A 72,089-nucleotide genomic window follows, 5' to 3' on the forward strand; every position below is an offset into this window, starting at 1 on the left:
GTTGCTGCTGACCACATGTACATTTGCTTTGCAACAAAAGATACCAAGAGAACAAAGTACATTTGAGACCATAATTACATTTTGAATAATTTTGAAAGTTCAATTTCACTCTCCTATCCCTTTAATAAAATGGAAGTAAAGCTAATATTGGTAATTACATATCAGTTATATATAATCACTAGGGGCAAGATTACATATGCGGCGCAAGCTTCAGCGCAACTGCTGAAACCTATGCCGCCCGTAATTTCCCCTCGCACATCGGGCTATCACATAAACCCCACGGGCAGTTCATAAAGTGCCGTAAGTCGGATAAACTAGAGATGTCCAGAAATTAGCGTAAATTTCTGGAGTCGCCAGTGACTAACATTACCTAAATTAAAAAATGCTAAGTTACAAACAATTATAATAAAAAGCTATCATTACTTAAAAATACAAAAAAACAAAAATTAAATTAATCTAAGATTACAAAAAATAAAAAATTCTAACATTACATAAAATAATAAATCAAATTATCAAAAAAAAATTTAAACCTAATCCCTGTGAAAATAAAAAAGCCCCCCAAAATAAAAAAGCCCCCCAAAATAAAAACACCCCCCTAATCTAATGCTAAACTACCAATAGCCCTTAAAAGGACCTTTTGTAGGGCATTGCCCTAAGTTAAACAGCTATTTTACCTTAAAAAATACTAAGTCCCCCTCTAACAGTAAAAACCACACCCAAACCCCCCAAAATAAAAAAACTAACACTAATAAATCTTAAACCACCCATTTCCCCTAAAGTGGTATTTGTATGGGCATTGCCCTTAAAAGGGCATCCAGCTCTTTTACTGCCCTTAAAAGGGCATTCAGCTATTTTTCAAAGGCCCATTAAATCCCTAATCTAAAAACAAACAAACCCCCCAAAAATTTAAAAAAAGCCTGTCCAACCCCCAGATAGGTACTCACGGTTCCTGAAGTCTGGCGGTGATGTCTTCTTCCAAGCGGCGATATCCTCTTCTAGAAACAAGCAGGAGAAGAGTGCAGAACTGAAGACCGGTGACCGCGGAACTGAAAACCGTTGATGGCGGAACTAAAGACCGGGGACCACGGAGCCATGGAGTGTGGAGATCCTCTTCATATGATCACCGCCGCACACTGAGGATTGAATTGAAGGTACGCGTTTAAATATGGGGTACCTTGCATTCCTATTAGCTGATTTGAGTCTTCAAATTCAAATCAGCCAATAAGATGAGAGCTCCTGAAATCCTATTGGCTGTTCAAATCAACAGTCACCGATCTTCAGTTCCGCGGTCACCAGTCTTCAGTTCCACGCTACACTCCGTGCTGGCTTGTTCCTGGAAAAAGATAAAAGATATTGCTGCTTGAAAGAAGACTTCACCGCCGGACTTCAGGAACCGTGAGTACCTATCTGGGGGTTAGATTTAGGCTTTTTTTTTTTTTTTGATTAGGGATTTAATGGGCCTTTGAAAAAGAGCTGAATGCCCTTTTAAGCGCAATGCCCATACAAATGCCCCCTTAGGGTCAAAGGGTAGATTAGGATTTATTATTGTTAGTTTTTTTTATTTTGGCGAGTTTGGTGGGTGGGGGGGTTTTTACTGTTAGAGGGGGACTTAGTATTTTTTAAGTTAAAAGAGCTGTTTAACTTAGGGCAATGCCCTACAAAAGGCACTTTTAAAGGGACAGTCTAGTCAAAATTAAACTTTCATGATTCAGATAGGGCATGCAATTTTAAACAACTTTCCAATTTACTTCTATTATCTAATTTGCTAAATTCTTTAGATATCCTTTGTTGAAGAAATATCAATGCACATGTGTTAACCAATCACACAAGGCCTCTATGTGCAGCAACCAATCAGCAGCTACTGAGCATATCTAGATATGCTTTTCAGCAAGTGATATCAAGAAAATGAAGCAAATTAGATAATAGAAGTAAATTAGAAAGTTGTTTAAAATGACATGCTCTTTCTAAATCACGAAAGAAAAAAATTGGGTTTCATGTCCCTTTAACCCCTTAATGACCGGACCATTTTTCAATTTTCTTACCCTTAATGACAATGGCTATTTTTACATTTCTGCAGTGTTTGTGTTTAGCGGTAATTTCCCTCTTACTCATTTACTGTACCCACACATATTATATACCGTTTTTCTCGCCATTAAATGGACTTTCTAAGGATACCATTATTTTCATCATATCTTATAATTTCCTATAAAAAAAATATAAAATATGAGGAAAAAATTGAAAAAAAAACACACTTTTTCTAACTTTGACCCCCAAAATCTGTTACACATCTACAATCACCAAAAAACAACTATGCTAAATAGTTTCTAAATTTTGTTCTGAGTTTAGAAATACCCAATGTTTACATGTTCTTTACTTTTTTTGCAAGTTATAGGGCCATAAATACAAGTAGCACTTTGCTATTTCCAAACAACTTTTTTTCAAAATTAGCGCTAGTTACATTGGAACCCTGATATCTGTCAGGAATACCTGAATATCCCTTGACATGTATATATTTTTTTTTAGAAGACAACCCAAAGTATTGATCTAGGCCCATTTTGGTATATTTCATGCCACCATTTCACCGCCAAATGTCATCAAATAAAAAAAAAAGTTCACTTTTTCACAAATTTTGTCACAAACTTTAGGTTTCCCACTGAAATTATTTACAAACAGCTTCTGCAATTAAGGCACAAATGGTTGTAAATGCTTCTTTGGGATCCCCTTTGTTCAGAAATAGCAGACTTATATGGCTTTGGGGTTGCTTTTTGGTAAGTAGAAGGCCGCTAAATGCTGCTGCGCACCACACGTAAATTATGCCCAGCAATTAAGGGGTTAATTAGGTAGGTTGTAGGGAGCTTGCAGGGTTAATTTTAGCTTTAGGGTAGAGATCAGCCTCCCACCTGACACATCCCACCCCCTGATCCCTCCCAAACAGTTCTCTTCCCTCCCCCACCCCACAATTGTCCCCGCCATCTTAAGTACTGGCAGAAAGTCTGCCAGTACTAAATAAAAGGAGTTTTTCTTTTTTTTAATAAAAAAAAATAAAATGTTTTAGCTGTGATGGACTCCTGCCTTAGCCCCAACCTCCATGATCCCCCCCCCCCAGCTCTCTAACCCTCTCCCCTACCTAATTGCCGCCATCTTGGGTACTGGCAGCTGTCTGCCAGTACCCATTTTGCCCCAAAAACAAGTGTTTTTTTTATCTTTTTTTCCCATTTTAAATGTTTTCTGTAGTGTAGCAGCCCCCCACAATACCCCAACCCCCTCCCCCTCCCAGATCCTTATATATTTATTTTTTCCCCCCCTCTTCCCTCCTCATTGGTGTCAGTGGGTAGCTAATCGCGCGTGCGCACGCGCATGCGCGCCCCCGCACGCTCCCGGCACCCGGCGTGCACATTGCACTTACAGGAGCCGGATGCCGGGTAGCGATGGGCCGCCCACCCGCCTCCCTGTTGCGCTCCCACCCACCAACGAACCGGCACCATCGCTACCGGTGCAGAGAGGGCCACAGAGTGGCTCTCTCTGCATCGGAGTCTTCTGAAAGGGTATTGCAGGATGCCTCCATATGGAGGCATCACTGCAATACCCTGAGAGCTGCTGGAAGCGATTGCGATCGATTCCAGCACTCTCTTAGACAACTGACGTACCAGGTACGTCTATTGTCATTAACTGTAAGTTAATGCATGACGTACCTGGTACGTCAGTTGTCATTAAGGGGTTAAGGGCTATTGGTAGTTTAGCATTAGATTAGGGGTTTTTTTATCTTGGTTTTTTTTTATTTTTTTTATTTTTTTATTAAAATAAATGCCAAAACAAGGGGTCACAATCTAAAGTTAGAGGGTAGCAGATTCAGGAGAACTGTGAGGAAGCATTTCTTTACAGAAAGGGTGGTGGATTCATGGAATAAACTTCCATTTGAGATGGTAAACAGAAAGATTGTAAAGGAATTAAAAAATGCATGGGACATGCATAAGGCTATCCTAAGGAAAAAGTAACATGTAATACTGTATGGGTAGACTTGATGGGCCTTTTTGGTTCTTATCTACCGTCAAATTCTATGTTTCTATGTTATCTATATGGCTCACATGAACTAGCACATTCCCATATTTTGAAAATAAAATAAAAAAGCATGTGAAAAGAGGCTACCTAGGTTTAGCTTTGAACTAAGAATACCAAGAGACCAAAACACATTTGATGATAAAAATAAATTGGAAAGTTGTTTAAAATGACATGCCTATCTTAATCATTAAAGTTTATTTTTGACTAAACTGTCCCTTTAAAGGGAAAGTTTAGTCAACATTAAACTTTCATGATTCAGATAGGGCATGCATAAGCTTAGATACAAAGTAATCACAGAGTTAAAAATATTTTTAAATAACGTTGTTGGTTATGCAAAACTAGGGAATGGGTAATAAAGGGATTATTTATCTTGTTAAACAATACAAATTCTAGAGTAGACTGTCTCCTTAACAAATTAGAAGTTATTTTATTTAGTTCAGGAAACAGACTAAGGACAAGATTTCAGTTTACAAACTGGGAATCCTAAGACATAAATAGAAATATTTACTTTACATCAGGGGTGGTAAAAAAAAATTTAGTGCAAGTGCCCAATTTAGCAATAGTTTTCTAAAACATTTTACAAACAGAAAAACATATTTGTGTGCACCACCTTGGGCAAGCAGGTCATGGTTAGCCAGCCCTGTTTTACATGACTAGGCATAGATATGTATTACTTTATAGTGTTCAAAGATAAAGTCCAGTTTCTTCAAATACAGATGTTGATATAAAAATTGGAAGATCAATTATATGCAATAGATTGATACTAGATAAAAGAAAAGAATGACTCAATAATTATTCTATTCTGTCACACCATTTTTTATTTTTTAATAATAGCAAAGAGTTTGTGTTCTGTGTCCTATGGTTATCTACTAATTATAACTTTTATACTGTAGTCCCACTCAGTGTTACCTCTAAGGCCAGTTTTGTGAGGGGCCCAGCAGTGAAACAGTTAATACGGGAACCACACCTTGCAGTGTGCAGTGTTTGCTAATTGCTCTAATTAACTAATTAATTAACCCTATTTCTAGAATTTTCCATATTTTAATAACCTGAAATGTGACCTCTGCTCTAGGTTAAAGACCTCATAAACCTACAACAAAACTAATTAAATTGTCCTATAAATCCCTAACCTTTCCTACTCTTTTCAAATCCCTACACTGAGCTTCCCAAACACTCTCCTGAGCGGCCCAAACTCTTACCCTGAGCATCCCAAAACCCTCTTCTGAACTACCTAATATTCTCCCTTGGCCAACCAGTTCTTCCCCCTTGGGCACTAGAAATAATTCCCCAAGCAGTATTTTGGGAGACATTAATAAGTTTTATTACAGCAACAAATAAACCTCAAGTCACATAAAGAAGTTTAAGGTGGTCTGTGTCGTGTAGGTCCTATTTTAATTTGCCTCTCAACTAGACATGTGCCGGGGTGAAAAATGTGTTTTGTCTTCAAGATTTGGTTTATATTTTTTATTATGTTTGGTTTTGCTAAATTTTGTCCATTGGATTCAGAGTCCTTAATGTTATTTCCAAAGGGATCAGCTAGTATAGACAATTAATATTAACAATAGGAATAAAACAATTAAAATAACCTTTCTTTCAATTTTAAATAACTAAAATCTAACCTTTAGTGCCTGATAGCTGTCCCTTACATCAATCATTAGTAATCATATAGCAGGATTGAACAGGGGCTGATGGAAAAATGAATAGTAAGTTCCCCTGTACATCATTACAAACAAAGGAGCTTATTAACTGAACAATATAACTCCACCTCATTCCTGCACCGTTTTTTGTTTTTTTTGTTTGCCAAGCGGAAAGAATCAATTTTGTTAAGCAATCATTAAAGGGATACTAAGCTCAATTTTTTTCTTTTATGATTTAGATAGAGTATGCAATTTTCAGCAACTTTCTAATTTACTCCTACTATAAATTTTTCTTTGTTCTCTTGCTATCTTTATTTTAAAAGCAGGAATTTAAAGCTTAGGAGCTGACCCATTTAAGGTTCAGCACCCTGGATAGCGCTTGCTTAATAGTGGCTACATTTAGCAAACCAATAAGCCAGGTTCTCAACCAAAAATGGGCCAGCTCTTAAAGGGACAGTATACACCAATTTTCATATAACTGCATGTAATAGACACTAGAATCATATGCACAGATACTGATCTAAAAATCCAGTATAAAACTGCTTTAAAGCTTACTTAGAAGCTCCCAGTTAAGCTCTGTTAAAAAGGTTAGCCAGTTCACCCACTGCAAGTAGGAAATAGCAGACACTCCCACCTCCCCCTTCCTTTGCATATGAAAAGACCCTTTACACAAACAGGAGCAAGCCGCAGTAGGTATACATCAGTATTCTCTTAAAACTTTGGGGCTTGGTTAGGAGTCTAAAAATCAGAGCAATTTTATTTAAAAATAAGCAAAACTATAAAAAATCTAAAAAAAAACTGTATGGGCTTTATAAATGGATCATCTACAAAACCTTTATGCAAAGAAAAGTCTAGTGTAATGTCTCTTTAAACTTTACATTCCTATTTTTTAAATAAAGATAGCAAGAGAATGAAGAAAAAATGATAACAGGAGTAAGTTAAAAAAATGCTTAAAATTGCTGTTCTATCTGAATCATTAAAGGGACACTGAACCCAATTTTTTTCTTTTGTGATCTAGATAGAGCATGCAATTTTAAGCAACTTTCTAATTATCAAATTTTCTTCATTCTCTTGGTATCTTTATTTGAAATGCAAGAATGTAAGTTTAGATGCCGGCCCATTTTCGGTGAACAAACTGGGTTGTTCTTGCTGATTGGTGGATAAAATCACCCACCGTTAAACAAGTGCTTTCCATGGTTCTGAACCAAAAAAAAATGGTTCTGAACCAAATAAAGAAAGCAAGAGAACGAAGACAAATTGATAATAGGTGTAAATTAGAAAGTTGCTTAAAATTGCATGCTCTATCTGAATCACAAAAGAAAAAAATTGGGTTCAGTGTCCCTTTAATTTTTCTTCACTATTTTCGAATAATGTTTTTGGCTGTTCATTTATCAAATGACTCACGAATCAGAAAAATTCAAGCCTGAAATGTTTCTCTGCATAAAATCATCTGTGTAACAATTCATTATCCCATGTGACGTCTGCTTGTACAAATAATAATTTATATATGTATTATTAACCTTAGTTAAATTACACCCATCACTCTGTTACATAATTTTATATTAATTGTTTCTGCCACTCTTCACATAATGTGAGCAGATCAAAAGGAAGCCTATTACTGACATAAAAAGCTAAGGTACTAGATACCAAATTAGAATATTGTCAAATACTTGGCATGATATTCAGCTTGTAAAACACCCATATTTAGCAATAACAACCCAAAATACTAACATTATGTTTGTGGAATAATTGTAAAAATTGGTTTAGTCATATCATGAGCTATCTCTGGAATTATGTTTACTGAGTCCATCTCAGGTGTATAAAAGCAGCTTCTTCACATCAGCTCAACACAGCTTCGGAAACATCTCTTCTTAAAGTTATCCCAAAGCAGATCTTGAAGAACCATAACCAGTCATGTCTGGAGTCAAAGGAGGACATTGTCACCAGAAGACCCAGTGCCAGGATCCCTGCAAAGATCCCTGCCAGAAGCAGAGTGCGTGCCAGGATCCTTGCCAAAAGCAGAGCGCCTGCCATGACCGTAAGTGACATTTGGCAAAAATAATAAGTAATTTATCAAAAAAATACTATTGATAGAGATAGAAACATGAAAGATAGTAGATATTTTTTACATGGAAAAGGTTAGTTTAAAGTAGTATATTTCCACCCTGAAACAGGAAGTGCTCTTGTGCACATAGCTGGTCCATATGATAGAAGGACACTTACTGATAAAACGTCACCAAAAGGTCTAGTAATTGAATGGGACAAGTCCCACAAGCATAGGGGACAATAATCTTGTTTTGCTTTTCATTTCTTCAGCATATGAGTATTATTATTTCCTAAAAAAAAAACACGACAATATTTATTAAATTATTAAATTCAAATGTTCTCTAATAAATACAGCCAAGAAACAAAATAAGTTACTGTTACACACATTGCTTGTGAACATATAGACCGTTTCATAATACAAAACATGTTAATTATCATTTCTTCTTGTAAATCATTACAGTCTTGCCAAGATATGCAGAATTAGAGATGTAAAAGAAAATTAAAACAATAATAATAATATTTTTTTCTTCTCTTTTCAGCATGCCATCCAGTGCAGCATTGTCATGATCAGAGCCCTTGTGGGAAGAAAAAAGGTAAGAACAGATCATTAATAATATTTATTAATGTGGAATTATAAAAAGATCAATATACAGGGAGTGCAGAATTATTAGGCAAGTTGTATTTTTGAGGATTAATTTTATTATTGAACAACAACCATGTTCTCAATGAACCCAAAAAACTCATTAATATCAAAGCTGAATATTTTTGGAAGTAGTTTTTAGTTTGTTTTTAGTTTTAGCTATTTTAGGGGGATATCTGTGTGTGCAGGTGACTATTACTGTGCATAATTATTAGGCAACTTAACAAAAAACAAATATATACCCATTTCAATTATTTATTTTTACCAGTGAAACCAATATAACATCTCAACATTCACAAATATACATTTCTGACATTCAAAAACAAAACAAAAACAAATCAGTGACCAATATAGCCGCCTTTCTTTGCAAGGACACTCAAAAGCCTGCCATCCATGGATTCTGTCAGTGTTTTGATCTGTTCACCATCAACATTGCGTGTAGCAGCAACCACAGCCTCCCAGACACTGTTCAGAGAGGTGTACTGTTTTCCCTCCTTGTAAATCTCACATTTGATGATGGACCACTGGTTCTCAATGGGGTTCAGATCAGGTGAACAAGGAGGCCATGTCATTAGATTTTCTTCTTTTATACCCTTTCTTGCCAGCCACGCTGTGGAGTACTTGGACGCGTGTGATGGAGCATTGTCCTGCATGAAAATCATGTTTTTCTTGAAGGATGCAGACTTCTTCCTGTACCACTGCTTGAAGAAGGTGTCTTCCAGAAACTGGCAGTAGGACTGGGAGTTGAGCTTGACTCCATCCTCAACCCGAAAAGGCCCCACAAGCTCATCTTTGATGATACCAGCCCAAACCAGTACTCCACCTCCACCTTGCTGGCGTCTGAGTCGGACTGGAGCTCTCTGCCCTTTACCAATCCAGCCACGGGCCCATCCATCTGGCCCATCAAGACTCACTCTCATTTCATCAGTCCATAAAACCTTAGAAAAATTAGTCTTGAGATATTTCTTGGCCCAGTCTTGACGTTTGAGCTTGTGTGTCTTGTTCAGTGGTGGACGTCTTTCAGCCTTTCTTACCTTGGCCATGTCTCTGAGTATTGCACACCTTGTGCTTTTGGGCACTCCAGTGATGTTGCAGCTCTGAAATATGGCCAAACTGGTGGCAAATGGCATCTTGGCAGCTGCACGCTTGACTTTTCTCAGTTCATGGGCAGTTATTTTGCACCTTGGTTTTTCCCCACGCTTCTTGCGACCCTGTTGACTATTTTGAATGAAACGCTTGATTGTTCGATGATCACGCTTCAGAAGCTTTGCAATTTTAAGAGTGCTGCATCCCTCTGCAAGATATCTCACTATTTTTTACTTTTCTGAGCCTGTCAAGTCCTTCTTTTGACCCATTTTGCACATCACCTAATATGCTTAATTGGTAGTAGGCTTTCGAGCCTATACAGCTTGGAGTAAGACAACATGCATAAAGAGGATGATGTGGTCAAAATACTCATTTGCCTAATAATTCTGCACTCCCTGTACAGTGACAATAAATCATAAGTTGTACAGTGATAATATAGATTTTATTTTTATTTTAATGCATTACAGTTTTTTTTGGTGGGGTCTATGGATATGCAAATGTCAGAAGTTTGACATTCATATGGTAGAGTTAAAGCTTTCCTTCACATTTGTCCCTATTCAAATGTTTCTGTAGAAAAAAATATTAATATTTAAATATTGATTCCCCTAGAGTTCCATGAAAATCAACATTAAAATGTTAATATTCAACAATGAACAGTGTTCTCCATTTAACATTAGATCAATGAACAAGGTTCCCAGCTAGGGAACATGTCTGCCTGTTTTTGCTCTTATGTGACCAATCGCGCAAGAGCATGGCCTGCCAATCTCCAAGAATGAAATAGTCATATGTCCGCTTATCATAGTACTGCTGCTCCTTAACTTGACATGAATGAGCATGCATCACAATGGCTCTAAGCCAGCCACCACTACTTAATAAATGGAATTAATTAACTGCAAAGCAAAGATTTGACATTTGTTTGAAATGAATAAACACGGCCAACGATCTTTATTTTTAAACAAATATCCCAAAACATTCAATTTGTCCCTAGTTTGTTCTCAGATTAATCATTGGAATCATAACATTTGGTGAAGTACAGTGCTGAACAGATTATCTGCTCAGTGAATCTTATGTATTAATTAATTTGTCTTATTTATTAATTAATTTGCCTTATGTTTAAGAGTGAAATACAGAATCAGAAGAAGAAGCTTCAGCCTACTGTTACATAGGACTTATTTTGTTTTCTTTATTCTACTTTAGATCCATGCAATCCCTGCTGCCCAGATCCCTGCCAGAGCCAAGGGAAACATCACTGATACCAGGTGGAAGACCGCACATGTGCACGCCTGACTCACTATCTGCTTAGAATCACATTGTTTAAAATGTTAAATGTTCTGTGATTCCTAATTATTTTGAGAATACTCTGCTTTAAATAAATGTATCTGATCATGATTAGTTGTATTTTGTTTGATTTAAGTAATCACCTACATTTTCATTTAACTAACAAAATGCTACATTATGAGTGAGTTCAAAGAGATGTTAAAAAACAATTATAAATGGTTCTAAAGTAAAATAACATTTTATTACTGCACTATTGATATTTAAATAACAAGAACAGAGATAGTATTAGAAACTTATAGTCCCTCCACCAATCCTACCCTTTAATCATGTCCACTCTCCCATTTGTTTAAGGTCCTCTTCCATTGTTAAGGTCTAGAACCATCAATGTAACAAATACATGAAAGAATGTTGTTCCTCTCCTATTTCTGTGCAGCTGTTGCTGGACATGGCTAGAGCACTGAGAGATATTGGGTATTGGTGTAACTGGAGTGAATAAGGGAACCTTCTTTCTGAGAACAGATATTGGAGCCTGTTATCAGCCTGTTATCAGCATGAACTCATATGTGCTAGTCTGCTATTCCGATCAGCATATCCAGTAAGACACCACTGTGCCTGTTTTGGATGATTCAGTATCTATACTAGACAAGGCCCCTGTGACAAGCCCCTGCGACGAAAGCAGTGACGGAGTGACGCTCCAGCATGTCTGTCAGGTGACTCATATCAGTCCCGACCAGCTGTTTCTGGCACTTCATCTTGTGCCGCTCCGCTTGTGAGTAGATTCATCTTTAGGGGAAGGGGTTTGTCCTGTGTTCCAGATTATTCCATACGTTACTGTTCTATGGTGGCGCCTCTCTTGTCTCTCTGTTATCTGCAGGACTTATCACTACTTCATCTTATTTGGGAGTGCGGCCCAAGTTTCCAGGATTTGCAAGAGGTTATATCACCGTCACACACAAGCGCACCTCGTGAGGAACCACGGTTCTTCTGACTGTCTAAAGAATACATTTTAAAAATCTTGTTTTTCCTTCTCTTCTTGGTTTTACAATTAATTTTGAAGAACAACAATAAAAGCATATGACAATATTTATTTACATTCTGTTTCATGTCTGCATTCATTTTTTACAAATAATAAGGTCGATTTCAATCTTTCCAATTTTGTTTATCAGCAGATATTCAGCTGTTTATCTGTGTTTTTCCAAGTGATCATAATCCAAGCAACAACACAATTTCCAGATTGGGAAATGTTTAGATAAGAGCAGACTGCTGGAAAATCACCCTTACAATAAATACTCAGATCCCAACCACAGGTTTTGCATTTTATTTCAACAATAAAATGGACCCATCAAATTTAACAAACATAAGGTGTTGAAAAAGCGACGAGACAAATGTGTGTAGCGACCAATCACCAGCTAGCTCCCAGTGGTGAATTGTTGCTGCTGACCACATGTACATTTACTTTGCAACAAAAGATACCAAGAGAACAAAGTACATTTGAGACCATAATTACATTTAAAGTGTCTTAAAATGACATATTCTATCTGAATTTTGAAAGTTCAATTTCACTCTCCTATCCCTTTAATAAAATGGCAGTAAAGCTAATATTGGTAATTACATATCAGTTATATATAATCACTAGGGGCAAGATTACATATGCGGCGCAAGCTTCAGCGCAACTGCTGAAACCTATGCCGCCCGTAATTTCACCTCGCACATCGGGCTATCATATAAACCCTGCCGGCAGTTCATAAAGTGCCGTAAGTCGGATAAACTAGAGATGTCCAGAAATGAGCGTACATTTCTGGAGTCGCCAGTGACTAACATTACCTAAATTAAAAAATACTAAGTTACAAACAATTATAATAAAAAGCTATCATTACTTAAAAATACAAAAAACCTAAAATTAAATTAATCTAAGATTACAAAAAATAAAAAATTCTAACATTACATAAAATAATAAATCAAATTATTAAAAAAAAAAAAAATTAAACCTAATCCCTATGGAAATAATAAAAAAAAAAAACACCCCCTAATCTAATGCTAAACTACCAATAACCCTTAAAATGTCCTTTTGTAGGGCATTGCCCTAAGTTAAACAGTCCCTCCTCTAACAGTAAAAACCCCACCCAGCAAACCCCCCAAAATAAAAAAACTAACACTAATAAATCCTAAACCACCCATTTCCCCTAAAGGGGCATTTGTATGGGCATTGCCCTTAAAAGGGCATCCAGCTCTTTTACTGCCCTTAAAAGGGCATTCAGCAATTTTTCAAAGGATCATTAAATGCCTAATCTAAAAACAAACAACCCCCCCCAAAAAAAAAAAAAAAAGCCTGTCTAACCCCCAGATAGGTACTCACGGTTCCTGAAGTCCGGCGGTGATGTCTTCTTCCAAGCGGCGATATCCTCTTCTAGAAACAAGCCAGAGCAGAGTGCAGAACTGAAGACCGGTGACCGCGGAACTGAAAACCGGCAATGGCAGAACTAAAGACCGGCGACCACGGAGCCATGGAGTGTCTCCGATCACCGCCGCACACTGAGGATTGAATTGAAGGTACGCGTTTAAATATGGGGTACCTTGCATTTCTATTGGCTGATTTGAGTCTTCAAATTCAAATCAGCCAATAAGATTAGAGCTCCTGAAATCCTATTGGCTGTTCAAATCAACAGTCACCGATCTTCAGTTCTGCGGTCACCAGTCTTCAGTTCCATGCTACACTCCGTGCTGGCTTGTTCCTGGAAAAAGATAAAAGATATTGCTGCTTGAAAGAAGACTTCACCGCCGGACTTCAGGAACCGTGAGTACCTATCTGGGGGTTAGATTTAGGCTTTTTTTTTTTTTTTTTTTAAGATTAGGGATTTAATGGTCCTTTGAAAAAGAGCTGAATGCCCCCTTAGGGGCAAAGGGTATATTAGGATTTTTTAGTGTTAGTTTTTTTTATTTTGGCGAGTTTGGTTGGTGGGTGTTTTTTTACTGTTAGAGGGGGGACTTATTATTTTTTAAGTTAAAAGAGCTGTTTAACTTAGGGCAATGTCCTACAAAAGGCACTTTTAAGGGCTATTGGTAGTTTAACATTAGATTAGGGCTTTTTTTATCTTGGGGGCTTTTTTATTTTCATAGGGATTCGGTTTAATTTTTTTATTTTTGATAATTTGGCTTATTATTTTATGTAATGTTAGAATTTTTTATTTTTTGTAATCTTAGATTAATTTAAATTTAGTTTTTTGTATTTTTAAGTAATGATAGCTTTTTATTATAATTGTTTGTAACTTAGTATTTTTTAATTTTGGTAATTGGGGTTAATTTAGGGAGTTTTAGGTTAGGGGTGTTAGGTTAGAGGGTTTAGTAATTTAATTAGTTATTTTGTTGTGGGGGTTTGTCGGATTAGGGGTTAATAGATTTATTAGGTTTGTTGCGATGTGGGTTAATGGTGGATTAGGGGTTAATAGGTTCATTAAGTTTATTACGTTGGTGGGAGATGGTGGTTTAGGGATTAATAGTTTTAAGGTACTTTGCAATATGGGTGAACTGCGGATTAGGGGTTAATAGTTTATTAAGGTATATTGCGTTGTGGGGTGATGGCGGTTTAGGGGTTAATCACTTTATTAAGTATATAGCGTTGTGGGGGTTGGCAGATTAGGGGTTAATAGGTTAAATAGATGTTTTGCGATGTGGGGGTTGGCGGAATAGGGGTTAATATAGTTTATTACTTATTGCTGTGGGGGTTGGTGGTTGACAGGTAGATAGATATTGTGCATGCATTAGGTGTTAGTTATTTTCAGGAGCTAGATAGATATTGTGCATGCATTAGGTGTTAGTTACTATTTTCAGGGGGTTACAGTGCTCAAATACTTTTTTTAAATCATTTGTCTCATAAAAATAAATTTCTTTAGTTTTGCCCAAGATTAGTTATGGTATAAATGTATAGTAGTAGCTAGTGCTACAGCTACAAGCCAGCAACATCACACATTTTTTTAGGGGTCAGTATTGTCAAGAACAAAAGTGAAGCTTTCATACTTATTTGTTGACACAGATATCAGTCAGCAAGTAAATTGCTTGATTGCTATTGAATAGCACTTTTAGAATAACAGTTTTAACTGCATGAATGAATCAGCTGACAAGTAAATTGCTTGATTGCTATTTAATAGAACTTTTAGAATAACCGCATGAATGAATCAGCTACATTTTTGTCTCATCTGCAATTGTTTATTATTTAAATGGACTTTTTTTCATTTTCAAACTAGTGCAACAAATGCAACTAAATTAGTATTTGTTTTGCATTTCCCAAATCTGAATGCTCTGGTGTATTTATCAACCAAACTGAGTTAATTTTGTAAAAACTTATGTTCCCTTTCTGTTAGGTTGAGAGAGAAAAAAGATTGGTTGAAAATACACAATGACATTAAAGGAACAGTCTAGTCAAAATTAAACTTTTATTATTCAGATAGGGCATGCAGAGGTTTAGATACAAAGTAATCACAGAGTTAAAAATAATATTAATATAACATTGTTGGTTACGCAAAACTGGGGGATGGGTAATAAAGGGATTATTTATCTTGTTAAACAATTCAAATTCTGGAGTAGACTGTCTCCTTAACAAATTAGAAGTTATTACATTTAGTTCAGGAAATAGGCAAAGGACAAGATTTCAATCTACAAACTGGGAAGCCTAAGACATAAAAATAAATAAGTGCAAGTGCCCAATTTAGCAAAAATTTTGTAAAACATCTTGCAGGCAGGAAAAAAAATAAAAAAAAAAAAAAAAAAAAATATATATATATATATATATATATATATATATATATATATAGTCATGGTTAGCCACCTCTGTTTTACATAACTAGGCATAGATATGTGTTACTATCTAGTGTTCAAAGATAAAGTCCAGTTTCTTCAAATACAGATGTTGATACCATGTATAAAAATAGGAAGATTAAGTATATACAATAAATTGATACTAGATATTAAAAAAAACCAAATGATTAAATGATGAATCTATTCTGGCACACCATATTTTCTAATACTAGCAAAGAGTTTGTGTTCTGTGTCCTATGGTTATCTACTAATAAGAACTTTTATACTGTAGTCCCAACCAGTGTTACATCTAAGGCCAGTTTTGTGAGGGGCCCAGCAGTGAAACAGTTTATAAAGGAACCACACCTTGCAGTCTGCATTGTGTAGTATTTGCTAATTGCTCTAATTAACTGTTTCACTGCTGGGCTGCTCACAAAACTGGCCTCAGAGGAAACACTGGTCCCACCCTATTTTCAGAATTTCCCATATTTCAATAACCTGAAATGTGACCTCTGCTCTAGGTTACAGACCACACAAACATACACCAAAACTAATTAAATTGTCCTCTAAATCACCAAACTTTTCCTAATATTTTCAAATTATACAAAAAAAACAAAAATTATATTAATCTAAGATTACAAAAATAAAAAATTCTAACATTACATAGGGCATAACCCTAAGTTAAACAGCTCTTTTAACTTAAAAAATACTAAGACCCCCTCTAACAGTAAAAAACTCGCCCACCCACCAAACTCGCCAAACTAAAAAAAAAGCTAACACTAACAAATCCTAAACTACCCTTTGCCCCTAAGGGGGCATTTGTATGGGCATTGCCCTTAAAAATGCATTCTGCTCTTTCACTGCCCTTAAAAGGGCATTCAGCTCTTTTTCAAAGGCCCATTAAATCCCTAATCAAAAAAAAAGTCTAAATCTAAACCCCAGATAGGTACTCACGGTTCCTGATGTTCGGCAGTGAGGTCTTCTTTCAAGCAGTGATATCTTCTATCTTTTTCCAGGAACAAGCCAGCATGGAGTGTAGCGTGGAACTGAAGTCTGGTGACCGCGGAACTGAAAATCGGCGACCGCTGATTTGAACAGCCAATAGGATTTCAGGAGCTCTCATCCTATTGGCTGATTTGAGTTTGAAGACTCAAATCAGCCAATAGGAATGCAAGGTACCCCATATTTAAACGCGTACCTTCAATTCAATCCTCAGGGTTCGGCGGTGATCGTATGAAGAGGATCTCCACATTCCATGGCTCCGCGGTCGCCGGTCTTTAGTTCCGCCATTGCCGGTTTTCAGTTCCGCGGTCACCGGTCTTCAGTTCTGCACTCTGCTCCGGCTTGTTTCTAGATGAAGATATCGCCGCTTGGAAGAAGACATCACCGCCGGACTTCAGGAACCGTGAGTACCTATCTGGGGGTTAGACAGGCTTTTTTTTTAATTTTTTGGGGGTTTGTTTGTTTTTAGATTAGGGATTTAATGGGCCTTTGAAAAATAGCTAAATGCCATTTTAAGGGCAGTAAAAGAGCTGAATGCCCTTTTAAGGGCAATGCCCATACAAATGCCCCTTTAGGGGAAATGGGTAGTTTAGGATTTATTAGTGTTAGTTTTTTTATTTTGGGGGGTTTGGTGGGTGGGGTTTTTACTGTTAGAGGGGGGACTTAGTATTTTTTAAGGTAAAAGAGCTGTTCAACCTAGGGCAATGCCCTACAAAAGGCCCCTTTAAGGTCTATTGGTAGTTAGCATTAGATTAGGGGGGGTTATTTTGGGGGGCTTTTTTTATTTTCATAGGGATTAGGTTTAATTTTTTTATTTTTGATAATTTGGTTTATTATTTTATGTAATGTTAGAATTTTTTATTTTTTGTAATCTTAGATTAATTTAATTATAGGTTTTTTTTTATTTTAATTGTTTGTAACTTAGTATTTAGGGGGTGTTAGCTACCCCAAGCTTCCCAATCACTCCCCTGAGAGGCCCAAACTCTTCATCTGAACATCTCAAAACCCTCTTCTGAACTATCAAATCTTCTCCCCTGGCCAACCAGCTCTTCCCCTTTGGGCACTAGAAATAATTTCCCAAGCAGTAATTTGGGAGGCATTCATTTAGTGTTATTACAGCAAAAAATAAACCTCACGCCACCTAAACAATTTTAAGGAGGTCTGTGTCTTGTCGGTCCTATTTTAATTTGCCTCTCAACTAGACATGTGCACAAAAAAATAGTTTCATCTGAAAGATTTTTTTTGTATTTTTTAATATGTTTGGTTTGGCTGAATTTCGTCCATGCAGGCATTCAGTTTGGATGAATATTGGATTCAGATTCCTTAATGTTATTTCCAATGGGATCAGCTAATATAGACACTTAATATTAACAAAATTCTTATTTTATAGGATTTAAACAATTAAAAGAACATTTCAATATTAAAATAACATAAAGCTCCTGTATGACTAAAATCCAACATTTAGTGCCTGACCTGCTGTCCCTAACTTCAGTCATTAAAACTATAGCAGGATTGAACAGGGGATGATGCACAAATGAATGGTCACATCCCCCTGTACATGATTACAAACAAAGGTGCTTATTAACCAAACAATATAACTCTTTCACCTCATTCCTGCACCGTTTTTTTTTTGGGGGGGGGGGGGTTGCCAAGTGGAATGAATCGATTTCGTTAAACAATCATTAATTTTTCTTTACTATTGTCCAATAGGTTTATCAAATGACTCTAAACGAATCAGCAAAATTCAGACAAATTTGCATTTGTCTGAAATTTAAATAAACATTTCTACTCTCATGGACGCAGAATAAAGATTTTTTAAAAAGAATCTTAAAATAGACACTACTGTGTAAGAAGTAGTGTTTTATTGTAATATATTTTTAAGCAGCTGTTAAATTTTTTATGTTGAATTAATCATCAAAAGTAACATTCAGTTTGATAAATGTTCAAAGTCAACTACACCTAGATTTTTGAATTTTTATATTTCAAATGTGTTTAAATTAATGTTGCAATTGCTATTTTAATGGTGCAAATGATAAATAATGTAACATACATTTAAACAAGTTCTATGCTCTATAAAAAAAAAATATTATGGAATTCATGGAGATTATTTGCTCTTTCATCTAAACGTCAACAACAGTAGATATTTTTTCCATCCCTAATATTTAAACAATATTTTACTTTGAAATTCAAGCTTGAAATTTTTCTCTGCATAAAAGCATCTGTGTTCAGATTTCTGTGTAACATTGCATTATCCCATGTGACGTCTGCTTGTACAAATAATAATTTATATATGTATTACTAACCTTAGTTAAATTACACCCATCACTCTGTTACATACTTGTATATTAATTGTTTCTGCCACTATTCACATGATGTGAGCCGATCAAAAGGAAGTCTATTACTGACATAAAAATCCTAAGGTAGACAACAAAATAGAATATTGTCATATACTTGGCATGATATTCAGCTTGTAAAACATCCATATTTAGCAATAACAACCCAAAGGACTAACATTATGTTCATGAAATAATTGTAAAAATAGGTTTAGTCATATAATGAGCTATCACTGGAATTATGTTTAATGAGTCCATCTCAGGTGTATAAAAGCAGCTTCTTCACATCAGCTCAACACAGCTTAGGAAACATCTCTTCTTAAAGTTATCCCAAAAGCAGATCTTGCAGAACCATAACCAGTCATGTCTGGAGTCAAAGGAGGACATTGTCACCAGAAGACCCAGTGCCAGGATCCCTGCAAAGATCCCTGCCAGAAGCAGAACGTGTGCCAGGATCCTTGCCAAAAGCAGAGCGCCTGCCATGATCGTAAGTAACATTTGGCAAAAAAAATATATATAATATATATAATAAATACTATTGATACTGATATAAAAATGAGAGATAGTAAAAAAAGTTTAGCTTAAAGTAGTTTATTTTAACTCTGAAACAGGAAGTGCTCTTGTGCACATACCTGGTCCATATGATAGAAGGACACTTACTGATATTAAGTTACCAAAAGCTCTATTAATTGAATAGGATAAGCCCTGCAAGTCTAGGAGGCAATATTCTTGTTTTTTTTTGTTTTTGTTTCATCATATGAGCATGATTTTTTCCTAAAAGAAAAGAAAAGAATTATATTTATTAAATTATTAAATTAAAATGTTCTCTAATAAATACAACCAAGAAACAAAATAAGTTAATGTTACACACATTGCTTACATGAAAATATAATTAACCCTTACATAATACAAAAAATGTTAACTATAATTTCTTCTTGTATGCAGGATATGCAGGATTAGAACTCTATAACAAGATTACAAAAAACAAACAAAAAAATAAACAAACAATAATTTATTCTTCTCTTTTCAGCTTGCCAACCAGTGCAGCATTGTCATGATCAGAGCCCTTGTGGGAAGAAAAAAGGTAAGAACAGATCATTAATAATATTTAATATTATGGAATTATATAAAGATCATTTGATTGGGAGAATAAAGCATACATTGTACAGTAATATATATAGAAATTAGATTTATTTTAATGCATTACAAAAAAATTTTTATCACGGCTTTCTAGTCTCTCAAAATAGTCTGGTGGTGTCTATGGATATGGAAATGTCAGAAGTTTGACATGCAAATGGTAGAGTTCAAATTCTCCTTCACATTTGTCCCTATTAAAATGTTTCTGCAGAAGAAATGTTAATACTTAAATATTGAATGTAACATTCAAATATTCCATTTAATTATTGATTCCCCTAGACCAGTGCTTTCCAAACTGTGTGTCGGGACACACTAGTGTGTCGGCAGCAGTGTGTAGGTGTGTCCCTGCTTCAGCACACATTTTTTTTTTTAAATTTTTTGGTTTCTGACTTTCTGCCTGGCTGCTACACATATCACATGGTTGACACGTGATTGATACCTAGGGGGACACAGATCATCTTAACCTATTGGTGCAGCTCAGTGGGAACTGAAACTATTCCCATTGGCGGCACATTGGCTCCTGACTGTACATGTTGTCTAATTAATTGGCTTGTGACTGCATGTGTAGTCAGTGAGTGAAACAGCAGTGTGTATGCAGCGCGGGCAGTAGTCAATCAGACTCACCGAGCTCTGAGGGCGGCAGCTTAAACGCTGAGCATCAACCTCATACATCCCATTAAAATAGTAAGTAGTTATTAGGGATATTAAACTTTTTTTAATTCTTGCACATACATACTGTTACTTGTAAATACATTTCATTATTATATAATTTATGTATGTGCCCATATCTCTTAAAACAAGTTAGTTTAACCTCCTTTTTGCTAGTACAACTAAATTACTGTGTCGCGAAATGATGAAGGTCTAAAAAGTGTGTCACAAACATGAAAAGTTCGGAAAGCTCTGCCCTAGACATTGGGGAATATTTATCAAGCTCGGTATGGAGCATGATGCCTCGTGTTTCTGGTGAGCCTTCAGGCTCGCCAGAAACACAAGTTATGAAGCAGTGTTCTAAAGACCGCTGCTCCATAACCTTTCCACCTGCTCTGAGTCGTCAGACAGACATCGCCATAAATCAACCCGATCCAATACAATCGGGTTGATTGACACCCTCTGCTAGCGGCTGATTGGCCGCAAATCTGCAGGGAGCGGCATGCCACCAGCAGTTCACAAGAACTGCTGGGGCAATGATAAATGCTGACAGCGTATGCTGTCTGCATTTATCAATGTGCAGCGGACATGATCCGCAATATCGGATCATGTCCACTCGCACTTTCTTAAATAGGCCTCATCGAGTTCCATGGAAATCAACATTAAAATGTAAATATTCAAAGATGAACAGTGTTCTCATTTAACATTATATGGATGAACAAGGTTCCCAGTTAGGTAACATGTCTGACTGCTTTTGCTCTCATGTGACTAATTACGCAAGAGCAAGGCTTGCCAATCCCCCGAATGAAATAGTCACATGACAGCTGGTTGTATTACTGCTGCTCTTTAACTTGACATTAATGAGCATGCACCCCAATGGCTCTAAGCCAGCCTAATAAATGCAACTCATTGAAAGCAAAAGCAAAGCTTTGACATTTGTTTGAAATTAATTTACCTGGTCAACAATCTTTATTTTTACAAATGTACCAAAACATTTACTTTTTCCCTAGTTTGGTCTCAGTATCATCATTATATTTGGTAAAGTACAGTGGAGAACAGATTATCTGCTCTGTGAATTTTATTAATTAATTTGCATTATGTTTAAGAGTGAAATACAGAATCAGAAGAAGAAGCTTCAGCCTACTGTTACATAGGACTTATCTTGTTTTCTTTATTCTACTTTAGATCCATGCAATCCCTGCTGCCCAGATCCCTGCCAGAGCCAAGGGAAACATCACTGATACCAGGTGGAAGATCATGCACGTGCACATCTGACTCACTATCTGCTAATCACATTGTTCAGAATGTTAAATGTTCTGTGATTCCTAATTATTATGAGAATACTCTGCTATAAATAAAGGCATCTGTTGATGTAAAGTTGTATTTTGTTTAATTTAAGTAATCACCTAAATTGTAATTTAACTAACAAAATGCTATATTAGGAGTAAATTTAATGATATGTTTAAAGAAAAACAATAAAAATAAATTGTTCTAATGTACAAGAACATTTTATTATTGCGCTGAAACAAATTGATAGCTGAAAAATCACACATAAAATGAATAGATAACAACGGCTCTGATCCAAAGGTTTTGCTTTTTTTTTTTTTAAATGATTTTTATTTTTATTTCTCATAGTTTTCACATAAGAACAAAACAAACAGAAATAAGGTATTGCATTCCCAGGCATTCTACAAATAAAATACAAATTTAACAGAGTTGTAAACGAAGTGTACAATCAAAATGAGGTCTTCGTTGAGTTTTGTAGGTTCTCAGTAGAGTTTAGAAAGTTAAAAAGACAAATAGTGTTTCTTTATACATACATAGATAATAGTAATCACAGAGAGTTATCCTGGTATTAATTCACAGGTGCTCGAATAAGATTACATTTTCCCACAGGGCTATCCATCTGAGATGGGGGGGTAGGGAGGGGGGCTCGGTCGTTTGCTATCCCTATCCTTCCGTGTTATTGTTTATTGCTTCTGAGTACATTATCCATGGCTCCCACACCTGCAAGAATCTTTCTTTTTGGTTAAGTATATCTGCCGAGATACTAGAGAGCTTAAATATATATGTGATCTTATGTAATACAAGTGTAAAGGAAGGTATTTGGTCTTTCTAATACCTGGGGCAATGACTAGTCTAGTCGCTGTGCAAATGATCATCAGTAGTTTATTCTCCCATGATGACAGGCTAGAGATGCGTTGGTGCAGCAGAGCTTGTAAAGGTTGAAGTGTAATTTGTGTATTGAGGACTGCGTTAAGCATTGTTGCGGTTTGTTTCCATATCTGGGCGACGTAGTTGCATTCCCACCACATGTGCATGTACGTGCCCCTTTCCCCGCACCCCATAAAACACCTAGAAACATCATCTCGGTCATTTCTCGGTAAGAGTGTTGGATGTAGGTACCATCTGTAAATGGTCTTAATATAATTTTCTCTGAGATTGGCGCTAAGGGAGAAAGAGCAACCCCTATTTAAAGTATTAACCCAGTCTGCATGGTCCCATGTGAAATTAAGTTCAGATTCCCATTTCAGCATAAAGGGTTCTTTATTATTTGCTACCGGCAGGTTGAAAATGGGATAAATCCTAGCGATGGCACTTTTAGGCCTATTTCTAGATAAACATAATATTTCAAAACCAGTGGCGCTGCTGGGTGTCTTAGATTGTAGTATTGCTTGAATTCTCGACTTTGCAGGTAATGAAACCATATGTTGTTGTCCGAGGGGTCTAGATCAGCGTACTGATTAAAGGATAGGACAGTGTTATTTATGAATACATCAGCAATTCGATACAGGCCTCTGTTAGCCCATTTATCTACCACCAGGGTCGGGAGGGAAGCCGCCAAAGAGTCCAAGGGAGTCATCCTAGAATGTTGTGATATCAGGGTGTATGAGGAGGTTAGTCTATTCCATAAGACCGTGTGTGCTATGGTCACGCATTGTTGCCATTGATATGGTCTTGTGTTCCTGCCATAGTATTTTATATATGGGGTTTGTCTGTATTAAGTCTGACTCTAATTGGACCCATCTAATTTGATCATAAGTGTTGTGCCATAGCGCTGTTTGTGCCATTCTGGCAGCATGATAATAAGAAACTATCGGCTAGATTTAGAGTTTTGTCGGTAATGACCCGCGTAGCTAACGCTGGCTTTTTTTCCCCGCACCTTTTAAATACCGCTGGTATTTAGAGTTCACAGAATGGCTGCGTTAGGCTCCAAAAAGGGAGCGTAGAGCATAATTTACCGCCACTGCAACTCTCAATACCAGCGGTGCTTACGGACGCGGCCAGCTTCAAAAACGTGCCTGTGCACGATTCCCCCATAGGAATTATTGGGGCAGTTTGAGCTGAAAAAAAACCTAACACCTGCAAAAAAGCAGCGTTCAGCTCCTAACGCAGCCCCATTGTTTCCTATGGGGAAACACTTCCTAAGTCTGCATCTAATACCCTAACATGTACCCCGAGTCTAAACACCCCTAACCTTACACTTATTAACCCCTAATCTGCCGCCCCCGCTATCGCTGACACCTGCATATTTTTTTAACCCCTAATCTGCCGCTCCGTACACCGCCGTCACCTACGTTATCCCTATGTACCCCTAATCTGCTGCCCCTAACACCGCCGACCCCTATATTATATTTATTAACCCCTATTCTGCCCCCCTCAACGTCGTCGACACCTACCTACACTTATTAACCCCTAATCTGCCGACCGGACCTCGCCGCTACTATAATAAAGTTATTAACCGCTAATCCGCCTCACTCCTGCCTCAATAACCCTATAAAAAATAGTATTAACCCCTAATCTGCCCTCCCTAACATCACCGACACCTAACTTCAAGTATTAACCCCTAATCTGCCGACAGGACCTCACCGCTACTCTAATAAATGTATTAACCCCTAAAGCTAAGTCTAACCCTAACCCTAACACCCCCCTAAATTAAATATAATTTTATTCTAACGAAATAAATTAACTCTTATTAAATAAATTATTCCTATTTAAAGCTAAATACTAATACCTGTAAAATAAATCCTAACCTAAGTTACAATTATACCTAACACTACACTATCAATAAATTAATTAAATAAAATACCTACAATTATCTACAATTAAACCTAACACTACACTATCAATAAATTAATTAAATAAAATACCTACAATTATCTACAATTAAACCTAACACTACACTATCAATAAATAAATTAAATACAAATACCTATAAATAAATACAATTAAATAAACTAACTAAAGTACAAAAAATAAAAAAGAACTAAGTTACAAAAAATAAAAAAATATTTACAAACATTAGAAAAATATTACAACAATTTTAAACTAATTACACCTACTCTAAGCCCCCTAATAAAATAACAAAGCCCCCCAAAATAAAAAAATGCCCTACCCTATTCTAAAATTAAAATAGAAAAGCTCTTTTACCTTACCAGCCCTTAAAAGGGCCTTTTGCGGGGCATGCCCCAAAGAATTCAGCTCTTTTGCCTGGAAAAAAAAACATGCAATACCCCCCCCCAACATTACAACCCACCACCCACATACCCCTACTCTAACCCAAACCCCCCTTAAATAAACCTAACACTAAGCCCCTGAAGATCTTCCTACCTTATCGTCACCACACCGGGTATCAGCGATCGGTCCAGGCTCCGATGTCTTGATCCAAGCCCAAGCGGGGGGCTGAAGACGTCCATCCTCCGGCTGAAGTCTTGATCCAAGCGGCGGCTGAAGAAGTCCATCTTCGGGCAGAAGTCTTCATCCTATCCGGGCAGAAGAGGAGATCCGGACCGGCAAACATCTTCCTCCAAGCGGCATCTTCTATGTTCTTCCATCCGATGACGAGCGGCTCCATCTTCCAGACCTCCGGCGAGGATCCATCCTCTTCTTCCGATGACTAGACGACGAATGAAGGTTCCTTTAAGGGACGTCATCCAAGATGGCGTCCCTTGAATTCCGATTGGCTGATAGGATTCTATCAGCCAATCGGAATTAAGGTAGGAAAATTCTGATTGGCTGATGGAATCAGCCAATCAGATTCAAGTTCAATCCGATTGGCTGATTGGATCAGCCAATCAGATTGAGCTCACATTCTATTGGCTGATCGGAACAGCCAATAGAATGCGAGCTCAATCTGATTGGCTGATTGGATCAGCCAATTGGATTGAACTTGAATCTGATTGGCTGATTCCATCAGCCAATCAGAATTTTCCTACCTTAATTCCGATTGGCTGATAGAATCCTATCAGCCAATCGGAATTCGAGGGACACCATCTTGGATGACGTCCCTTAAAGGAACCTTCATTCGTCGTCGGCGACGTTGGGGGCGGCAGATTAGGGGTTAATAAATATAATATAGGGGTTGGTGATGTTAGGGGCAGCAGATTAAGGGTACATAGGGATAACGTAGGTTGCGGCGGTGTGCGGTCGGATTAGGGGTTAAAACATTTTTAATAGAGTGGCGGCGATGTGGGGGGGGGCCTCGGTTTAGGGGTACATAGGTAGTTTATGGGTGTTAGTGTACTTTAGAGCACAGTAGTTAAGAGCTTTATGAACCTGCGTTAGCCCAAAAAGCTCTTAACTCCTGACTTTTTTCTGCGGCTGGAGTTTTGTCGTTAGATTTCTAACGCTCACTTCAGCCACGACTCATTGAAAAGATAGGATACGCAAATGGTGTAGGGGGATCTGCGGTATGGAAAAGTTGCGGCTGCAAAGTGAGCGTTAGACCCTTTCCTGACTGACTCTAAATACCAGTGGGCTGTAAAAACCAGCGTTAGGACCCCCTAACGCTGGTTTTGACGGCTAACGCCAAACTATAAATCTAGGCGTATATGTGGTACCCCTAACCCTCCCCCCTTTTTATGTTTTGTTAAGGTGTACCTATTAATCCTAGGTTTTTTCCCTCCCCAGATAAAGTTATTTATGTCTTTTTGGATTTGGTTTAGTGTGTCCACTGGGACCGACACCGGCAGAGACCTGAAAAGGTAGAGCAATTTGGGGAGAATATTCATTTTAGAGGTCACTATCCTTCCATAAAAGGAAATTTTCTCTTTAGTCAGGTTTTGCATTTTATTTCAACAATTAAATAGACCCATCAAATTCAACACACAAAGGATGTTGTAAAAGTGACAAGAGACAAATGTGTGTAGCGACCAATTACCAGCTAGCTCCCAGTGGCGCATTGCTGCTGACCACATGTACATTTGCTTTGTAACAAAGGATACCAAAAGAACAAAGTAAATTTGATAACAGAATTCAGTTTTTAAGTGTCTTAAAATTACATGTTTCATCTGAATTATAAAAGTTTAATTTTCACTCTCCTATCCCTTTAATAAAAGGGCAGTAAAGCTAACCTTGGTAACTACAAATCAGTTATCGATAATCACTACATGCCCAATCCTTGTAGCAGGCTTTTCCCATTCCATCATACCACTGTTAACATCACTATAAGATATGTGCATAGACAAAAAATAGTTTTGAACAAATATTTTGTCACATAAAAATAAAATTTCTTGAGCTTTTTTTGTATATTTTATTTAATAGTTTTTATTCATGAAGTACATACAATTGGAAGAGAAAGTTCCTGCAACAGTACAGATATCATTCAACATCAATGAAGTCTTACAAGGATGTACATACGTAGTAAAATAATGCATAACAATGTAAGAAAATACTATGGTCCAGATTATGAGTGGAGCGCAAACGTTTGTGCCCAAGCAATAAGGGGTATATCACAAGGGTTTGTGCTCATCGGACTTATCGCTCGTATTACAAGTTGAAAGTAAACGCAATCGTGATTTACGTTAAAATCATAACGTGACTTCAGAGGTGTAGGTGTACATATGTATTTATGTATTTATATGTGTAGATATGTAAATTTTACAGACATACACTGTGCTGCCACTTTATTAGGTACAGCTACCTAGTAGCATGTTGAGCCTCCTTTAGCCTTCAAAACAGCTTGAATTTGTCTAGGCATGTATTCAACAAGATGCTAAAAAACGTTGTGGAGGTATTGTGTACCATGCATACATGAGTGTGTCACACAACTCCTGGAGATTCGGCGGAGATTTAGGCCTGCAGATAACAGATCTTTCCAGCTCAACCCAAAGATGTTTAATAGGATTGAGATCTGGGAACTGAGTGGGCCACTGCAGCAAAGAAAAGTCATTGTCATATTCTAGGAACCAAACCATAGTGATGCAGGCTTTGTCATCCGGTGCATAATCCTGCTGGATGTAAGCATCTACCTGAGGATAAACTGTCAACATAAACAGATGCTCTTGGTCAGCAATGCAGATGAGAATCTAGGGGTAACAATGGACCCAAACGTGTGCCAGGAAAACATTCCTTACACCATAATACTGCTCCCACCACTTTGCACATTTTTCATCAGACATGACGGGTCCTAGATTCATCTGTTTTTGCCAAATTTGGAGCCTGCCATTAACATCCTGCACTAGGAACTTCGACTCATCAGATCAAGTGACCTTTTTACAGTCTTCGATGGTCCAGTGCTGGTATAGTGGAACCCACAGAAGGTGTGCTCTCTTGTTCTTTTCTTATAACAACGGCACCCAACGTGGCCTCCGGCTGTAGATCATCCGCGACAAAGTCAGCCCTTAGTGGTGCATTGCAATATGTTTTTTTTTCCACATCTAGGTTGAATTCTGATTTGATTTGCGAAAATGTGGCCTGTCTGTTTGCTTGCACAAGTCTAGCCATTCTCCTCTGACCTCTCTCATCAATGAGCATTTTTCTTTAACAGTACTGCTGCTGACTAGATGTTTTTTGTTTATTGCACCATATATATATGTATAGTACCAAAATACCATCAGATATATGTAGAAATATGTATTTATGATTAAATAGTAACATTTCTGTTATGTGAAGAACATTGGAATGTGAAATATTCATAGTTTCATGTCAGGTTAGCGCACATGCGATTGTGTTTGAGGGAAAGTAGAATGTTTTTCCACCATTTTTTTCTCCATTAGAGTGTCAATAGGGGCGCTCACTACAAATACAATGGCAACAGTGTTAATATATGTATATAGAACAATATAATAAGGTAAAGTGTACAATATATAATATTCAAACTCCAAAAAATGTAGAGATCATGGAAATAATCAGTCAGGCAGTTCTCCTCAAATGTTAGGCCATCCACATCAGAGCAATCTTATCAAAGAGTAGAGAAGGCGCCACATTCCATAATACTGTCAGGATATAACTCAAGAAACACAGGAATAAATGCACCCACATGCAGTTGAGCACTTAAGCGAAGTGCATATAGAGCATGCCGGATCCTTAGAGTTGCCCGGCTAACTCGCCTCCTGTCGCAGTGAAGGGAACCTCTTTTGTCCACTTGTCAGCACCCAAGCAATCATCAGCTTGTGAGCTGCCAAGTCTGTGGCTTGAAGCTAAAAAGCTGTTAAAAAATCTCATGGACGGTATAAGGTAGCGTTAAAAGCAAGTGTTTATTGTAAAAACACAAAGTATCCAGTAACGTTTTTCTCAGTAACAAACTGTTACATCAGCCAGAAAAAAAAAGCTACCAAAGTACTTTAACATAGAGATACATACAGATACATTGCTAAATATGTATTTGTATGTGTATATATATATATATATATATATATATATATATGTGTGTGTCTATATATATGAACAACTATATTAATGTATTTATTTGTGTACAAATGGATTTACAGTCATGCATACACATATAAAAACAATAATATATATGTACACACATATAGACATATATATTAGTGCATTAGAGCCCTTTGCCACTAAGTAGATAAAAATATGTAAATATATATATGCATCAAAAACAAGGGTCTACATGACTCGAAACGTTGCTGCTGTTTTTATCCTTATGTTGCTTAAATAAAAAAGGGAAGCTTTTAAAGAAAAAACAGTGCTGACGCTATTTTCTGTTTTTGATGCATTTATATATGAGACGCAGGCCTCTACAGGGTGCGTGCACTTTGGAAATATTACCCAAAGCAAAAAGTAAAAAGCTTCTTTACCCTTGGAAAATGCAATAACATAGGTGCTGAACTCACCGTATTTGATATATATATATATATATATATACACACACACACAAATACAATATGTTTTTTTAGCACATCTTGCAAAAAGTTTATATACACATCTTTTGGGAATGCTTTAACTCCTCTTAATAGGATGAGACTCTCTGGCTTTATATTCACAACTCTGTTACACAGTCATGAGCACACCTAAACTTGGGCGGGTGCTTAAACAAATATGAGATGGTCAGTCTCCCTAATTAAATACAAATAAAATATGTTTTTTTAGCACACCTTACAAAACGTTTTTATACACATCTTTTGGGAGTGCTGCCAATATGACCCAGTAATTATACAACAAAAAGGTATTGGCGCACCTCCATTATCAAAAGCACAACATATTTTTTAACTGCTGCAAAGAAATGCCTGCAAACAACTAATCATTTTAAATAAAATTGGGATCTTAGTCACACAATATGGCCATATTTTGCTTAGCCAGTCACCACTTACAAGGTGTCCCAATATAGACTGGTCCTAACACTACAGTTCTTTTGCCACAGAGGGCTGAATCATTCCTGCTTTAACTCCTCATAATAGATCCTCAGAGTTGACCGGCTAACTCACCTCCTGTCGCAGTGAAGGGGACCTATCTTGTCCACTTGTCAGCACCCAAGGAATCATCAGCTTGTGAGTTGCCAAGTCGGTGGCTTGAAGCTAAAAAGCTGTTAAAAAGTCTCACGGACGGTATAAAGTAGTGTTAAAAGCAAGTGTTTATTGTAAAAACACAAAGTATCCAGCAACGTTTTTCTCAGTAACAAACTGTTACATCAGCCAGAAAAAAAAGCTACCAAAGTACTTTAACATAGAGATACATACAGATACATTGCTAAATATGTATTTTTATGTATGTATGTATATATATATATATATATATATATATATATATATATATATATATATATATATATGAAATAAAGAAAGATTCCAGCAGCCAACCATGTGTAAATCAGAAAATGAGTTGCTTTATTCCAGGATAAAAATAACAGGAAATGCTGTTAAAAGTTCAAAACATAGTCTGACCGGTTTCGGACTCCCTGACCGTAATCATAGACTAATACATAACATGTGTACCATACATTTAAGTAACATGTAGCATCTCCTGATTGGCTAAAAACAAAACAGTCTGAAATTTTAACCCCATGTATGCTGGCATAAATAAATCACTTTTGGTATATAGGTATATCAAATACATCAATTAAACATATATACATATAGTGTGATAATATAGACACAAACGCATATATAAACCATTGTCACCATAGTTCAAAAGATGATTATTTGTTACACTAGTAGATAAGGATATTATGTATATATGGAAGCAATTAGATAATTTCTTAACCAATGTAGTTGAAACACATACCGCTACATATAGGTATCATCATGCTTCCATATATATATATAAATAGCACAAGAATACTTAGTAAGAGCAAATGAAGTAACCTAGTTACTTTAGTCACAACATATCCTAAAAGGCTTTATGATGAATGACAGATGATTAGATAAATATACATTTAGCCAAGTATAGGCATCAACCATTAAACAGTATATAATAATAATAATAATAATAATAGTACCTTTTTACCTTTTAACAATTTATTATAATGAAACTTGCTCTTGAAACGTACATTAAGATTAAGCAAATATAACCAAAATATTATTGTTTATGTATAACAAATTGGGTTGGTATTGGTACATTTTAATACACATAGATTATGCTTGATCATCTTTGCCAGAAATTTATGATGTCGAACTCAGAGTTGAAACCAGAGGGTAATAGGCTTTGCATTTTAAATATCCAGTAGGTTTCTTGTTTTCATAAAATAGGAAACTTATCTCCACCCCTAGGTGGTTTTTTGATTTGTTCAATCGCTTGCCATCTCAATGTTTTAGTATTCTGATTGTGTGTCTCAATGAAATGCTTGGATAGCGCTGAGCAAGTTAATTTGTTTGATATATATGACAAATGTTCCTTGATACGTTTGCCCACCTCTCTTGTTGTTCTTCCCAAATATTGTTTCTGGCAAAGACTACATTCTACTAGATAAATAATGTAAGTACTCCTACAATTAATATATTGCCATTATTCCTATTTGGGATATCAAGGATTCACACTGGTGTGCATTATTACATTTGTGCTGTTTGGGATCCGCCTGCACTTGCTCTACTATTGCCTTTGTAAATGGATGCCAAGATAATTGCTGGAAGTATCGTATGTAACATGCATAACCCCCAACTGTCCCGATTTTCGTGGGACAGTCCCGATTTTAGGGTCTGTCCCGGGTTGCTAGCCATCTGTCCTGATTTGCCCCAGGCATTAAAAAATTTTTTTTATTTTTTTTACATTTTGTTGGGCCCATACTCAGAAGCAGCTGACTTTGCTCTGACAGGGTTAGATACCTGTTAGATTCAATGTGGAAAAGGAATGGTGTGTGGGTTAAGCAGGAGTAAGAAGGCTGTATACACTCTGACCACGGGTAATGGTGACCTCTCTACCCTACCTGGTAGTGATGACGTCTAACCCCTGGTGATAATACTAGCATGCCTTCAGTTTTATACAATGGGCAGTGCAAATACCAGGGTAACGAACAGTGGCAGCCACAGACTGCCAGCTAATGTGCTTGCCAACCCCAGGACCCCATACAATGAATTACAGATACCCATATATGATGTAGTGTGTGTGTCTATCTGTATCCATAACTCTGTGTGTGTGTGTGTGTATCTGTATGTATAAGTTTATGCTATGTAGTGTGTGTGTGTCTGCATGTATAAATGTAAGCTATGTAGTGTGTGTATGTGTATCTGCATGTATAAGTGTGTATCTGCATGTATAAGTGTATGCTATGTAGTGTGTGTCTGCATGTATAAGTGTATACTATATAGTGTATGTGTATCTGCATGTATATGTGTGCTGCCTGTATAAGTGTATGCCATGTAGTGTGTGTGTATCTTCGTGTGTAAGTGTATGCTATGTAGTGTGTGTGTATATTCATGTGTAAGTGTATGCTATGTAGTGTGTGTGCATCTGCATGTATAAGTGTATGCTATGTAGTGTGTGTGTATTTGCATGTGTATGCTATGTAGTGTGTATGTATCTGCATGTGTATGCTATGTAGTGTGTGTGTATCTGCATGTATAAGTGTATACTATGTAGTGTGTGTGTGTATCTGCCAGTGGCGGCTGGTGAATTTTTAGGATGGGGGTGCACAAGACCCTGCCCCTTTTAGAAAACCACGCCCCTTTGAAAAAACACGCCCCTTTTTAAAAACCACGCCCCCTTTGACAAGCCACACCCATTTTGAATAGCCACACCCCTTTGCAAAAGTCACGCCCATGAAATGGCCCCACCCATTTGAACCAGCAGTGTTTTTGGTCATCGTCTTCTTGAAATATCCAGCCCCGGCCTGGGGGTAACTTCAACTGAAGTTTGTGACTGATTCCTCAACATTATTCTCAAGTATCTGCTGATATTGAGTGGAATCCATGAGACCCTCAACAATATTCCCAGTAGTACAGGTCTTTGGAGGTGGTCTGTGGGCTGTTTTTGACCGTTCTTATCATCCTTTGCCTATTCTATATTTTACTTGGCCTGCCACTTCTGGCCTTAACAAGAACTGTGCCTGTGGTCTTCCATATCCTCACCATGCTGACTATGTTCCTCACAGTGGACACTGACATCTTAAATCTATGCAATAGCTTTTTGTAGCCTTCCTCTAAACCATGATGTTGAACAATCTTTGTTTTTAGGTAATTTGAGAGTTGTTTTGTGGCCCCCATGTTGCCACTCTTCAGAGGAGAGTCATAGAGAACAACTTGCAATTGGCCACCTGAAAACCTTTTCTCATGATTGGATACACCTGTCTATGAAGTTTAAGGCTTAATGGGCTCACCAAACCAATTTTTTCTTCCAATTAATCAGTGCTAGGTAGTTACAGGTATTCAATGCAACAAAATAACAAGGGTGCACAAATGTATGCACCTGTCTAATTTTGTTTTGATGCATATTGCACATTTTCTGTTAATCCAATAAACCTAATTTCACTACTGAATTTCTACTGTGTCCTTCATTTATTTGATAGATCAAAATGAAATTACTGATCCAAACAGCCAATTATTTATAACTGAAAATCATGGAAATTGTCAGAGGTGCCTAAACTTTTGCATACAACTGTATATGATTTCATGCACTCAAACTGTATTAAAGTAATGTACTCAGATATGAAATATATTTTTATGAAATGTAACATCAATTATATATAAATACTATGCTCCAATACAGCTCACAGGCACGATATCTAAAAAATATACAAAGGGACCATTTGTTAAAGTTTAAGCTTCAAAAGATTCTTTACTTCATCGCTTAATGAGATTAGATCTCTACAAACAAGATAACCATGTTACCTCTCTGGGGTGACAGAGAAACAATTCTGTACTTTAGTTCAGATATGCTCAATCTTCAGGAAAGTAAGTAATTATCCCTTGTATGATATACAAATGATGAGACTAACAATACTTTTGAAGGTGTGAATCCACATATACGTCTGGAAAGGTTTTCTAGCTCAGAATCGATGCAAGCATATAGAAGACAAAATTTCATATGAAATGACTTGTACCTAATTTTCATATAGTTTTATATACTCCTATACTTTATTAAGCAATGGAATATATTTATATTAAAGTGGGATAATAAGGAAATATAAATATTGTTACAATAAATTAATCACTACAGAATTCTAATTAAATGCAATGTAATATCAGAATATGAAATGATTAATCAATTGATTTCAAATAGTTAATAGTATAGCTGATTATTATTATCATACTAAGTATTAAATTACAATCCTTTTAAGTCTCCCAATATGTAATGAATCATCGCGTTCATCATGTCCTCGAAGTGAAAGCTCAAATGCGCCGGAAAATAGAATACAATTCATAATTTTGGAAAGAACATAACGATTTGTGGTTACTTGATCATTGTGTTTTTTAACATTCAAACAATATGCACTGACAAGTTGTTGGCGAATATCAATCCTTCATAGCAAATTAAACTCTAATGGGGAGTATAAATGTGATTGGTAGCAATTATTTATATTTTTGGAGTTAAATGTGATAAATCGGCGACACCATAACTCACCCAACTTGAATCACCACTTTGTTTTTCAAACAGGAGACAATAAAAACAAGATCCTGTTTGCAAAATGACTATTAAGTTAATCTCTTAAGATATTATCAGTAGTAAGTATATATATATATATATATATATATATATATATATATATATATATATATATATATATATATATATATATATATTTATATATATATTTATAATATTTAATATTATGACCATGTCTAATATTTACATTAATATACAAGAATCCATACTCTTCAGTATACTCATGTCTAGTCTTAAAATATACATGCTCAGTTAAATTATATAATAACATTATATTAACCAAATGATTAATCAAAGCTGCGAAATAATAAGTATCTTGAATGTACATTTATGAAAATATATATATTCCTGGATTTAAAGAACCTTCCACTTTATAGAGAAATAAAACCACATCTCAATTATTGTTGCCCTAGCCCCCAGTGTTCGATATTAGGCAATGCAGCCAAAGGCCGTGGCAACATTTATATAAATACACCAACATTTTACTTTCTACAAAAGAAGATTATTTCTATTACACTAGTGCTTAATAATTAACTTCAACGGTAAAGATTAAAACAGAATGTTGATAACTCAAGTACAATTTTTGTAAATTAAGTCAATCCGCCTGTCTTTTTTTGAGGCAAATAAATCAATAACATTTTCGGTGAATGTAGGCATGTCATTGATCAATTGTTTTTCAATTGTGAGCATGGCTAGAGCAGTCAGTCTTTCCTCAGTCATGGTGCTCCTTAGAAATGTCTTAACTCGTTTTAAAGTTGAGAAACATCTCTCAGCCTCAGCAGTTGTCACGGGAATAGTCGAAATAATTTGCAACAGTTTGTAGGTCTCCGAGAAAGTACTGTCCAAGTTATTTTCTATTACAAACTGTAGAAGACTGATGGCACCATTCATATTTCGGAAATCTGGTCTTCTGTAAATTACTCCTAGTTCAGTTTTCAGGCGATCTTTCTGTAATGTGTGATAAACCGCTGATGTTTGTTCAAGAAGCTGATTTGGAAAATTTTTCTCGTAATCCGCAAATTTTTCCGCTTGGAGGAGAGAAACAGCCGAGTAGTGAGTTATAAAAGAAAATCTATCTTTTACTTGATTTGTGATAACATCGCATATCTCTTTAGCTGCCACAGTCTGAGCAATGTGAATATTTTCTCTCTTCCTTTTCCTAGATGTTTCCTCTGTTTCTGATATCGTCATGGTCACTGTGTCCATTCTATTCCTTTCGTTTTCCATTGTCTGCTGGAAAGTGTTAATATGTTTTCGAATAAGTGCCGCATCTGTTTGTGTTTTCTGAAGTTGGTTGTATAACACATCTACATGTGGCATAATATTGTGAAAAACTGTAAGCCAAAACACGAATACCGAGTCTTGTAACATACGCCGAATAGCCCCTGCTTGATTTATAGCTATTTCTTTTTTCGATGTTGACTCTATTTTTTCCATACATTCAATTAACTGTTCCCTGTTTTCAAACACTGTATTGACGGTTCGACTCTTGAAATTCCACCTGGTGGCTGAACCATGAGGTATCCTTCTTCTAACAGTTTCATCTAGAATAGCTATGCGTTGTGGCGAGTTACTAAAAAAGTTAGTAATGTCACTTAGGTTAGAAAAAAATACTCGAACTTGTTGATTCTGACTGCTTGCTTGGCTTACAATCAAATTGAGTTGATGTGCGTAGCAATGCACAAAATGTGCATTCTTGTAGGTACGTTTAATTATAGCCTGAACACCTGCATGCTGACCACTCATCACGCTTGCACCGTCGTAACTCTGGGATATCAATTTTTCCGGGTTGTCTATAACTTTTTCCAAAGTATTTTGGATACATGTAGCTATAGATTCTGCATCATGTCCAGCTGGATTAGTGAATTCCCAGAATCTCTCAACCGGTTGACCGTTACCTACAATGTATCGAAAAACAACAACCAATTGGAAGGCAGATGAAACATCAGTAGTTTCATCTGCTATCACTGCTAGAAAACTTGCTTTTGAGATTTCCTTTTTTATTTGGTTCTGGCAAACAGTAAGCATACAGTCTAATAAATCATTTTGAATTTCTTTTGACGTTCCTTTAAAAACAGTGGCACTAGCGAGATGCTCTTTTAGAGATGCATCAAGTTCTGCTGAGAAGTTTATAAGACCTCTGAAAATGCCTGGATTTAATGAATCCTCGCGTTCGTCATGTCCTCGAAGTGCAAGTTCAAATGCGCCGCAAAATAAAATACAATTAATTATTTTCGAAAGAACATAACGATTTTTTGTTACTTGCTCATTATGTTTTTTAATATTTAAACGATATGCACTGTCAAGTTGTTGTCGAATATCAACCCTTCCTAGCACATTAAACTCTAATGTGGAGTTTAAATGTGATTGTGAACAATTATGTTTATTTATTTTTTGATTTAAATGTGATAAATCGGCGACACCATAACTCACCCAGCTTGATTCACCACTTTGTTTTGCAAACAGGAGACAATAAAAACAAAAGAGTCTGTTAGATAATTCACAGCCACAAATCCATGGATATTTATCATATACCTCGGGTTTGAATTCTCTTTTGAAATCTCTAGTTTTACATTTTGTCACCTGGATAAGGTTAAGGCTAGGTGTTGGCCTGAGCATTTTAATTTCAATTTTTCTTTCCATGGGTAACGTTGAAAAATGTAATTGCTTTAGCTCAGACACACTGATTTTACTAAGTGCCATCTTAACTGTTAGTTTACACACAAAGAACAGTCCTTTGCTGTTATAAAATATATAACTTTAACTAGGTAAGTTGCCTTGCGGCTCTTATAAAATATATAACTTGTAGGTTAGTAGTTTTGCTGTTATAATATAGATATATATATATAACTTTGAGACAATTAGTTTTGCTGTTATAATCTATATATAACCTTTAGACAAGTAGTATTGCTGTTATAAAATATAAAACTTGACTTAATAGGCAAGTAGTTACGCGGTTGGTATCAAATATATAACTTGTAGGTAATTAGCTTTGCAGCTGTTATAAATTATACAACTTGTAGGTAAGTAGCTGTGAAGCTGTTATAAAATATATAATTGTTTTACAAACTATGAGACTCTATGCAATCTGATAATAATTCTAAACTAAAATAGTGTTTTAAATAGTATTATTACAGCAGGCAGCAGCAGCCGTGACAGCCGTCAACGGGCAAGGTCAACTACAGTCTAAAACTAGTAGGCAAGTAGTTATACGGTTGTTCTAAAATATATATAACTTGTAGGACTGTAGGTAAGTAGCTGTGAAGCTGTTATAAAATATATAATTGTTTTACAAACTATGAGACTCTCTGCAATCTGATAATAATTCTAAACTAAAATAGTGTTTTAAATAGTATTATTACAGCAGGCAGCAGTGGCCGTGACAGCCGTCAACGGGCAAGGTCAACTACAGTCTAAAACTAGTAGGCAAGTAGTTATGCGGTTGTTCTAAAATATATATAACTTGTAGGACTGTAGGTAAGTAGCTGTGAAGCTGTTATAAAATATATAATTGTTTTACAAACTATGAGACTCTCTGCAATCTGATAATAATTCTAAACTAAAATAGTGTTTTAAATAGTATTATTACAGCAGGCAGCAGTGGCCGTGACAGCCGTCAACGGGCAAGGTCAACTACAGTCTAAAACTAGTAGGCAAGTAGTTATGCGGTTGTTCTAAAATATATATAACTTGTAGGACTGTAGGTAAGTAGCTGTGAAGCTGTTATAAAATATATAATTGTTTTACAAACTATGAGACTCTCTGCAATCTGATAATAATTCTAAACTAAAATAGTGTTTTAAATAGTATTATTACAGCAGGCAGCAGTGGCCGTGACAGCCGTCAACGGGCAAGGTCAACTACAGTCTAAAACTAGTAGGCAAGTAGTTATGCGGTTGTTCTAAAATATATATAACTTGTAGGACTGTAGGTAAGTAGCTGTGAAGCTGTTATAAAATATATAATTGTTTTACAAACTATGAGACTCTCTGCAATCTGATAATAATTCTAAACTAAAATAGTGTTTTAAATAGTATTATTACAGCAGGCAGCAGTGGCCGTGACAGCCGTCAACGGGCAAGGTCAACTACAGTCTAAAACTAGTAGGCAAGTAGTTATGCGGTTGTTCTAAAATATATATAACTTGTAGGACTGTAGGTAAGTAGCTGTGAAGCTGTTATAAAATATATAATTGTTTTACAAACTATGAGACTCTCTGCAATCTGATAATAATTTTAAACTAAAATAGTGTTTTAAATAGTATTATTACAGCAGGCAGCAGTGGCCGTGACAGCCGTCAACGGGCAAGGTCAACTACAGTCTAAAACTAGTAGGCAAGTAGTTATGCGGTTGTTCTAATATATATATAACTTGTAGGACTGTAGGTAAGTAGCTGTGAAGCTGTTATAAAATATATAATTGTTTTACAAACTATGAGACTCTCTGCAATCTGATAATAATTCTAAACTAAAATAGTGTTTTAAATAGTATTATTACAGCAGGCAGCAGTGGCCGTGACAGCCGTCAACGGGCAAGGTCAACTACAGTCTAAAACTAGTAGGCAAGTAGTTATGCGGTTGTTCTAAAATATATATAACTTGTAGGACTGTAGGTAAGTAGCTGTGAAGCTGTTATAAAATATATAATTGTTTTACAAACTATGAGACTCTCTGCAATCTGATAATAATTCTAAACTAAAATAGTGTTTTAAATAGTATTATTACAGCAGGCAGCAGTGGCCGTGACAGCCGTCAACAGGCAAGGTCAACTACAGTCTAAAACTAGTGGGCAAGTAGTTATGCGGTTGTTCTAAAATATATATAACTTGTAGGACTGTAGGTAAGTAGCTGAGAAGCCGTTATAAAATATATAATTGTTTTACAAACTATGAGACTCTAATATAACTAATAAAAAATTATAAATTATATTTAAATTTATAATAAAATGTATAATAAAATTAAAGTTAATAATGCAGCACAGGCAGCAGTTAACTGCTTTTTTGAGAAAAAAAAAAATTTTTTATTTTTTTACAAGTACTGAGTCAGTGTCACTGTCTGTCACTCTGATAAACTGAGTCTGAGATAGACCACTCTCTGTCTGACAATTGACAAACTAGAAAATTATCAGGGCAGGGACAGGGCCCCAGCCAGGCAAGAAAGAACTAAGGATTAGGAATGGGATCCTCTCTCAGGAAATTAAATATATATATACTAATTAATTATTAATTTCTGCAGTCTCAGGCTCTCAGCAGGTTAACAATAAATTCTGCCCAAAACTTAATTGTTAATAATATATAGAAGAAATAGATATATTGCTCCAGCTCAGCAGCCTCCACCACTCCCTCTCTGAGCTCTCTCTCCTAGGCAAGGGAGGCAAGCAAGCCGCTCTGTCTTAGCTGTCTAGCCTGTCTAGGGCCTCCGCTCTAGGCTACAATAATATTCAGTATTGGATTTTAAATTTTTTTAAATTTTAACTAAACTAAAGTCAATGTCAGTAACACACTGGCTGCTAATGCTATTAGTAGTAGTAGCTAGTAGTAGAGATGATATCGATTATTAGCTCAGCTAATAATTTGTTTAGGAAGCTGTAAACAATTCAAAGAAATTCGACTGAGAAACACTGTGAGTCACAACACACTCCTCTCCGCTCAACAGCAAACTCAAATATGAAGTTTTTGCGCCGTTGATGCGGGGGAGGAGCTGTTGTGACGTCACGTACCCGGCAAAGTGGCGTGCAGGCGCAGCCTATCCACAGGCTGGAACACTTGTCGGAAGATCTCAGACTCGGCTGGTCTCGTATTACCTCGGCTCGGCCTCGTAGTAAGCAGCATCTTGTTGTTGTACCCGCCTCCCCACTCTCTGACCGTGACGTATGCGGTGCAGCCTATCAGGGCACAGGCTGAACTTGTCCCTCCCCACTCTCGCACAGTTCAGCCTGTGCGATAAGGCAATGTATACAGCCTGGTTTGATGCCTGCAGTGAACAAGTTAGAAATCACTGACAGGCAGATAGGGCTCTAACCGCACGTGCGATAGGGACAAAATAACAGTCAGACACTAGTGACACTGAAATTTTTTTGGAATATTATATTAAAAATAAAATCAGAATTTCATATTTGGGGGTTAAAAATAAAATATAATTTTTTCAATAGGGGGATATTGGAAAAATTATATTTTATTTTTTTTTAATATTTTTTTTTTTCCTCTCACACTCACAGACTCACAGGGGGGCACATGCGAGTGTGCACACATGGAGGAGCCTCCACTGGTATCTGCATGTATAAGTGTATGCTATGTAGTGTGCTACTGTGCATTTTTGCTGACTTTAAAGGCCAGAATCTAGAATATTAATGGGGAATGCAGAGAGCAGTTTTAAATAATTTATTATTAAATGTGCAATTAAGATAAACATATTTAGCAATGTCTATGCAAAGGCTTATTAAATACATAACTCACATAGCCATACCAGTGGTTTGAGCTTGTGTTTGATTTGCTGCCTGTGTATTAAAATATATGACTTTATTTGGAATTTTATTTATATTACTTTGGTCTTATGATTTTTTAAGCCCCGCCCACCACATTTCAATTTTTTGCCGTGGGGGGGGGGGGGGGTCCCTCTTTAGAATTTTGAAATGTTGGGAGGTATGAACATGGGTTTCCCCGGCTGCATCGTGGGCTCAGTGACAGCTCTACAAGGCATTTGATTGGCTGACAAGCGGTCACGTGACATGTGCAACATTGAGTCACGTGATACCGGAAGTATCAAGCCCTAATTGTGAACGCCGAAACAGCGCGGCTTTCTGTGACACAAGCCTTTCTGGTTTTCAGCTAGCTGCTGTATCTGGGGTGAGTGTATCGGTGCCTGTTCTCACGTTGTGTCCAAGGACCTAGTGATGAACTGTTCCGGTTTTTGCCTATGCATCACTTCTGGACTATGCTTCACCATGCTGTTCTCCATTTGATTTGGGGCTAGTAATACTCGAATACCTATGCATCATTTCTACGCTGATTAAGTGTCATTTACTTAAATGACTAACTGCTTATGGGACTAAGTAAATTATCTGTGATGGGACTTATGTTTTCAGGCAGTGTTTATTTCCTATTATCTTAATGTCCCTTGATATGTTGCAGTTTTCTTAGCTTACTATTGTTCTCCTTGATATTCAATATATTGCCCTGATTGCTCTTTTCATTTTATATATATATATATATATATATATATATATATATATATATATATATATATATATATATATATATATATATATATGTGTGTGCGTGTGTGTGTGAACAACTGTATATTAATGTATTTATATGTGTATAAATGTATTTACAGTCATGCATACACATATAAAAACATTAATATATATGTACACACATATAGACATATACTGTATATTAGTGCATTAGAGCCCTTTGCCACTAAGTAGATGAAAATATGTAAAAACATATACTGTATGTATATGTATGTATATATATATATATATATATATATATATATATATAAAGATTGTATGTATATATATATAAAGATTATATGTATATATATAAAGATTATATCTATAAATATAAAGATTTTAGCTATGTATTTACTGTGAACTTTTCACATTTGCTAATGACTACAAGGGAGGTAATGTAGTCGTTCTCAATAGAGCTGACTACATTACAGAGGCTAAAAGACAGCTTAACCAGAGGGATGTATACACAAAACTCAAGGAAAATCCGACTAGTAAATTTCAAAAAGAGATTGTGGATATTGTTGGTTATGCACGTAAAAACAACATTATCACACAATCTACTGAGGAAAAGTTGATAGTGTCACATCCGGTGACACCAATTTTTCATCAGTTGCCCAAGCTTCATAAGGATCCCCTGTCCCCGCCTGGAAGACCTATTATAGCGGGGATAGGGTCTCTAAATGAGGCTCTCTCAGAACTTGTTGATACATTTTTGCAGCCGTTGGTATGCCAACTGCCTAGCTATATTCAAGATACGACATCTTTTATAAATAAAATCTCTAACATTAAATGGGAAATCAACTATAGACTTATGGTTGTGGATGTTACTTCATTGTACACGTCTATTGAGCATAACAAAGGCCTTCAAGCTATAGAATTCTTTATCAACACTATGTGTGACTTTGAAGAGGCTACCAAGACATTTCTGATGAGAGCAATAGAATATTTGCTGTCGCATAACTATTTCATGTTTCAGACAGAGTACTATCTCCAAAGGCGTGGGACAGCGATGGGGGCAAAATTTGCCCCATCCTATGCCAACCTTTTTATGGGCTGGTGGGAACTGTCCCACGTCTTTGGAGATAGTAACCCATTCAAAGGTGAAATAATTCAATATTATCGCTATATTGATGATCTATTCTTCATTCTGGACTGTGATGCCACAAGGGCAGATTATTTCTGTCAATATCTCAATTGTAATCAGCAAGGTATTGAATTTACGGGAACACACAGTCAAAACAGTGTGAACTTTCTCGACCTCACAGTCCAGGGTGGGGAAATCGGATCCCCTATACAGACTAAAGTGTATAGGAAGGAAACGGCGGGAAACACCCTACTACAATTTGAATCTTGTCACCCACGACATGTTTTGAGGGGTATACCGAAAGGGGAATATATCCGCATTAAAAGGAATTGTTCTAAAGAAAGTGAATATCAGCGTCAGGCTAGTGAGGCCACAGTTAGATTTAGACAGAGAGGGTATCGCGATAGTATCCTTACTACAGCAAAAGAAGATGTGGATCAGATTCCCAGAGAACAGTTACTTCAATATAAATCAAAGAAACACAGAGACAATAAGGATGATTTGAGTAAGATCAAGTTCATTACTACATATAGTGCAGAATACACTAAAATATGTAATATAATTGAAGAATCTCTTCCAATTTTGTATTCTGATCCAATTATCAAAGAAATTCTGGACACAGGGTGTGAATTCATCCCTAGGAGAGCAAAAACTTTGGGCAACCATTTGTCGCCCTCAGATATGAAGCCTAAAAAGAGCAAATGTTGGTTAAAACAGAAGAAGGGATGCTTCAAATGTAGACGTCCCGTTTGCAAAACATGTGGTTTCATATGTGAGGGCGATAAATTTGTTTCTAATAAAACCCAAATGGAATATGACATTAGATTTTTTATTAATTGTACGACAACACATGTCGTCTATCTTCTGACTTGTGATCTCTGCAAAATTCAATATACAGGGAAAACTAAACGATCCTTAAAAGATAGGTTCTTGCAACATCTTAGGTCTATTGAGGACAAAGATAGTGACACACCAGTATCAAGACATTTCAAAACAAAACACAATTCAGATGTCTCTTCCCTTAAGATACAGGCAATTGCCCACATCACAACATGGAAGAGAGGTTGCAATAGGGAAGCATTGCTAAACAAAAAGGAGATTTTTTGGATGTTTAGATTGCAAACTAGCGAACCGGATGGATTAAACGTCAGACGTGATCTGGATGTTTTCACTTGAGTTTAAAATATTACTCTAGGCCTTTTTTCTGTTAATAGTATCTGCCATTGAATGCCAATATATATATTAGAAAGTGGTCTGTCTTTTGAAGGAGGTATTAATATATTGTTTGTATATACATTATATGAAAGCTGTGTCACTACAATGTTTCTTTATGCTATATATATGTCCTGTTTAAGAATAGCACTTTAAAAGTGGAAATCTCTAGACATTTTATAGGATTTATTTTGTTTCTTATAGCTATTCTGGAAAATATTAATATGTTATTGTATTAGGACATATTCACTGCTAATATAATTGTTTTACAAAAGGTTTAAAATGTTGTGACATTTGTTATCTCAACTTGTGGAAATAGGTAACCAATCAGGTATTTCAGCATTGTGATGTCATGATCAAGTTCAGCCTTTTAAGAGGCGTTTGAGCTGATCCCCAGGTAAGCAGTGATCAAGTGCACCTGGTGCACGAAACATGTCTGCATGGGGATCAGCTCACTTGCCTGATTGTTAGAGTCACTGCTGGCTCTGTATAGGACATCCTGGTTTTGTCCTTTTTAACGTTTGGAATAAAGTTCTTCTTTTTACATACCCAGCTGCCTGGAATTCGACTTTATTTGCTCTTTTGAGCACTTTCAGCAACATATTCCTTTCTATTTGAGCGCCTTCTCTACTTTTGGATTCTATATAAAGATTATATGTATATATATAAAGATTATATCTATAAATATAAAGATTTTAGCTATGTATTTACTGTGAACTTTTCACATTTGCTAATGCGAATATGCTATGTTTGCGCAAGTTTTTTTTCAACAATTTTTTTCTCTCCATTGACTTCTTTGGGGAATGCGAATATGCTATGTTGTTTGCGCAAGTTGGGTTTTAGATTTTTTTCAACTTTTTTTTCTCCATTGATTTCTATGTGGATTACAAACATGTGCAAACAAAATTTAACCCCTTAATGACCACAGCACTTTTCCATTTTCTGTCCGTTTGGGACCAAGGCTATTATTACATTTTTGCGGTGTTTGTGTTTAGCTGTATTTTTCCTCTTACTTATTGACTGGACCCACACATATTATATACCGTTTTTCTCACCATTAAATGGACTTTCTAAAGATACCATTATGTTCATCATATCTTATAATTTAGTATAAAAAAAAATATTAAATATGAGGAAAAAATGAAAAAAAAACACTTTTTCTAACTTTGCCCCCCAAAATCTGTTACACATCTACAACCACCAAAAAACATCCATGGTAAATAGTTTCTAAATTTTGTCCTGAGTTTAAAAATACCCAATGTTTACAGGTTCTTTGCTTTTTTTTGCAAGTTATAGGGCCATAAATACAAGTAGCACTTTGTTATTTCCAAACCACTTTTTTTCAAAATGAGCGCTAGTTACATTGGAATGCTGAAATCTTTCAGGAATCCCTGAATATTCCTTGACATGTATGTATATTTTTTTAGAAGACATTCCAAAGTATTGATCTAGGCCCATTTTGGTATATTTCATGCCACTATTTCACCGACAAATGTGATCAAATAAAAAAAAATGTTCACTTTTTCACGCATTTTTTCACAAACTTTAGGTTTCTCACTGAAATTATTTACAAACAACTTGTGCAATTATGGCATAAATTGTTGTAAATGCTTATCTGGGATCCCCTTTGTTAAGAAATAGCAGACATATATGGCTTTGGACTTGCTTTTTGGTAATTAGAAGGCCGCTAAATGCCACTGCGCACCACAGGTGTATTATGCCCAGCAGTGAAGGGGTTAATTAGGGAGCTTGTAGGGAGTTTGTAGGGTTAATTTTAGCTTTAGTGTAGTGTAGTAGACATTCCAAAGTATTGATCTAGGCCCATATTGGTATATTTCATGCCACCATTTCACCGCCAAAAGTGATCAAATAAAAAAAAAGTTACATTTTTCACAATTTTAGGTTTCTCACTGAAATTATTTACAAACATCTTGTACAATTATATCACAAATGGTTGTAAATGCTTATCTGGGATCCCCTTTCTTCAGAAATAGCAGACATATATGGCTCTGGCTTTGCTTTTTGGTAATTAGAAGGCCGCTAAATGCCGCTGCGCACCACACGTGTATTATGCCCAGCAGTGAAGGGGTTAATTAGGGAGCTTGTAAGGAGTTTGTAGGGTTAATTTTAGCTTTAGTGTAGTGTAGTAGACATTCCAAAGTATTGATCTAGGCCCATTTTGGTATATTTCATGCCACCATTTCACTGCCAAAAGCGATCAAATTGTTCACTTTTTCACAAACTTTTTCACAAACTTTATGTTTCTCACTGAAATTATTTACAAACATCTTGTGCAATTATGGCACAAATGGTTGTAAATGCTTCTCAGGGATCCCCTTTGTTCAGAAATAGCAGACATATATGGCTTTGGTGTTGCTTTTTGGTAATTAGAAGGCCGCTAAATGCTGCTGAGCATCACACTTGTATTATGGCTAGCAGTTAAGGGGTTAATTAGGTAGCTTGTAGTGAGCTTGCAGGGTTAATTTTAGCTTTAGTGTAGAGATCAGCTTCCCACCTGACACATCACACCCCCTGATCCCTCCCAAACAGCTCCCTTCCCTCTCCGACCCCACAATTGTCCCTGCCATCTTAAGTACTGGCAGAAAGTCTGCCAGTACTAAAATAAAAGGTATCTTTAGGGGTTTTTTTTGTTTTTTTAAGCATATTTACATATGCTGCTGTGTAGGATCCCCCCTTAGCCCCCAACCTCCCTGATCCCCCCCAAACAGCTCTCTAACCCTCCCCCTCTGCCTTTTTGGGGGCCATCTTGGGTAATGGCAGCTGTCTGCCAGTACCCAGTTTGCAGAAAATAATGTGTTTTAATATTTTTTCCCCGTTTTTTTTCTGTAGTGTTGCTTCCCCCCCACAGACTAACCCAACACACCCTGATTTATAGTTTTTTTTATTTTTTTTTAACATTCCCCCCACTGTTATACTACATACATTTTCTGTAGTGTAGTGGTTCCTACCCGCTCCCTCCCATTGCACACACCCCTCTCCAGCCCTCGTGCATGCGCATGCCCCCGTGCGAGCCCCCGGCTACCCCCACCCATGATCCCACCCCTCCATATCACTGGGCCCATCGATGGCCGTCACCCACCTCCCAGACCGGCTCCCACCCACCAACGATACTGGCCATCGATGTCCAGTGCAGAGAGGGCCACAGAGTGGCTCTCTCTGCATCGGATGACCAACGGATGTTATTGCAGGATGCCTCGATATAGAGGCAGCACTGCAATAACCGGAAAGCGGTTGGAAGCGATCAGGATCGCTTCCACCGCTTTCCCAGACCGAGGACGTACAGGGTACGTCCTCAGGCATTAACTGTCTTTTTTTTTTTAGGAGCTACCCTGCACGTCCTCGTCATTAAGGGGTTAAGTTAGGATTTTCGCCCTATTTGGGTAACTTACCACTTGCGCAAAATAAGTTTTTTTGGAACTTTTTTAATACTAATGCGACATGACTAGCACAAAAAAAGCTTAAGTCTAGCGGAGTTTTCGTGACCAAAAGAGATTACACAAGTAACGTGTTACAGCTAGAATGGAACTATTCCTACTTAGTTAAATGCAATAGAACATAACTGATGCTGCAGTCTGTGCAAAAATTGGGAAGAGAAGAGATTTTATATTCAAGTGCACATAGACTATATCAACAAACATTTTGTGAACAGTAAATGTGTTTAATTAAGGGAGGTAGACACAAAGCACATTTATTGCAGCCCTAGAAGCAGTTTCGGAATCTAACTACATCTCTACATATGAAACTCAAACTATAAACTGAATAAATCAGACTAAGCCCAGCAACTTGGACTATTTCCAACTTGGAGATGGTAACTAATAATTAGGGCAGTTTGTAGGGTAGGGCTGTCAGAGATACTAAAGAAGTACAAGGCTAGAAATCAATGTAAAATAATATAAAGAAAGGTGCAAGACCAAAACTAATGTCCTAAATATCCAAAAATTAGAATCCCATTCACTCAGAAGAATATGTGCTACACAAGACCCTTTAAACACAAAGTGTGTGTGTGTACGGGGGGCAGGTGTAACTATAATAATTAATCAAGAAAGAGAAAAGAAAAAAAAACACCTATGGCACAAATTTAAGTTCAAATTCAAAATGTCTGCATATAAGTGAGGCCAAATTATTAACACTTAACAGAGTACTCAGGGCAGTTTATGTACAGATGCAAATATGTGGGAAAATAACCTAAAATTATAGTTATAACCATCCATAGAACAAAAATAGAATAGAGGCCCATTGTAGCATACCCAGCAAGTCAAAAAGACCCCCAGTAAATTACAACTATGATTTTGTGAGACCCACAAGAGTGGGTATAGAGTGCCTATCAGTAATTACTTGAGATAATCGTGCTATGTTTTCTTTGTGTGATACTGATGCTATTAGGTATATATGAGTATAATCTCCATAGCTTGACTTTGCCATGCACTTATTGTATTATAATTGTAGGTATTTACCCTGTGAGGGATATCTGTTAAGTCTACTCTATACCCACTCTTATGGGGCTCACAAAATCATTGTCGTAATTTACTAGGGGTCTTTTTGACTGGCTAGGTATGCTACAATGGGTCGTTGAGTCTATTTTTGCTCTGTGGATGGTTATATCTATAATTTTGGGTTATGTATCAACATATTTGCATTTAGACATAAACTGCCCTAAGTACTCTGACAGTGCATACTGTGTCGTATTTTAATGATTTTTAATGTTTTGGTATCTATGATACCTTTTATTTATATATGTTACTACTTTATAGTGTTCAAAAATAAAGTCCAGTCTCTTCAAATACAGATGTTGGTATCATGTATAAAAAATGGAAGATTGTGTATAATTGATTGATACTAGATATTAACTGACAAAAACTAGATAATTAAATAATTAACCTATTCTGTCACAATACATTTTATATATATATATATATATATATATATATATACATATATATATATATATATATATATATATATATATATATATATATATATATATTGTTAGTTAATAATGCCAAAGGGTAAGTGTTCTGTGTCCTATGGGAATCTACAAATTAGAACCTTTATACTGTAGTCCCACCCTATTTCCTGAACTTCCCAGATTTCAATAACCTGAAAGCTGACCTGACCTCTGCTCTAGGTTACAGATTAATTTACACCAAAACTAATTACATTTTCCTAAAAATCACCAAGCTTTCCTACTCTTTTCAAATCACTAAAGCCCAGTGCAGTTAGGATGGCATGGAACATCCTAAGGGCATGAGGGGGTTAAAATAGACAATAATGTCTAAGTGGTAGTCTTTTATTGTAATATATTTTTAAGCATTCTTTACATTTTTTATGTTGAATTATTCATCAAAAGTAACATTCAGTTTTATAAATGTTCAAAATACTCCTATGTTTTTCAATTTTGATATTTCAAATATGTGTTTAAATTTATATTTTAATTGTTATTTCCCATCTATAATATTTAAACAATATCTTTCTTTGGAGTTCAAGGCTAAAATGTTTCTCTGCATAAAATCATCTGTGTTCCGCTTTCTATGTAGCAATTCATTATCTCATGTGACTTTTGCTTGTACAAATAATAATTTATATATGTATTATTAACCTTAGTTAAATTACACCCATCACTCTGTTAAATAATTTTATATTAATTGTTTCTGCCACTCTTCACATGAAGTGAGTGAGCAGATCAAAATGAAATCTATTACTGACATCAAAATCCAAAGGTACTAGACACCAAATTAGAATATTGTCACATACTTGGCATAATATTCAGCTTGTAAAAGGCCCATATTTAGCAGTAACAACCCAAAAGACTAAAATTATGTTTCTGGAACAATTGTAAAAATTGGTTTACTCATATCATGACCTATGTCTGGAATTATGTTTACCGAGTCCATCTCAGGTGTATAAAAGCAGCTTCTTCACATCAGCCCGACACAGCTTAGGAAACATCTGTTCTTAGATTTATCCCAAAAGCAGATCTTGCAGAACCATAACCAGTCATGTCTGGAGTCAAAGGAGGACATTGGCACCAGAAGACCCAGTGCCAGGATCCCTGCAAAGATCCCTGCCAGAAGCAGAACGTGTGCCACGATCCTTGCCAAAAGCAAAGCGCTTGCCATGACCGTAAGTAACATTTGGCAAAAAATAATATATAATATATATACCTGTATATATACAAAATACTATTGATACAAATAAAAAAACATAGATTGATGAATACACAGACATACAGACATTTAAGTAGATAGATAGTTATGTTATAGATAGACAGACAGACAGACAGACAGACAGATAGATAGATAGATAGATAGATAGATAGATAGATAGATAGATAGATATTGTTATATTAAAAAAGGTTACTGTTAGTTGATTAGGAGAAGCCCCACATGTATAGTTGAATAAAAATATGTATTTTTTTAGCATATAAACATTTATTTTTCTTAAAAAAACTGCAATATATATTAAAAATGTTCTGTTATAAATACAAGGAAAAAATTACGTTATTGTTACAAACATTGCTTTACATGAAGTTTATAGAACCTTTAGTTGAACAAAAACCTTAGCTATTATAATTTCTTGCAGATAATTACAATATGCAGAAATGGAAAATCTAGAAGGGACGAAGCTACAAATAATATTTATTCTTCTCTTTTCAGCTTGCCATCCAGTGCAGCATTGTCATGATCAGAGCCCTTGTGGGAAGAAAAAAGGTAAGAACAGATAATTAATCATATTTACTAATGTGGAATTATATAAAGATCATTTTATTAAGACAATAACCATAAATTGTTCAGTAATAAATAGATTTTAGTTTAATTTTAATGCATTACAGATTTTTTATTTCAGCTTTCCGTCTAAGAATATTTTTTGGTGTTGTTTAGTGATTTGCAAATGTCAGAATTTTGACATTCAAATGGCATAATTAATGTTCTTATTTGGATTTGTTCCCATTCAAATGTTTCTATAGAACAAATTATATTTAAATATCAAATGTAACATTCAAATATTCCATTTGAATACTGGTTCCCATAGACTTACATAGAGTTATATGAGACTCAACATTAACATTTTAATATTCAAACATTTAAAAAGGAGCATTTAACTACATTTAACATTAGGCAGTCGGGCAATGTTTCCACCTAGGAAACCATTCTTCCATCTTCTCGGAAAGTGGGCAGCGAACACTGGAGTTATTATTGCACAATAACATTATTATATAACACTGCCCACTGCTGTCATGTGACCAACCACACAAGTGAAGGGCCTGTCAAACACCCCCCAGAACAAACTAGTCTTATAACTGCTGGATGCATGACCACTGCTTTTTAACTTGCCGTAAACAGGCTCACATGAACTAGCCTGCACCACAACTGGTTAAATTCAGCCATGGCTGCTTAATAAATGGAGTTTGTTGAATGTTCAACAAACATTTGACATTTGTTTTTAATGAGTAAATGAGACCAACAAGCTTTATTTTTAATAAATGTGCCAAAACATTCACTTGTCCCTTGTTTGGTCTCACAATACTCATTGGAACCATAATATTTGCTGTAGTCTAATGGAGATTAATAGCAGATTATCTGCTTGGTGAATTATTATTTTTTTTTATTTATTCGTCTTAAGTTTAATCATGGAATATGGAATCAGAAGAAGGTTCTTCAGCCTACTGTTACATAGTACTTATCTAGACTTTCTTTTTTTCTACTTTAGATCCATGCAATCCCTGCTGCCCAGATCCCTGCCAGAGCCAAGGGAAACATCACTGATACCAGGTGGATGACCGCGCACGTGCACATCTGACTCACTGCCTGCTTAGAATCACCTTCTTGTAAATGTTTAATGTAACATCTTCTCTGATATTCTGTGATTCCTAATTATTTGCTTTAAATAAATGTTTATGACCAAGATTAGTTGTATTTTGTTTAAGTAATCACATTCAATATAGTTTTTCATTAAGAGATGATACGTTTTCCTTTAACTAACAAACCTGCTGCATTACGCTTAAAGGGACAGAGATTAGGGTTGCCACCCGTCCCTTAAAATACAGAACACTTATAAGTTACACATGCTGCAGGGTGTGCAGGGAGGAATATGAATAGTGCTGTCCAGAAACACAATACATGTTCCTCCCTGCGCACCCTGCAGCATGTGTAACTCATAAGTGTCCAGGAAAACATGGCTGAGGTGGCAACCCTAGACAGAGTACACAAATCTTCATATAACTGCATGTAATAGACACTATTATAGACAGATACTAATATAAAAATCCAGTATAAAACCTTTTAAAAACTTACTTAGAAGCTCCCAGTTTAGCACTGTTGAAAAAGTTAGGCTTGGACACCCACTGAAATGGGCTGGAAAGCAAAAAGAGCAGATACTACCCCCCTCCCCTGCATATGAAAAGACCCTTTACACAAACAGGAGCAAGCTGGAGTAAACTAAAACTTTGGGGCTTTGATAGGAGTCTGAAAATCAGCGACATGTTATTAAAAAATAAGCAAAACTATACATTTAAAAAAACAAAAAAACAAAACCTGTATGGGCTGTATAAATGGATCATCTACAAAACATTTATGCAAAGAAAAAATCTAGTGTACAAAAAAACAAACAAAAAAGTTCCTTTAACCCCTTAATGACCGGACCATTTTTCAATTTTCTTACCCTTAATGACAATGGCTATTTTTACATTTCTGCGGTGTTTGTGTTTAGCTGTAATTTTCCTCTTACTCATTTACTGTACCCACACATATTATATACCGTTTTTCTCGCCATTAAATGGACTTTCTAAAGATACCATTATTTTCATCATGTCTTATAATTTACTACAAAAAAAATAATAAAATATGAGGAAAAAATGGAAAAAAACACACTTTTTCTAACTTTGACCCCCAAAATCTGTTACACATCTACAATCACCATAAAACACCCATGCTAAATAGTTTCTAAATTTTGTCCTGAGTTTAGAAATACCCAATGTTTACATGTTCTTTTTTTGCAAGTTATAGGGCCATAAATACAAGTAGCACTTCGCTATTTCCAAACCACTTTTTTTCAAAATTAGCGCTAGTTACATTGGAACCCTGATATCTGTCAGGAATACCTGAATATCCCTTGACATGTATATATTTTTTGTTAGAAGACAACCCAAAGTATTGATCTAGGCACATTTTGGTATATTTTATGCCACCATTTCACCGCCAAATGCGAGCAAATAAAAAAAAAACTTCACAATTTTAGGTTTCTCACTGAAATTATTTACAAACAGCTTGTGCTATTATGGCACAAATTGTTGTAAAAGCTTCTTTGGGATCCCCTTTGTTCAGAAATAGCAGACTTATATGGCTTTGGCATTGCTTTTTGGTAATTAGAAGGCCGCTAAATGCTGCTGCGCACCACACGTAAATTATGCCCAGCAGTGAAGGGGTTAATTAGGTAGGTTGTAGGGAGCTTGCAGGGTTAATTTTAGCTTTAGGGTAGAGATCAGCCTCCCACTTGACACATCCCACCCCCTGATCCCTCCCAAACAGCTCTCTTCCCTCCCCCACCCCACAAATGTCCCCGCCATCTTAAGTACTGGCAGAAAGTCTGCCAGTACTAAATAAAAGGAGTTTTGTTTTTTTTTTATAAAAAAAATAAAATATTTTAGCTGTGATGGACTCCTGCCTTAGCCCCAACCTCCATGATCCCCCCCCCCCCCAGCTCTCTAACCCTCCCCCCTATCTAATTGCGGCCATCTTGGGTACTGGCAGCTGTCTGCCAGTACCCAATTTGCCCCAAAAACAAAAGTATTTTTTTCTCTTTTGCTTTTTTTTATGTTTTCTGTAGTGTAGCAGCCCCCCACAATACCCCTATCCCCCTCCCAGATCCTTTTATATTATTTTTTAAAAAAATCTTTTCCCCCCCCCCTCTTCCCTCCTCATTGGTGTCAGTGGCCAGCTAATGCGCGCGCAAGCGCGCCCCCCGCACACGCTCCCGGCACCCGGCGTGCACATTGCATTTCTAGGAACCGGATGCCGGGTAGCGATGGGCCGCCCACCCGCCTCCCTGTTACGCTCCCACCCACCCACCAATGAACCGGCACCATCGCTACCGGTGCAGAGAGGGCCACAGAGTGGCTCTCTCTGCATCGGAGTCTTCTAAAAAGGTATTGCAGGATGCCTCCATATGGAGGCATCACTGCAATACCCTGAGAGCTGCTGGAAGCGATTGCGATCGCTTCCAGCACTCTCTTAGACAACTGACGTACCAGGTACGTCCATTGTCATTAACTGCTTGTTAATGCATGACGTACCTGGTACGTCAGTTGTCATTAAGGGGTTAAAGACGTTTTCAGCATTACTGGGCTGCAGTTCAGTAGGCTTTTTTCTTTGATCCTGCTGATTTATCAAGTGGTGAATTATCATTGTTACTATTTTTAGTAATGTAAATAAAAAAATATAAATAAAAGTTATCTTAAAATAAAGATACAATGCAAAGGGAAAAATAATTAATATATATCGGAGGGTGTATCACAGATATCAGCAACATTTGTAATATAAGTCACCAGACCAGTGCCAAAGGTAACGTGCATCCCCAATCACAATTCCTAACGTACTACCAGGTATAAAATTCTGTACTATTGAGCACAAGCAGAGACGTAAATGGGGAAAAAAAGTATTTAAATAACAAACACAGGGATAGTATTAGAAACGTATGGTCCCTCCACCAATATTACCCATTAAAATGTTTGTACTCCCATTATCTAAAAGTCTAGTACCATATGAAAGGTCTAGGGTCATTCATAAGATCTGGTACCATCCCTGCAACAAACATTAATGCTTCAGTTATGAATAAACATAAAATACCCTGCTTTCCTCACTCTTATTGGCTTTACAATTAATTGTGAAGAAGTTACTTGAATACAGACTATTTATTTGTATCCTGTTTCTTTCACTTTCATAGATATTTTTCTAAGAAACATTTTATTTTCATTTGACCATGATGATTTTCTGTTTCAGAACAGAGTCAAATTATAGTGTTTACGATAGAGTGCAGTTAAAGGTGCAGTAAAATAAAATTAAACGTTCATGATTCAGATAAAGGGGCATATTTATCATGCTCCGTATGGAGCTTAATGCACCGTGTTTCTGGCGCGCCGGAAACACAAGTTATGAAGCAGTGGTCTAAACATGTCCATACGCTGACAAAGTGGAACGGCCGCTCCAAACTCCTCGACAGACGCTGCTCTCAGGCTCACAGCGGTGACGTCAGATGCCACGAATTGGGGCAAAGGAGGCTCGCAAATGGGCAAAGGTGCAATCTTGGAAAAAACAGCAACCAACCGCTTACAGGTAATGCAAAATGTAAAGAAACCAGCAGAACGGCAGTTAAATTGAAAACAGGAACTTTTATTCCATTAAACAGCAAACATGCAAGTGGTGGACAAAGCGTCTTTGTCCACCACTTGCATGTTTGCTGTTTAATGGAATAAAAGTTCCTGTTTTCAATTTAACTGCCGTTCTGCTGGTTTCTTTACATTTTGCTTTTTTTTATGTTTTCTGTAGTGTAGCAGCCCCCCACAATACCCCTATCCCCCTCCCAGATCCTTTTATATTATTTTTTAAAAAAATCTTTTTCCCCCCCCTCTTCCCTCCTCATTGGTGTCAGTGGCCAGCTAATGCGCGCGCAAGCGCGCCCCCCGCACGCTCCCGGCACCCGGCGTGCACATTGCATTTCTAGGAACCGGATGCCGGGTAGCGATGGGCCGCCCACCCGCCTCCCTGTTACGCTCCCACCCACCCACCAATGAACCGGCACCATCGCTACCGGTGCAGAGAGGGCCACAGAGTGGCTCTCTCTGCATCGGAGTCTTCTAAAAAGGTATTGCAGGATGCCTCCATATGGAGGCATCACTGCAATACCCTGAGAGCTGCTGGAAGCGATTGCGATCGCTTCCAGCACTCTCTTAGACAACTGACGTACCAGGTACGTCCATTGTCATTAACTGCTTGTTAATGCATGACGTACCTGGTACGTCAGTTGTCATTAAGGGGTTAAAGACGTTTTCAGCATTACTGGGCTGCAGTTCAGTAGGCTTTTTTCTTTGATCCTGCTGATTTATCAAGTGGTGAATTATCATTGTTACTATTTTTAGTAATGTAAATAAAAAAATATAAATAAAAGTTATCTTAAAATAAAGATACAATGCAAAGGGAAAAATAATTAATATATATCGGAGGGTGTATCACAGATATCAGCAACATTTGTAATATAAGTCACCAGACCAGTGCCAAAGGTAACGTGCATCCCCAATCACAATTCCTAACGTACTACCAGGTATAAAATTCTGTACTATTGAGCACAAGCAGAGACGTAAATGGGGAAAAAAAGTATTTAAATAACAAACACAGGGATAGTATTAGAAACGTATGGTCCCTCCACCAATATTACCCATTAAAATGTTTGTACTCCCATTATCTAAAAGTCTAGTACCATATGAAAGGTCTAGGGTCATTCATAAGATCTGGTACCATCCCTGCAACAAACATTAATGCTTCAGTTATGAATAAACATAAAATACCCTGCTTTCCTCACTCTTATTGGCTTTACAATTAATTGTGAAGAAGTTACTTGAATACAGACTATTTATTTGTATCCTGTTTCTTTCACTTTCATAGATATTTTTCTAAGAAACATTTTATTTTCATTTGACCATGATGATTTTCTGTTTCAGAACAGAGTCAAATTATAGTGTTTACGATAGAGTGCAGTTAAAGGTGCAGTAAAATAAAATTAAACGTTCATGATTCAGATAAAGGGGCATATTTATCATGCTCCGTATGGAGCTTAATGCACCGTGTTTCTGGCGCGCCGGAAACACAAGTTATGAAGCAGTGGTCTAAACATGTCCATACGCTGACAAAGTGGAACGGCCGCTCCAAACTCCTCGACAGACGCTGCTCTCAGGCTCACAGCGGTGACGTCAGATGCCACGAATTGGGGCAAAGGAGGCTCGCAAATGGGCAAAGGTGCAATCTTGGAAAAAACAGCAACCAACCGCTTACAGGTAATGCAAAATGTAAAGAAACCAGCAGAACGGCAGTTAAATTGAAAACAGGAACTTTTATTCCATTAAACAGCAAACATGCAAGTGGTGGACAAAGCGTCTTTGCCCACCACTTGCATGTTTGCTGTTTAATGGAATAAAAGTTCCTGTTTTCAATTTAACTGCCGTGCTGCTGGTTTCTTTACTTTTTAAACATGTCCATAACCTGTCCACCTGCTCTGAGGTGGCGGATAGACATTGCCGGCAATCAACCCGATCCAATACGATCGGGTTGACACCCCCTGCTAGCAGCCACAAATCTGCAGGGGGCGTTATTGCACCAGCAGTTCACCAGAACTGCTGGTGCAATTATAAATGCCGAGAGCGTATGCTATCGGCATTTATCGATGTGCAGCAGACATGATCCGCAATATTGAATCATGTCCACTCGCAAGTTCTTAAATAGGTCCCAAAGTATGCATTATTTTTTAAATAGAAGTTTTCAGTTTGCTTCTATTATCAGATTCACTTCATTCTCTTGGTATACTTTGTTGAAGAGCAAACCTATATAAGCCCGACCCTTTATTCTAGCAATGTTAATAGCAATTTTCACTGTTGCTATAGAATGCTCCTGATCCTACTTATGTTTACTTTCAACAAAGGAGAGAACAAAGAAAATATTATGATAGAAGCATATTGGAAACTACTTTTTAATGACATGATTTTATTTTGACATTACTGTCCCATTAAATGAAAGCATACATTGAATCATCATATTATGGCCTGGCTCGATCTCCACCATGGAGCTTTCAAGAATGCAACCATGGGCAATAACGTTTTACTCCAAGCAACCCAATATTATTGTCATATAGTAAAATCTCCATGGCCTTCAAATTACTTCCATTTAAATCTGGTCCCATTTTATCTAAAGAAATATTAGGAGATATTATATTTTTGTTTGTATCTGACCAGTGATTATAAACTGGAATAAGTACCCCTTCCAATATAACTGTACTACTCCCATAATATTTTATACTTCAATCCTCTACTTAATCATCTATTGCAAAAACACACATTAACTGTCAGCGCTATATACCGGCCACACAATTATCATATAATATAAAGAGGAAGAAAAACTAGAAATAGGAATCAGCAATAAGGACAAATTGGTTCAAAAAAGATTGCAAATATGAGTGGATATAATCACCAGAAACCTCTGGAATAAGAGAATAGAGTTGTTGCTAAGTTTAAAACCGGTAGTTCTTTAAGCCAATTGGAGCTAGGTAAAAACAGAAATCTGCAAAGACAAACGAACAGCGCAGCTCTGACTCACGTTATTTGCTGTATTAAAACATAAGGTGAGCACACGATATTCACTATACTTACAAGATAAAAGCAAGGCCTATGTTTGGAGTTGCCGTACCACTTGCTTTCACTGTATATTGGGTATATCTTAGAGCAAGTCTAGGCTTTTTCCGTCTACAGAAAAAGGAATTACAGAGAGCTTGAAATGTATGATGTAAAGTTCTGTGGACAGCGACAGGCAAGCATCAGAAAAGATACATTAGTTTTGATAGTAAAGACATTATAAAGGCAGCTTTCCTCCTTTGCCATTAAATAGATGGGAAGTTCCATCTGTTGATGGTTGTGCATATTTCTTAAAGTAAAGGAAGAAAGTTTAGACACCTGTCATTAGATAGGTGGATACCCAGGTGTTTTAAAGATGACTTGGACCATTTAAAAGTATATTTTTTTCTTAGATATATAAATTGGTGTGAGATAAGTTGGGGGCCAATGCTTCAGTCTTTAGAAAATTAAGCTTATAATAGTGCAAACACTGAAGACCTGTAGAGGGGTAAAAAACACTGGTAGGTAACACTTAGGATAAGTGAGGATTATAATAAGGTCATCAGCAAATAAAGTGACTTTTGATTTGTAGAATAGAGGGAGAGGCATTGTATGTCATGAGAGTGGTAAATTGCTTCTGCAAGGGTGTCATGGATACCAGGCTGCTAAGGTTAAACCTCCACCCCCCTCTACCTAGCCCCCTCATATTTCTTCCCAGATTTGAACTCTTTGGTGATTTTGAGATCTCCAGGATGCTTGGTTTTGTTAATTTTGGTGTTTTGTACATCTTCCCAGAGGAGCTGCTCTGACCGGGAAAATCCTTCTCAGCTGGCCGGGGTCCTGGAACTACTGGCCCCTAGGGAGGACCAGAGGTGGAGTGAATCCTGGAAGGGAGCTCCCTTGGGAACCAGGGTTTTTGGACACCCCCAGCTCCATATCTTTCTCAGGTTGTAACTCCGGATCCCAGTGATGGATCATGCTGATTTTTGGATTGTGGTATATGGGGATGGAGAGCTTTCCAAGGAAACCCTGGAAGCTCCCCCGAGATCACCCCAAAACCACCACTTATTTATCACTGGGACTCTATAAGACAATGGACACTATGGGGGGCACCAGCCTGTCTGGAGGGGTGGGAATGGCAGGAGAACTGGGGGCCTGATAAGGCACCTTATCAAGATCAGTTTGTGTATAAAGGTAGTGTGTTTTCCACAATAAAGTAGTTCTTTGTGTTTCACCTGAATGCTAGTCTGTCTAGTTATTTGGGTAGGCTCTGCTATAATCACTTTCTCCGCTACATAGCGGCATGTTCCAGGTATAGGAAAGTTCTTTGGCGGAGCTACCCAGTCAGGATAGCCAGTGTCCATCACTTTGGTTGGCAGCAGTGGAATGCTACCTGGAACGTCCAAACCGCCAAATGAAGACACCTTCAGATGGAGAAGCAATACACTGGGCTCCAAAAGAATACCTTGAAAGACTTGCTTGAAGCTAGAGGGAAAGTTGTCGGCCAAAAGTCCAAGGCGGCAATCATAGCCGAACTCATGGAAGGCGACCGGGCTAGGGAGCCAGCTAGTGAGGCCGGTAGCAGCCGGGACAGCGAACGGCCCATCGAGGCGTCAACCCAGGGGCCACAATGTCTGAACTACAGAGAGAGATTCAGTCATGGCTGGGCCTCTATGGGACTGCCCCACCTGAGGAGGTTATCACTCGGATAATCACAGACACCACCCAGGTTCAGATGCTGAAGCTCGAAAAGTCTATGGGGGGAGCCGTGCTGGCTCCTCTGGACCCACCTCCCCAGCCAAGGAAGTTACCCCATGAGGCTTTTTGAGCCTTCAAAGACAATGAGGAGGAGATTGACAGCTACCTTCAAGTATTCGAAACCCAGTGCGAGTTGCAGGGTGTCGCCACTGCCGACAGAGTAACCCTCTTGCTCGGAAAGCTGTCTGGATGGGCCCTGGAGGCTTTCAACACTGTGCCCCCAGGAGACCAAAAGAACTATGACTGGGTGAAGGAGCACATCCTTGCCCGCTATTGTCTCACACCGGAGGCTCACCGGCTGAAGTTCCAAGAACTAAAAAGTCAAGAGGGACAGCCATTCACAGAGTGGACCCAATGGTTCACCCGGTCCTTGGACTCTTGGTTTGCAGGCTGCCATGTAACTTCCCTGGAAGAGGCTACCCAGCTCATTTTGTTGTAGCATTTCTACAACCACTCCCCGGCTCAGGTCTGGGACTGGGTCAAAGATAAGGGGCCTACAATGGCTGGCCAAGCGGCCGTCCTGGCTGATCAATACTTGGATGCTCGGTGTCAGACCATCCCTGAGCCCAGACCAGTGTCCGTCTCCATTCCCACCTCTGCCCTCCCTCCGGCGCCTACCCGGTACCCCCAGACTCGGCCAGCGCCTGTCCGCCCCTCAGGGCCCAGCTCATCCCAAGGGTGCTACAAGTGCTGACAGGTAGGCCACATGACACGAGAGGGCCCAGAGCAGGGGCTAAGGAATCCCCCTCTGGCTAAGTGGCCAAGGGCTCTGGCAAGAGTTTACTGGGCCGCCACCCACTGTTTGGATGCAGAGGGCCCTTCAGATTATGCCGACTGGGCAAAGGAAGAAGTCAGGTCCTGACAACCGCCAGCACCATTGCCAGGACATCTGGATCAACTGCCGACCGTCCCGGGGATTATGAGACAGTGGAGCCACAGTTACCCTTGCCCAGTCACACCTGGTCCCCACACCACACCAGGAGATCCCTGGCAGTTCATGTGTCTGGGGGTACAGTACTGCAGTGGAAGTAGGGATCATGAGCCATCTGCCCACTGAGGTTTTGTTGGGAAACAACCTCGGCCATCTTGCTTCAGCCTAGGGAAATCTATGACCCATCAAAGACTGAGGGGTTACAGGCGGTATTAGGCAGTATTGTAGGACCTGTGATGTATGCCAGAGGGTAGGAAAGACAGGGGACCACTCTAAAGCCTCCTTACACCGCCTCCCCATCATTTACAAACCCTTCATCTGGGTTGCCATAGATATTATTGGTCCATTGCCCCACCCTTGCCCTTCCAGGAAAAAGTATATACTGATAGTGGTAGATTATGCCCCCCGATACCCAGAGGCGATCCCTCTGTCCAATGTCCAGGCAGAGACAGTGGCAGATGCACTGCTCCGGATATTTACCAGGGTAGGTTTCCCCAGGTAAGTGCTCTCCAATCAAGCAACTCAGTTCACGGCGGAGCTCACACGGCAGCTATGGAGACTGTGTGGGATAAAATCCATGCACAGTGCTCCATACCACCCCCAGACTAATGGGTTGTGTGAGAGGTTCAACAGGACCCTGAAACAGTTGCTTAGGACATTCTCTGCCTCTCAAAAAGACTGGGAGAGATACCTGCCGCACCTCCTGTTTGCATACCGAGAGGTGCCCCAGGAATCCACTGGGTTCTCCCCCTTTGAATTAGTGTTTGGCCGGAAGATAAGGGGACCCCTAGATCTATTTAGAGCCCACTGGGAGGGGTCAGCCATGGAGGAAGGACACTCCATTGTGGAGTATGTTCTAGAATTCAGAGACCAACTGATGGACCTCGACAAGAGGGTGCGAGAGAACCCTTAAGTTGCTCAAGGTAGGCGGAAGCGGTGGTATGACTGGAATGCCCATAAAAAAAACTCTAGCAGTGGGGCATAAGGACCTAGCCTTGAAGCCTGTCAATGCAAACAAGCTACAGGCCTCCTGGCAGGGACCCTACCGAGTGGTAGAGCAGCTGAATGACATGACCTACCTGGTAGCTAAATGCTCAGATGACCGGGTCCGCCCGACCTTTCATCTGAACATGCTGAAAGCATACCAGGAAAGAGACAGGGACGTAGCCGCAATCTGTGCTCCGGCTATGGAGGACTCCAAGAGTCTTCCCATCCCGGAGCTTCCAGGGCAAAATAAGGTGCCCCCAGGTGTAGAGGACGTACAGCTGGACGAGAGGCTAGGGGCTAGGCAGAAGGGGCAAGTCCAGCAAATGCCAGAGAACCAGAGAGAGACATTCTCCACTACCCCTGGGTACACCACGGCGACAGTACACTGAGTGGAGACCCCGGGCAGGCACCCCTGCAACAGCTGGCATACCAGGTTATTATAGTGGCGGCGATGTTGGTGGCGGCAGATTAGGGGTTAATACATTTAATATAGTTACGGGGACGTTGGGGGGGGCAGATTAGGGGTTAATAAATAAAATGTAGGGTTCAGTGATGTTGGGGGCATCAGATTAGGGGTTCATAAGTATAATGTAGGTGGTGGCGGTGTCCGGAGCAGCAGATTAGGGGTTAATTATATAATGTAGGTGGCGACAATGTTGGGGGTGGCATATTAGGGGTTAATAAGTGTAATATTAGGGGTGTTTAGACTCGGGGTTCATGTTAGGGTGTTAGGTGCAGACATAACTTTTATTTCCCCATAGGAAACAATGGGGCTGCATTAGGAGCTGAACGCTGCTTTTTTGAAGGTGTTAGGGTTTTTTTTGGCCAGCTCAGCCCCATTGTTTCCTATGGGGAAATCGTGCATGAGCACGTTCAGCCAGCTCACCGTTGACTTAAGCAACGCTGGTATTGAGGTGAGATGTGGAGCTAAATTTTGCTCAACGCTCACTTTTCTGAGGCTAACGCTGGCTTGAAGAAAACTCATAATACCAGCGTAAGCGTTGTCTTAAGTGAGTGGTGAGAAAAAAAAGGCTTGTTAGCCCCGCACACCATTACCGACAAAAATTCGTAATCTAGCCGAAAGAGACTAAAGTATACAGTGAATTATTAATTTTGCACTCAATTATAAGAAAACTATCCTGTGGGTCACATTCAGTAGAGATTTGTTCATAGAGAACTTGTTTATGGACCAATATAGCTACTCCTCTCGTCTTCTGAGTATGGCAACCCGCCGCAATAGTAGGATATATCTATGACTGGAGAGGGATTGGGCAATTCAACCTCCAATGTATCTCCTGAAGAAAACAGTATTAAATGATCGTAGGAGAATACTTCTTTTAGTGGGTGAATTTACCCTTTTACGTTATGAGAATATAAAGTGAGTGATGCCATTTTAGTAGTTGTAGTACTTGTAGAACAGATAAAGTAAGGAAACAAGGGAAAAGGGTTCCCCCACCTACTCTACTCACGAGAGAGATAAAGGAGGAATAAAGTCCTCCAAAATGTTTTGTTTGAAAATAGTTATTGGGTCGCAGTGTTTGTATAAAACCGCGTAAGTCTCTGTGTGAATGCAGACAGAGATCCATTGATGGGGGGGGGGGGTAGCAAAAGAGAGGATTTGAGATCTTGGTTTTCTGTATTTGATAAACTGAGATAGATGTGTGAATGTGTGAAATGATAAGGAGAGAGAAAAGTGTAATGAATAAAAGATTGAGAGGAGCAGGTGCCCAAATGGACAAATTAGTGAGATGCAGTAATGTGTGATAGAGGGCCTTCAGTCAAGCCCCCATCTCAGGGGGAGACACACAGGGAGCGATTACAAGCTAATAATACATAATGTGTTCCCTCATGTGCACTCCCCTAGCCCACAATAAGTAACAAGGCAACCAAGGAATATTGTAACACAGAATACAATAATGAACAAGAGTAAACAAATATTAAGGTCAATATAATGACAGTATATAATAATGAAATAAGGCAGTCATGGTCCTATGAGGCTAAGAGAGACTCCACTGCATAACCTTGTCATGCATCTATCATTATATTATAAATGACCTTAAAGATGATCAACAAAGAGATTATTCTTAGGTGTCCATGAATGTCATTATTACGTATTGTCATTCTGCTGAGCTTACAATTTGCTCACTCTTGTCAAATACTGTATTCTGCATGATGTTGTGTATTACCTACTTCTTATTGAAACTCATGAACACCTAAGAATAGTCTCTTTGTTGATAATATTTACGGTATTTCAGTTTTAATTTAAATAAAAGACAGGCAAAGTACAATCAAGTTTCTAAAGATACACATAAATATTCAAAGTATGATCCTTTTTCATTAAAGCTACACAAAAACTGTAATAGCATAATCAGATTTTGCAAAATCAGAATCCTGAATACACTGCTGTATACAAAATAAAATACAAAATAGAAAGTGCAGTTTAAATGTAATAAAATGTAAGTGTATAAAGTGATATACAATACAAAGCACAATGTGTAAATGCACCAGAACTCTCACATCATGCAGTGCTATACTTCACTTAATTTGTCTCTTCTTTACATACAGAAATGCAAAGAGCTTTCCATGGAGAAGTATAGCAAATTCAGAATTAATCATTTAAAATGTTTAAAATACTTCTAGATATTACTATTTTGATCACTAAATGTGTTTTTTTAATTAATCTTTCATTTGATATTTTAATGTTACATTTGACATGACAAAATGTAACATACAATTAAACAAGCTCTATTCTTTATACATACATATTTCAATAGTATAATGAATTGTAATGATAAAATATTTTCTTTTATTCAAAAGAAAAAAAAAGTTTTTCCCATCTCTACTATTTGAACAATATTATTCTCTGGAGTTCAAGCTTGAAATATTTCTCTTCATAAAAGAACCAGTGTTCTGTATCCTAAATATCTGTTCATTAACCCATATAAATTCTACATGGCAAATTCTTTGGGTAATATTTCATGTAAGTGTTATTAACTCTGTTACATGCTTTTATTTTAGGTGTTTCTGCCTCTCTTGGTATGATGTGAACAAATTAAATAAAAAATTATTATACTGATAAAAAAGATAAGTCCTAAGATACTAGAAACTATCTTTTAGAACATTGACACTTACTTGGCACGATGTTTGGCTTGTAAAACACCCATATTTAAACATAACTATCTGAAAGCCTAAAATTATGTTCCTGGAATTATTGTAAAATTGTTTTAGTCATATTGTGACCTGTTTATGTAACTATGTGTACCGAGTCCATCTCAGGTATATAAAAGCAGCTCCTTCACTTCAACCTAAACACAGCTTGGGAAACATTTCTTCCTTATTTTATCCCAAAAGCAGATCTTGCAGAACCAAAGACCAGTCATGTCTGGAGTCAAAGGAGGACATTGTCACCAGAAGACCCAGTGCCAGGATCCCTGCAAAGATCCCTGCCAGAAGCAGAGTGCTTGCCATGATCCTTGCCAAAAGCAGAGCGCCTGCCAGGACCGTAAGTAAATAATATTTATATATAACATAAGTTCACATAGCTGGTCTGTAGGATAGAGGTCACTAAATTATAAAGAAGTTGCCCATAGGTCTATCAGTGGAAGGGGACATACTCCACAAGTATAGGGAACATTTTTCAACATATGAAGAACAGACATTTTTCTTAAGAACAGTAATACATAATAAAATTGCCTCTAGAAAATATAGGAAATTAAAATTACTTTAACATATATTGATAACATAGCAGTCCTTCATTCATAAAGCGTATTCAATGGATATGGAACCTTTTGAAGTACAAAATTGTTTTAATTATTACCCCTTCTTGTAGATGCAGAACTATAATTATCTAAAAGAAGGAGAAAAGCTAAAAAAAAAAAAATTTATAATTTATTCTTCTTTGGTTTTCAGCATGCCATCCAGTACAGCATTGTCATGAGCAGAACCCTTGTGGAAAGAAAAAAGGTAAGAACAGATAAATGAAAACAGTTAATAATGTGGAATAATATAGATCACTTTATTGTGATGATAAATATGCAGCGATACATAGCTTTTAGTTTTATTTTAATATACATAGATAATTTTCTTACATATATTTCTATGTCCCTTTAAGAATATTTTGGTGTGGTCCAGACATGTGCAGTTGTCAGAACTTTGACATTCAAATTTCAAAGTTAATGTTCTCCTTCACAGTCATCCCCTTTCAAATTTTCTACAAAACAAATGTTAATATTTAAGTATCAAATATGATATTGAAATATTCCATTTGACCACTGATTCCCATAGACTTGCATACAATTCAATGGGAATCAACATTCAAATGTTAACATTTAAAAATGAATATAAAATGTTCAACAAACATTTGACATTTGTTTTGAAAGATCAAATGCAGTCAACGAACGTTATTTTTTAACAAATGTCTCAAAATATTTGCTTGTCCCTAGTTTGGTCTAAGATTAATCACTGGAACCAAAATATTTGCATTTTAATGGAGATTGATAGAAGATTTTCTGCTTGGTGAATTGTTTGTTTTATGTTTAAGCTTGAAATAAGTAACTAGAAGAAGCTTCAGAATACTGTTGCCTAGAACTTATCATGGTTTTCTTTATTCTACTTTAGATCCATGCAATCCCTGCTGCCCAGATCCTTGCCAGAGCCAAGGGAAACATCACTGATACTAGGTAGAAGATCGCGCACGTGCACATCTGACTCACTACCTGCTTAGAATCACCTTCTTGCAATTTTCCAATGTAATATCTTGACTGATATTCTGTAATCCTTGATTATTTTAAGAATGCTTGGCTTTAAATAAATGCATCTGAACATGATTTTCTGTATTTTCTTTCATTTAAGAAATATCATTCCCTAATGTTTTTTATAACAGATGTTCCATTTTTATTTTATTTACAAACATTCTGTATTAGGAGTGCTTTTAAAGGGATATGCAACCAAACAAAAACATTCTCTATGTGTCAGGACTTTATTGCACAATTGCTTTAATAATTAAGTGTTAAACACCCACATAAGAGGTTAAACTCAGTTAAAGTCACCTCCAGGCCACTACTGTTCCGATGCTGAACACGAATACTGAGGCAGCATATGTATGTAGTAGGAAATCACCTGCTATATTCAGCTCAGGAACAGAAGTGCATTACCACACCATGGCTTACTTTAGCTATGTTTTTATCTTTTGCGTGTATTAAACAGCAATCAATAGCACAATAATAAAATTCTCACTCCTTTATGTCCTTTTAAAGACATGTTTTGAACATTATAGTTAGGTAAGCGTCTTCCTTTTGGTCTTATTAGTTTCTTTAGCTTTCTCAAGTGGTGAAGTATCATTACTAATTTTATAATATAAATTTCAAACAAATCAATAACAAAAAATTTAAAAAAATAAAAATGTAGTGTGTTGTGTATCATAGATATATCATTGATATTTACTATATAGGACACCTTACCAGTGGAAGGGGTTCTAAGCATCCCAAATCCCAATTCCTTAAAAAAAAAAAAAAAAGGCATTGCCTTTTTATCTTCCTTTTGAATATCTTACACATGTAGAGAGGTAAATGGAGGTGAAGAGATAATTGAATAATAAAAATATAGATGACATTAGAAAGGTACAATAAACAAATAAATGCTTCCTTTAGAAAAAATATAATCAACATTGTTCTCAGGCTCGCTACAGACTGTGTTTATGCTGAACAAAATGGCGTGCCACAGGCTTGTCTGAATCACCATCCTTTATAGCTTCCCTAATTGCAAATCTATGATTTGCCATATGTTCCCAGAACGTAGTTGTCGTTTTTCCAACGTATATCAGAGAACAAGGACAAATGAGCAGGTATATGACATATACGTTTCATCATCCACATCGGAATAAGCGTTATAAAATCAACCACAGATTAACATGTGCCAGCAGCTATGTCATATACCTGCTCATTTGTCTTTGTTCACTGATATATGTTGGAAAAACAACAACTATGTTCCGCGAATGTATGGCAAATAATAGATTTGCAATTAGGGAAGCTATAAAGGATGGCCATTTTATTCAGCATAAACACAGTCTAGCGAGCCTGAGAACAATGTTGATTGATCATATACCCCCTCTGTGGAGGGGAGGTAATAGGGCACAGAAGCTACTAAAAATGAAATCTAAGTGGATAAATCTATTGGACACTGTGACATCCAGAGGCCTGAATACAATACTAGATTTCAGCCCCTTCTTCTGCAAACCTTGAGTCTTTTTTGATCCCCTGTGGACATTGTGAAATCTGACCATACCTAACTTGTTGGGCTATTAAAAATATGTATACTTGTTTAATGCACCTAAAACATGAAGAAATCCATGGATATCTCAGTTGGATCTTTAATCTACCATACTCCACCAGATACTGGAGAGATCAAAATGATATACAGTATGTGTATACCAATGTTATAGTCCTATTTTAGTAATTCTATTTGGTATCTACGTTTTTTTTTTCTGTTTCTTTTAATGTTTATAAATTTACAGATTTTAATAGGTTGATGGTTACAATGATGGGTAGCTGCACACCCGGAATCTGCTGGTGTTTGTGGTATTTCGCTACTGTATGGTTCCGTTTTACACAGCCAGGCAGAGGATAGGATGTGAGTATGACAGCTGTCAAATTCAGCTAATAAGTCACATGGTACAGAGCCAACCGGCAACACAGGATGACGTCATCAGTGCGACACCCATCACTGATCCACACACACATGGTGTTTAGCATTCACATTACACAAGTGTGCAGCTTGTTAGTGAAATTAGCTGTGTATATAAGGGGTGTAAGAGGGAAGCTCTTTAGGTAAGATTTTTGTATTTGCATTGACAAAGAGGCCAGTTAGGCTTCAAAATATTTGCTGTTTTTAAATATGGCTATTAAATGCTAAATTTTATTACACAAGACCAATGAGTGCTGACTTCTGTACTACTATTTGCCTATTGATTGTAAAGCACCTTGGCATTTGTTATCTAGTTGAATGGAGTGCAACCTTTTGACACACACACACATATATTTGTGTGTGTGTGTATGGTCAAAAATAAATTGTCTGAAAGATTTGTTTCAGGTTTTCCATGAAAGAAAAATGTTAGAGTTTATGTCCCTTTAATGTATTACAAAAATACTATTAACATACTAAAAGTTTAAAAAACATAATTGAGCAAGCATGCCCAGTATACCCAGGATGCCCATATGCAAATAACATTATTTAACACTAATCATAAACACCACTCTATCCAATTGCTAAACACATTCATTAACTCTATTAACCCATTTGGGATTTCAGTGATCAGTATCTATTATCAGTAGTTTAGAGTGCTGTTGTGGTAAAATCAAGAGCAAATATTTTGTGAGTTAATATCAGCTGTGTTTGACTCACTTTGTTAATGGGGCAGTAAATACATTGAGATTATTACATAAAATGTTTAGCTATACATAATGAAACAACTTTGTAATATATTTAAATTATTTATTTTGTGTTCTGTTCATGTAATTCAGCTCTGAAAATTGAGCAATTTCTAATTCTCAGAACTTGAAATGTACCTGATAACTTATCAAGGCTGACCCTGCTACATAACTGGCCTTAATTGGCTTTAATTGATAACAACTGCAAAACAATTCACTTTATGACATTGCCAAGCTTTGCTGTCTTCATATTAAAGCCCAGATTGGCTTCTCCAAATAAGTAATTGCAGTAAAAAGGATTTTAATTTGTATTAAAAACAAAAAAACTCAAAAGAGTAACAGTCGCACAGCAAGAGGCATTAGAGGGCTAAAGGTAAAAAAAAAACCTCTTTATTTAGATAAATTAAAACAAAGGCACGTGACAGGCAAACATCCTGACTTTCTATGATTAAGTGCTCATGAGAGCACGAAAGTAGTCAGGATGTTTGCCTGCCACGTATCTTTGTTTTAATTTATCTAAATAAAGAGGTTTTTTTTACCTTTAGCCCCTCTGATGCCTCTTGCTGTACGGCTGTTACTCTTTTGAGTTTTTTCATTTTTGCTGTTTCGGCTTTTTGCCCATTTATCAGCCTGCACCCCACCCCAGCTGTATCACAGTGGACTAGTCCGACCTCAGCTCTATTGTTGCGTCATAGCCTCATACTGGATCTGCAGCGGCAAGGATTGTGTGTTTGAGATTTGTATTAAAAACGTTAAGACTTGGCTATTATGTTTCACTATAGCAACACAACGGAAAGGTGTTTACTGTCCCTTTAAAGAAAAAATTAATATTTGTTACTATGCTACACATCTAACGCTGAAAAAAACTTCCTTTTATACTATCACAAAATGGAGCAAAGTTTCAAGAAACAAGAACAAGAGAAAGAGATAGATTTGATTTATGTTATTTGATTTAGTTTAATTTTGGCTTCTATGTCCCTTTTTGTCTCCATAAATAAAAATTTGCTGAACAAAAAAAATGTAACCACCAATTCATCCAAACATATAATTGTCAGTTATTGATATAATCCCATTCCTAGATGTAACAATGCTTATTCTGGGGTCCATTTAGGTAGGAAATATTCTTGTAATTCTGAAAAAGAAAAGCTCATTACAATATTTAAAGGGACAGTCTACTCCAGAATTGTTATAGTTTAAAACGATAGATAATGCCTTTATTACCCATTAACTAGTTTTGCAGAACCAACACAGGTATATTAATACACTTTTTACCTCTGTGATTACATTGTATCTAAGCCTCTGCAGATGGCCCCTTATCTCAGTTATTTTGACAGACTTGCTTTTTTGCCAAATAACTTGACGACAGTGAGCACAATGTTATCTATTTGGCACACATGAACTAGCGCTGTCTAGCTGTAGAAAAACAGTCAAAAATCACTGAGATAAGAGGGAAACTTCAAGAACTTCGACATTAGCATATGAGCTTACCTAGGTTTAGCTGTCAACAAAGAATACTAAGAGTACAAAGCAAAATGAAAAAAGTAAAATGAAAAGTTGTTTAAAATTGCATGTCCTGAGTCATGAAAGTTTAATTTTGACTAGACTATCCTTTTAAATGCTTTCATATCTACTAGCCCTACTAATATATATTTGTTTTATATAATAGTTAACAAGACTTATTAGTATATTTCAGCATTTGGACAGATTAGAAGCACGGAGCAACCCAATCCATTAAAGAGATATGAAACCCATTTTTTTTATTTCATGATTCAGACACACATTTTAAAAAAAATGGTTTAATTCCCATGGTATTCTTTGTTGAAGAGATACCTAGGTAGAAGTCTGGAACACTACATGTTAGATAATAATAATAATAATAATAATAATAATAATAATAATAATAATAATAATAATAATAGATAATATTCTTGCAAAACTGCTGCCATTATAGGGCTGTAGCACTTTTACACATTCCTAAAGCTCACATCCCTGCTTTTTAACAAAAGATACCAAGAGAACAAAGAAAAATTGACCCTAGAAGTAAATTAGAATGAGCATTCATGTTTTCATTATAGTTATTATTTCAATCCCACACTCCTAGTAATTTAATTGTTGCAGCTAGTCTGCTAATTATAGTTTTATT

General features: G+C 37.1%; 4 protein-coding genes across 4 annotated transcripts; all 4 read left to right on the top strand.

The window, feature by feature from the left end:
* Positions 1-7,567: 7,567 nt before the first annotated feature.
* Positions 7,568-10,857, top strand: LOC128639488 (keratin-associated protein 5-5-like). Its single transcript, XM_053691629.1, has 3 exons — positions 7,568-7,734; positions 8,282-8,335; positions 10,666-10,857. The coding sequence occupies exons 1-3, from the start codon at positions 7,611-7,613 to the stop codon at positions 10,719-10,721; spliced, it is 234 nt and encodes a 77-aa protein (XP_053547604.1). The 5' UTR covers positions 7,568-7,610; the 3' UTR covers positions 10,722-10,857.
* Positions 10,858-19,191: 8,334 nt separating this feature from the next.
* Positions 19,192-22,034, top strand: LOC128639489 (keratin-associated protein 5-5-like). Its single transcript, XM_053691630.1, has 3 exons — positions 19,192-19,359; positions 19,903-19,956; positions 21,843-22,034. Exons 1-3 carry the CDS (start codon positions 19,236-19,238, stop codon positions 21,896-21,898), a joined length of 234 nt encoding a protein of 77 aa, XP_053547605.1. The 5' UTR covers positions 19,192-19,235; the 3' UTR covers positions 21,899-22,034.
* Positions 22,035-50,430: 28,396 nt separating this feature from the next.
* LOC128639490 (cornifin-A-like) lies at positions 50,431-52,382 on the top strand. The gene is made up of 3 exons (XM_053691631.1): positions 50,431-50,598; positions 51,132-51,185; positions 52,186-52,382. Exons 1-3 carry the CDS (start codon positions 50,475-50,477, stop codon positions 52,239-52,241), a joined length of 234 nt encoding a protein of 77 aa, XP_053547606.1. The 5' UTR covers positions 50,431-50,474; the 3' UTR covers positions 52,242-52,382.
* Positions 52,383-65,852: 13,470 nt separating this feature from the next.
* LOC128639491 (keratin-associated protein 5-5-like) lies at positions 65,853-67,348 on the top strand. The gene is made up of 3 exons (XM_053691632.1): positions 65,853-66,024; positions 66,432-66,485; positions 67,140-67,348. Exons 1-3 carry the CDS (start codon positions 65,901-65,903, stop codon positions 67,193-67,195), a joined length of 234 nt encoding a protein of 77 aa, XP_053547607.1. The 5' UTR covers positions 65,853-65,900; the 3' UTR covers positions 67,196-67,348.
* The last annotated feature ends 4,741 nt before the right edge of the window (positions 67,349-72,089 follow it).

Source organism: Bombina bombina, chromosome 9 (assembly GCF_027579735.1).
Source record: "Bombina bombina isolate aBomBom1 chromosome 9, aBomBom1.pri, whole genome shotgun sequence".
Classification (NCBI taxonomy): Eukaryota; Metazoa; Chordata; class Amphibia; order Anura; family Bombinatoridae; genus Bombina; species Bombina bombina.

Coding starts and splice junctions, on each gene's coding strand:
- LOC128639489 (XM_053691630.1), top strand. CDS start 19,236: ATGTCTGGAGTCAAAGGAGGACATTGTCACCAGAAGACCCAGTGCCAG. Junction 19,360..19,902: donor GCAGAGCGCCTGCCATGATC/GTAAGTAACATT, acceptor TTCTCTTTTCAG/CTTGCCAACCAGTGCAGCAT. Junction 19,957..21,842: donor CCCTTGTGGGAAGAAAAAAG/GTAAGAACAGAT, acceptor ATTCTACTTTAG/ATCCATGCAATCCCTGCTGC.
- LOC128639490 (XM_053691631.1), top strand. CDS start 50,475: ATGTCTGGAGTCAAAGGAGGACATTGGCACCAGAAGACCCAGTGCCAG. Junction 50,599..51,131: donor GCAAAGCGCTTGCCATGACC/GTAAGTAACATT, acceptor TTCTCTTTTCAG/CTTGCCATCCAGTGCAGCAT. Junction 51,186..52,185: donor CCCTTGTGGGAAGAAAAAAG/GTAAGAACAGAT, acceptor TTTCTACTTTAG/ATCCATGCAATCCCTGCTGC.
- LOC128639491 (XM_053691632.1), top strand. CDS start 65,901: ATGTCTGGAGTCAAAGGAGGACATTGTCACCAGAAGACCCAGTGCCAG. Junction 66,025..66,431: donor GCAGAGCGCCTGCCAGGACC/GTAAGTAAATAA, acceptor TTTGGTTTTCAG/CATGCCATCCAGTACAGCAT. Junction 66,486..67,139: donor CCCTTGTGGAAAGAAAAAAG/GTAAGAACAGAT, acceptor ATTCTACTTTAG/ATCCATGCAATCCCTGCTGC.
- LOC128639488 (XM_053691629.1), top strand. CDS start 7,611: ATGTCTGGAGTCAAAGGAGGACATTGTCACCAGAAGACCCAGTGCCAG. Junction 7,735..8,281: donor GCAGAGCGCCTGCCATGACC/GTAAGTGACATT, acceptor TTCTCTTTTCAG/CATGCCATCCAGTGCAGCAT. Junction 8,336..10,665: donor CCCTTGTGGGAAGAAAAAAG/GTAAGAACAGAT, acceptor ATTCTACTTTAG/ATCCATGCAATCCCTGCTGC.